We start from the raw sequence: 71507 nt of genomic DNA on the forward strand, positions 1-71507 counted from the left end.
AAGAGAGAAAAATCTGTTTTTTAATTGCGCACCGAGTATAATCTGCATCTCTGGGCCTGTTATGGATGTTGAGTTTCGCCTGCAAACTTTCCTTTAATGGTTCACTTAAACATTTTTAACAAAACTCTAATATTTGCATTTGTTAAGATATGGGATTAGACTATTTTGTTAATTGCACCATAGAGTCCCCATTTTGCTCACAACGTGCTCTGCAAAGCGCCCTTTATCCATTCAATAGCCCGGGGGTATGCGCCCTGGGGGAGCTTATACGCTCGCTGTTCCCAAATGCTCAATTTATTTATTCTTAATTTTGTGCCGATCAATTCATTGAAGCAAAAAGGACTACGGTGTCTTTTTAAAAAGAAGAAAAGGGGAATTGTGGACGTAACCTTGACAGAGCCGAGGAGAGGGCTCCCCTGACGCTGGAGAGCCGCTTGAGTCAACAGGCGCCCATCTAGCAGACTCGCCCTTGTCTTTATTCGGGCTAATTTTTTATTTACGGCTTTTCTTTGACATGTCTCTTATCTATCAGATTAAAAGAACAGCTTGTAACAAATCAGTCTGCACGATTTACAACAGCATTAAAAGGGGACAAAGGGAGCAGGCAGTCAGTACCTGAGAGTCTGGTAGACGGCGCGGCGCTGCAGCTGATTCGATGGTTTGAAAAATACGCACGAAACAAAATACTTGAATCCTGAAAAAGAGCCTTTGTACGTTTCTTTAGAAATCAAGCAATTCTGCATGACAAAGGACAATTAATAAGCCGTCTTTTCACGACCAGCAGCTGGTTTCCCCGTCAAGGAAAGTTGGAAAAAATTCAGACTGAATGCGCGCAAAAGCCCTTTGCGCGCAGACAGCAACCCAAGGTGACCCATTTGGCACAGTTAAAATAACCAAGCCGAGGTAAAAGCGGGGGAACTGTCAAAAACATTTAAGCTGAAATATCTTGAAATTGCAAATCCCTTTATGTGGAGGGACGCTGCCGATGTGGGTTACTGGTACAAAGGAGGTGGTTAAGTTGGAGAGGCTTTGGAAACGGACACGTGGCTTCTCAATGAGGGCTCTTTTTTGGTCCCGCGTGGCTTGCTCTGGCACTGCACATTCAAACTGGTTTAAACTTCTTTTGCTTCGAATAAAAAGTAGCAAAACTTAACAAGTCGATAAATAAAGTTTAACAAAACATTTAATAAACTTAGAATAGTAGCGTTTTAAACACTTTGCTTGCCAGTTTCTAAAAGACAAAAGCGAGCTTCAACTTCGACTGGAATAAAAAAAAAGTTTGTTTTTTTGAATGGGGGAAGGATTTTATTTTAAGTTTATTCTTAAAGAAATCATTTATTGATGAAATATACATTTATTTTTTGTAGTTTGTTGCGCACATTTTTTTCTGATTTCGCGCAAAGCTGTTATCTGCCATCAAATCTCGCAGATTGAATACTTTTTTTTTCTTTTAGAGTAAAAAATGTAGAAGAGGATGCAAGTGGCTTAAAAACGAATTAATGAATTAATTTAGCACTGACATCAAGAACGCAGCCAGATAATCCGAACAGGCAGGCTTGTGCTTCATCTTCATGTAACCAACTCGACCTTAAAGAAATGGATTAAAACAGTTTCTATTCTATAAAATGTTTTTTGTTGGACAAAAACGGAGCAGGATCCTGTCTTAGAAAAGCTGCCGTTGCCGACAAAAGTGTTGAAGTGGCTGCAGGAACAGGAAGCAGCTCGCCGCTTGCCTTGAACTGCGGCTGTTTTTCTGCAGCAACATTTGAACCCACTCAGCTGTATATAATCTGTTTAACAGCTAATCAGTACTTTAAGATGAAGGACCGGCACGCAGCTCCGCTTTCCCTCGGTCCCCCCGGCTCTAATTGAATATTCAAGGCGCGCACCCTGTTTGCCTTTTTCAGTGTGCCCTTTTTAATTCTCGGCCCATACACAAGCTGTGTCAAAGGTCTAGAAATAATGAACTGCGCAGACATGGAAGAGACGTTTGGAAGAGTTGCCTCTGTGTGGTGTGAAGATCCTCTGGGATATATGCAGATATTTGATTGTTTAGTGGATTTTATTAATTCCAGCAGACTCACAAGTCAGTGATTTTTTTTTCTTCTGAGAATCAAAAGGGCCGAGAAGTTAAATTATTTTTTTTGAAGTAAGAAAATCAATGGCAAAAGTTTAGTTTAGTCTTTAAATATCTGAATCAAGCTTTTCATATCCTGACTTGCTGGTTTTAAACTGATACGTTTGCAGTTTAATTTCACTGCAGCGGTATGAAGAAGGATTGCATCGTTTGAAGTAGAAATAAAAAAAAGAGGGCACAAGTTGTGTGATTTCATCCAAGAGCGCACCGACAACCCCATGCGCACAAACACACGTTACCACAAACTGATGAGAGGTGGAGCCCCTGCCGGCACATATAATCAGGACACCTGCCACTTATGTGCCACAGTGGATTTGGGTTGACAGTTTTCAGACCCGTGAAATGCACAAGGACAAGATTGTCCGCTGTTTAGTTTCAAATCTGCCTGTTTTCTCCACCACTTAGCAGGAACACTGCGGCACAGCAGCGGCACCTGGCGGCAAACGCTGAGTTCGTCTGGACCAGACTCGAATAACGGTGGAGGCCAGAAGTTTCGAATATTTTAGACATTTTGTTCTTCTGGAAAGCGTTTCTGCTTTATTGCTTTTAGAGGTTTCTGATTTTTTTTTTTAGGTTCATTAATAATCTGAAATCAAGATTCTCAACTCATCTTCCCGTAAACAGGAAGGACATTTAAGACTGGAAGGGCATCAGACGTACAAGATGCAGGACTGGAGTCGATTAATAGATCTGTGGTTCAGCTTGAAGTTGACATCTTCAAGCGGAAGTTTTCTCCATTTTCCACTGTATACATAAAATCAAATTAATGGTTGGATTTTTATTAAAATTAGACTTTTTTCTAATAATGATACTGTGGTTAAATAGTGATTTTGAAAAATAATACAGCATAAAACAAAATTAATTTCCAGATATGTTACACCGACTAAAGAAATTTATTTTAAAGCCTTTTCGTGTATCTTTAATTATTGGCATTATTGGCAATAATGCCAATAATTTCAGAAATATGTCACAAAAAATATCAGTTCAACAAAATTATTGTCACAATACTTTCATTTTTTTTTTTATTCTGATGATTTGTAACAAAATCAGTAATAATATGTACATTACTGCAGGTGCTGTCATCGAAAGACTTTCACCTCAAAATCTTTAACACTGATACATTTTTATGTAAATTCATGCAACATATTGAATTCTTGTCAGCCTCAACAAGCATACAGGAGTTATAAAAACCAACGGAAAACTTTAGATGACTTTAGACTCAATCATCCTGCTCATTCAAACTGTGGTAAAAAAAAAAAAAATGTCAGCTCAATAGCATTCAAAGTATGTTCAACACAAAAAAAACTATCCTGTGCATTTACAAGTGATCTGCTAAACACATCAGAGGAGAGAAAAAAAATCTGGAGATGGCAAAATCTGACTTTGACTCAAAGCAAACCTTGAAGCTCCAAAGTGAATACAGTCAGCTCGCACAGAGGCAGCCTGCAAATTGACCGTCTGATTAACGGCTCTTTGACTTCACTTTTCATTTGTCATATTACAACATATATTCCAAAACAACGACAACAAAACTACCGAAGTAACTCTGATACAATCAAGATACACATTACTTACACTCCTTCGGCTGGTAAATACTGTTATTAAAATTTCTGATACATAGAAATATGAAAATAAAATCATTTAAATATCACTTGAACAAAATCACATTGACGTCAGTGTGCCACAGATCCAGTCTCAATATGTGTTCATATATATATATAAAATAATAATTAATGCCATAAGAGTCAGCTGATTGAAAGGAAAATTAAAATTTTAATTCAGGGATAAATAGTTTGCTTCATAAAAACAGTTTTAATCGATATTTTCCTTTAAGACTTCAGTTGTCCTTCTTCAGTAGGTAATTCTTGACAGATACGTCATTTCCTGTTTAACCCAGTTTTTGTGTTGCAGCACTTTGTCTTTCTTTATGCTTCTTCTGTAAAACAGTACATCAGGTTTTTATGTGCTTCTAAAATAATCCTGCTCCATCCCTGGAGCTCCCAAAGCTATTGGATCATTTCTTGGATTTTAACGGATTAGGGACTAACCTGAACCTGAACTCCACAAGCTACAGAATATAAATTGTGCCGACACGTTTTTGCATCAGTGTCAGAAACCTTTCGCTAACAGGAACATTTCCTCTGCATGCAAAAAGTGATTTCAGGGCTGTATTACATGCCACAGGCCTAAATCTGGTTCATCTGGCTCCATCTAGTGTTTGTGTTGTGATCAACAAAAATGCTCATGGCTGGTAGGTGTAGAGGTGAGCATGTCTTCTTGTGATCATTGCTTTGTGTGAGTTTGTTTGGAAATGGGTTTTTTTGGGGGGGAGAAGTTAGTGAGTTTAGCAACCATATGCTGCAGAGCTAATATCTGAAAAAAAGAGCAACATGTGATTGACTTCAGTTTGTTCTGAATTAAATGCATGCAGTTTGTGCACATCTTAGGGCAGAACCTGCTTCCCACTTTTGTTTTTTACCTATGTCATTGTCACTCAGTGAAAGGTCATCTTGCCATCACGTTAACATAGAACAGCAGCCTAAATTTTATCAGCAGTCATGGCACATGCTCTTTTTGGTCTGATTTGTTATCTAGTACAGGGGTGATCCTGCATCCTGCAGGTTTTAGTTAGTTAGTAACAATCTTTTCAGCATGTCATCGTTCTTCTTAGGCCTTCTAATGATCCATTATTTGATCCAGGTGTGTTAAACTTGGGAGAGAAATGGTGGAGAGAAATTAGCCACCATAATTTGGACCTGTTTAAACTTGTGTATTTTTGCCAACCTTGATAACACAATGTTCACTTGCTGCCTCATATATTCAGGCCTCTTATCAAGTCAGATGATGAAGAGAAAATTGATGGCATTTATTTTGTCAGAGAGACTTCGTACTTTGACGCTGTAACTTGATCTGAAACTCTATCTGGGAATAAAAATGTAATTTGATAAAAAAATATGATTACACATATTAAAAAATACCAGTGAGGATTAAGAGAATGAATAAAAATATTGATCTTAGCCTCACGTATCAGAGAAATCTGAGTTATGGCTTCCACTTTTTGATTTTTGGATCGCTTTGGCTTCATCCTGTAGACTATTATCATGATCTTTTCTGTTTTCCAAAGATTCTTTATGTTCTGCACCTATTTACACGCGGGCCCACTCGCAGTCACTCGATCTGCCTAGGACTCCTGCTGTCGAATATCATGGACCTCCTCTGAGGCTGGTAGAAGCAGCTGGTTGATGTTTCAAGTCTCTGTCCACTTTTCGGGATCGTCATTTTGTTCTGCAGAGCGAGTCCCTCTTGTGTCCTGAAGTTCTCGGTCATCTCTTTGGAAAAGACGTTGAGCGCCGACGTGTCATTTAGACTCTTGATGGATGAGAGCAGCTTGCCATCGTCCCCTGATGTTGGATAGTCCATGAACGGGAAAGGGGGGCTGAGGAGGATGAGGCTCTGAGGTCTCTGCCGGTTTCTAAAGGACGGCCTTTGCAGCAGTGCTCCTCTGTTGGGTCTAGGACCGTCTACAAACACTTCCAGACTCGGGGCATGCCTCCTAGTTATGACTGGCAGCTCTGGGGTGGCATTCTTCCCAGCTTCAGCTGATTTCTGAACATTTGCATGCTTTTGGTGTTTAGGGGGTGGCTCTTTGTTCTCCAGTTCCTCCTTTAGGTCCGACATAAGCATAGGCGGGGTGGCAGTGCTCGTGTCTGTGCTTGTCTTTGGGAATCCCTTTTCTTGCTCCTTCACAGTGCCAGTGTCACTTTCCTGCTTTGTTTGAGGTATCTGGCTGTACTGCACCTGTGGAGGGACAACGGGCACAGCTTTGACCTGACATGTTTTTATCATGAAGGCTGTCCGCACCGATGACACGCTGACTGGGGCAGAGTTTCGGCGGAGAGGCGCCTGTCTGTCATTTAGAAACAGATCCAACTCAGAATGTCCTTTATTCACAGTTCCAGAAGCGGCCAGCAAGCCTTTTGGACCAGAAAAAAACTCAGACGACTTGCGATTTTGCTGATTTGAAATGTCTCTTATGCATCGATGGCTAAGGTCTAAGTTAAGGGAGCAGGGTCTTTGTCTGAAAGAGCCGTGCTCCTCTTTTTTCTCTGCCGCCGTTGTCTCACATGACATTTGCCTGGTGAATCTCTGAGATGATCCTGTATTCTTTGGTTTTGCCATGCTGCTCTTTGCTGTTGGAGGTTGGGTTGCATTATTGTTGTTCAAGCTCGTCCGTCTAGGCACCAACGGCAGATTGGTCCATTTAATTTCTGGGTTAGCTCCAACACTCTGAGGAACGTTTTCAGGAGATGAAACCTCTGGGTTTGGAGTTTCTCCCTTAGAACTGAAGGGGGAAAGCTGGTTAAACAGCTCCTCGATGTCAGGCGAGTGCAGGGGACTAGTAACCCACTGCTTGGTGGAGCTAAGATCCTCCCAGGACTCCACCAAGTCCAGCTCCTCCAGGTTCATTCCAAATACGTCTTCGTCATCAAAGTTTGCCAGCTCCGGCATGTTTCGTCTCTCCTCTAAACACACCGAGAGTCTCTGACAGGGTTCCACCTCAGGATTCACGCTTTTCTTTACTTCGTCCTGCGATTTTTTTGTGTCCTCTTGCTTCTCAGATTGTCTGTCTGCACTGTCTGAGAAGCTTGCGACCTGTGGGGCGTCCTTTATCGTTAGAGGATTTCTAACACAGTCTGCCCTGGTTTCCCTCCTGGGAGCCTGGCTGGTGTAAGCCGGTGCACTTTTATGTAAAGGTTTCAGCTTCTCTTTTGCATCTAATGTGCTTGAAATTTGGACGTCAAAGTTTTTGTGAACACAAAACAACAGGTCTGACTCCGAGGGCTGTTTTCTTTTTGAGTCGGGTCTATTTGCAGTTGCGCGCTCGAACAAAGAGGCGTTCGACGAAGGCTCCTTACAAAGCAGGGATAAAGACGGAGAGCTGCGGCTTCGCTTTGACTTGACGTCCATTGTTAACTTGGTGCTTGTTGAAGCAAAAACCGGTTTGAAAGTCTTATGCAGCAGGTTGATTTCAGGCTCAGTTATCATCAGTTCCTGATGGAGGTCAGACCAAAGCGTTTTCCCAGCAGCAGGTCCAACATCCTGAGAGATAAAAGGAGACGCGAATTAATCCCACAATGTGACTGAATATTTATCTTCTGACTTTATTTTGAGCAAGGGTTTGGATTTTAACATGCTTAAAATGTAAAAATCCAAATGAAATGTAGTTTTATAACAAGATGCAATATTATTCATACCGGGAGCAGAGTGAGAGGAAACATGTCTCTTGACTTGACAAACATGTTTCTTTGGGAACAATATAAACTTAAATTGTACAATAGATAAAGAATTGTGTAGATTAATTAGAGACAGCTGTTTATATCAACTCAGAATGTGAAAAAGCAGAAAGTCTCTGCAGCTGGTTTGTGGAAAATCATGGCTGTGCAGAGGAAAGGGAAACTCAGGAAACGGCTACAACACCATATCTACTTGTCTTAAAGCTCCACTGTCAACAGTGCACAAACATTTAAGACATTTCAGTAACTTTAACTTTAACTCTAAATCTCGCAGGAGTGTGCCTAGTTTTTGGCTTAACTATGAATCTAATCATTCTAAGGAAGATAACAAGAGCTGACAGGACAGAAAATAATTTACCAGTTGTGCATCTTTAGTGAGATTGTGAATGTCTTCCCCAGAAGATGGCGCTGTATCTTTGTCTTCGCTTTTTTGTGCATTAGGTAGCTCTTCCAGTTTAGAAACAATCTTTACTCCTTCGTTTTTTTGCAATGTTTTCTTGTCTTTATCTGAAAGAAATGTACATTTTTCTTCATATCAAATAAAACACTTAGCTGAAGTGAAGCCATGTATAAAAAAAGCTGTAGAAGAGATTTCCTTACCCTCTGGCGACACTCTGAAGGCCAGAACCTCGGTGTGCTTCTTCTCTGTTCCTTCCTGCCTTTTCGGCTCCAGCAGAGGGAAAGTGTTGCTCTTCTTAAAGTGGCTGCTCTGCTCTGTAGGCTCCCTGCAAGGCTTCAAAGTGGCTGCTTTCTCTTTGTTGAGCCCTCTGCACGGCGTGCTGTTGGAGCTGATGACGGCCGACACGCGTAAGGGCACGGACACGGCAAAAGGCTCAGATATGTTGACAGCTCTGCGTTGGTGCCTCGGCGAAGACTCCAGTGGGAAGAAGCTGCCTGGGAACGAGGGCCGGGAGGAGCCGGAGTACAGCATCCTCCTGTTTTTCGGAGAACTCGGTTTGTAGTTGCTGAGGTCATCCCCTTTGAACACCTTGAGCTGCTCTGGCATTGTTTTCTGGAAAGAGGAAGCTCCCGGTGAGTCTTTTTGGTTCAGGCCGGAGCTCCAGCCGGCCTTCGCACCACCTTTCTTTGCTTTCATCTCCCAGTTTTGGCTATGTTCATTCAGATCATAGAGGGAGTCAGATCCCAGTGTTCTGGATTTCACATCAGGAATAAAAATACTATTGGATCCATCAGCTGAGGTATTGCTTCTCGCCCCGTCATCATCTGTGCAATAGAAAACATAATTGTTTTGTTTTTTTATTAAGTTTTTGTTTATACCCACAGTGCTTTAGAACGTTGCATCTGCAAGCATCAATGTATTAATATTTTATGCACTGCACCAACACAAAGTAGCCCATAATTGTGAAGCTGTAGTGAAGGTAAAAGTTTTATTATTTGTTTTTGTTTTTTTACAAATAAATTCTAAAAGGTGTGGTCTGAATAAAATACATGCCAAACTTTTCAGATTTCACTGTTTTCCTTTGATTCTTTTACTTCATAGTTGTACATGACTTTATGTCTGTTACATGAAATACATTTGTGTTTGTAGCATGACAAAATGTGAAAAGTTTTTTGTGTCAGAAGGCTCAGCTGTGATAGTGTTTAAAACTTTCTTCACCTGGAGACGAGGAGCACAAGGACTCCATGCTTCTGGAAGGACGCAGAGCTGCCTTTTCTGTAGAAAGAAAAGTCAAACAATAAAAAGTTACCAGTTATTTTATAACTAATAATTTATTTTAGTATCTTGTTTTTGAGATCTCTATAAAAAATGTTCTTTCTCTTGGGACAGGTAATAAATCTATCTACATCTATAAACTGAGTCATGCTATTTGTGGCGTGTTCATATATTCTTTAAATTAGTGATGCTAGAAATGTCGGCTGCTTATGTGGCATTTCATTAATCCCTGAAGTTGTAACCTGGATCTGAGAATAACAAACATTTTCCAGTTCTATGTTCAAAAACCAGCGTAAAGTGAAAACCTAAAAGCAATATAAGCCAACAGCAGAACATTTTGTATTTTCAAAAGCTTCCAGCAAGATTAGCAAAGAACATTGTATAACACCGTGGGTCTTTATATTAAATTTTTGAAGTTACTGAGAAACCTTTTCACACCGGTGTTGGGCTTCAGGAAAATTTACTGTTACTTTTTGCAAGTTCATACTTGGAAGTTTCATCTTTTTAATCAAAATGACACACATTATTACATCCTCAAGCCAAGCAGGACAAATTGATATGAATGTTTTGGGCTAATTCAGAGTCCAAGACCTGTTTCTAGATGGTTTTAACATGGTTCAAAATGTTAGTTTTTATGGAACTAGTCTTTGTTAACCACTAACCCTAAGCACTTTCTAAAGCATACAAAACGCTGTTGTCCTTTTTATTTATTTATTTATTTAATCATATTGTCTTCATCCTCTTGTTATTTTCTGAGAATGCAGTGTGTTTGTAGTGAGAACATTATTTTTGTGTGTTTATGGTACACGAATGGAGCAAAGCCTGACCTGATGCTCCCTGTGCTCTGATGAACACGCTGCCATTGCGGCTGAGTTTTCCCTTTGACTCCACTGATCTTCCCAGGTTAAAGATAGACTTCCACTTTTTAGATTTTCCAGAGAACCTCCTCCTAATCAAAACACATAACAACAAAAAAAGAAGTGAAATCAAATCTATTTTTTCTGCTTTTTTATCGACCTTTAAGTTGAAAGGCTGAGCTTGGATCTTACTTGTTGTCTGATATTTCTATGACCGTGTGATAGAGCGACGCAGTGCTAGTGTCAGGTAGGCTGTTCTCTCGCTGACGTTCTTTGTGCACTGGGTGATTTGGACTTAAGGAGCGGGCCTGGGCTTCTTCCAGGCTCATCAGTTTCATCGGCCCACTCCCACCGCTGATCGGGAGAGTGGCGTATTTCTCTGCACACATCAAACTCGGTCCTGCAAAAGTATATTCTGTTAGTGTCATTAAAAATCTCTTACAATTTCAGTGTTGCCAGACCTGTACGTTTATGGATATCATACCTTCTTTGGGTTTTATTTGATCAGAATCACCACTGAAGATCTGCTCTGTGTGGTTTAAGATAAACTCGATCACTGACTGCTGTATTCGCACTTCCTGGAAGGCCATGTCTCCATTACCAGATGAAGTCTCAATGTCCTTGGATCTAGAAAACACAAGAAGTAAGGATTGTAAGGATAAACTGCTGATTACAAGTGTTTCTCAAAAGCAGGGCATTTACAAATGATCATCAACAGGAATTAGCAGCAAATAAACATGGTCTGTCTAAATGTAAAGGGCAGTAACCAAAATAAAACAATCTAAACAAAATGTAACAGAAGTGTTACTGGTGCCACCATTCGTGCTTAAAACCACTGTCATGCTTCTTTAATTGCTCCCTGTGGAAGAACTGTGGCTCACTCTAATTTGCAAAATTATTTTGATTCAGCCATTTTCCTTGGTCTGGTAGAAAAACATTGATTACCATAAAATGATGTCATCAAACTACCACCACCATGTTTGACTGCTGGGGTGACGTCTTTTTTGTTGAAAGGGTGAACACTACCATCGATGACATTTGTGCCCATGTCCCTTTCTTATTGTCGGATTACGAACGTTCACCCTAAATGGGTCCACTTAAGCTGTAAAGTTCTATTATTTTCTCCATTTGTGAATAATGCAGTTTGATGAAGTTTCAAAGCTTTAAAAGTTGCTTTAAGACCTTTTCCAGACTGAAAGAGGTCAGTGATTTAAAGCTCTTTCGCTAAACATTTTCATCACAAACCTGCAAAAATGAGTTATTTATGGCTATTCAGAAATCACAAGTGCAGATGTTGAAATGCTGCACAGCTTTAAGGTTTTAAAAAATAAAGTTGATAATGCAGGACATCCAAAAAGTTTTGTTTGGAGTGATAGAAGCACTACATGTCAAATCTATTAAAAGCCTCATCATAAGATTGTTTTGGAAGAAATAATGGTGGACAAATTCAGAATTGGGATGCTAAATATCTAAAGTTTAGTTTATATTTTCCACCAGACTCACTGACTTAGTTCAACTCTGACGTTCAAATTTGTTTGATGATAAAAATCATTGAATGTAACAAAAAAAAAGTAAAAACAGAAGAGACTTGTGAGGGGGGCAAATGTTATACAGCGCCGTATGCCTAAAATATTTCCAGTACTTGTGTGGGTTTAAACTCACCTTAACAGATTTGGAGCCCAAACCAAAGCCAGATTGCGCGTGTGCATATTTGTCTGGGCCCTTAAGGTAGCAAGACGGGCCAAGTGCTTGGAAAGGTACTCCAGAGTCCTGAGAACAGTTGATTAACAGTTGATTTTATCATATTTTTCACAGCTTTGAAGTCAGTAAAAGTAAGCTGGACTGCTGTTTTTTAAGGAGCTGAGAGCGAAAGATGTGTGGTTTACCTGAAGTGAGGGGAGGGAAGCTCTTTGATAACTGTCTGAATATGTGAAAGTCTGTCGTGGTCTCCTTGAAGGGACACAGCCTCCTGTGTGAGAAACAAAGATAAACACAAAGGCAGTCGTGTCATGTCTTATGTATTTTTACGTTTTTCTCCAACGCTTTAAGAGACCGACAGTCACAGCAGAAACAAGTTCAAATTATGTCCATATATATGGGATGTAAAGTAGTTATAATTCAGTTCAAATCAACCAGATTCATTCCATCACAACCCAATTACATGGTTTCATTCAGATCTAGTTTGATTCAAATCGTATTATTTTGAATTACGATTTTAAATTCAAAATAGTAGCTAACTCAGCTACAACGTTAGCTGTTAAGGATAAGTGCTAACATTGTTTTGGGGAGGCTCACCTGGTTGCATGGGGTCACTGAAGCAATCCCTCTCTGAGTAACCATCCAGCTAAAGACTCATTCAAGTTCATTCTCATAAAATATTAAAATAGAAATGCTGCAACGCATGTAGTTAAACCAACACTGAACTTTAAAAAAAAAAGTTTTATTGAAGTCAATAGTACATTGAAAAAAAATCTTCAAATAAAAACCATCCAAGCACATTTTTTTTTTCAAAGGATATAAAATGATATTTGAAGACACAAAAGCATCAGCTCATGTCTAAATGTGTGTGAGAAGTGACAAGTCTGACTTTCAGCATCTTTCTTTCAGGCCAAATTCGGACATCGTACACGAGCTAAAAACAGTCAACCTTTTCATTTTGACTAAATAAGAAAAACCTAGGTGACCTGAAATATTCATAAAAGTAAAACCATGTTTGTCCAGTCTTTGTGGGTAAGAGATGTGTGATCAGCCAGATTTCTGTTAGAACCCCAGGAGAGTGAAACGCTTTTCAAAGCATACCAGAGAGCTGGAGTTAAAGGCGCAGCCAGCCAGAGATGTAAGAAAGCCAAGGTATGCAAATAACCCCGTCAAAGTACACACACTGATCCACAGAAAGCACTTCTTACACTTGAGTATTTTTGTCCCATTTTCTCCTGCTGAAGTCTCTTTCATATTTGCATGCATCCAGAAAAGCAGCCAAAAACTTTCATTTACTACCAAGTGTAGTAAATGAAATACTTTGTCTTAGCTGTTTATCGGTTCGAGTTTGGGTACATTTTGGGGTCTGGTCGCATTTTATTGTTTCGATATGTATTTAATGGAACTGAAATGGGAAGATTTTTTGATATTGGAGAATAGCATGCTACCCCTCAAAGTGAAGTCCTTCCAAATACAAAAACAAAGACACTGACTAAACCAGAGGTGGGCAACTCCAGGCCTCGAGGGACGGTCTCCTGCAACTTTTAGGTGCATCTCTACTTCAACACACTTGAGTCAAATAATGAGGTAATTAGCAGGACTCTGGAGAACTTGACAGCACTGAGGAGGTGATTCAGCTACTGGATCCAGGTGTGTTGGACCAGGGAGACATCTAAGAGTTGCAGGACACCGGCCCTCAGGTACCAGGATTGCCCACCCCTGGACTAAACATCTTGCAAAAATCTCTGAATCAGAATCCCAGCAAAGTCAAAACCATGTTTCATGATGGGAACGATATGTTCAGGGTGATATAAAACAAAAACAAGAAGAAGTATATCTCATGACGGCAAAAACTTACATTTTATTTTCCCATAGGCCAGATTTGGGTTGTTCTGTTTACATTCTTTTCCTCCATTATGGAAGTCCGATGACATAAATACATTTTTTTCATTTCAGCTAGCAACTATATTTGAAAAAAATCATTACCTGATGTACATGAACATCTGTTTCTTTATAAAAACAATGCAAGATGAACACTAGCGTAATCCACAGCCATACTGTCTCATTCATACAGGATTTTTTTCATTCTGCAGATGAAACTAAACGTACTCACAGTGAATTTGCTGTAGAGCTCATATGTGAGCAGAGGATTGGGCAGCTCCCTGAAGTAGAGCTTACATAAGGAACCCACACAGTGGATGTCCTGGAGGTATACTTCCTTGGTAAGGTCAGGGCACGCCTCGGAGCAGAATTCCTGCCTGCACAAAAACATCCACACACACCGAGTTAGCTGAATGACTGGACTGTTCAGCACCCCAGCTCACTTCTGCTGCCCTCTGAGGCTCGTCACACTGAGATGCATCCGTCTGGTCGATGTTGTTGGAAAACAGGAAAGCACTGAATTAGAGAATCTCATTTGTTTCAAGGGTGCCGTTGAAAGATTTGCTCATATTTTATCTGACTTTTGTTATTTTATGACTAACAATGCTGCAAAAAGTATGCATTATTTTGTCCTCTTACGCATTGGATTTTTATGAATGACTTAAAGGCTTCTGGTCATCAAACAACTTTATTATCAGAAAACTATAAACTGATGATGATTTTATTTGTTGAGGTAAATGTAATAACTAGTTGTTCCACCACTGGCAGCAACAATTGTCATCAAGCGTTTATGTTAACTAGCAGCATATCTGTTACATCCATCTGGAGAAATTTTGGACTTAAATATGGACTTTGTCTTTATCTCTCCAAAATCTCTACTTGTTACGTTGCTGCAGGGCTTTGGACCACTTTCCTGCTGCATAATCGAAGCTACTTGGTCCAACTCTACTTGAGGATTACTTCTGTTCTTCATTTCATCGACTACAGTAAGCTGTCACGGTCCTGAAGCAGCAAAATGGCCCCAGACATCACACTACCACCACCATCTTTGGCTGTCGGCAGTGGAAATGCTTTGGTAATTTTGCACCAGTTATAAAAGGATGTACATCTGTAAAAAAATGTCTAAAGTATATTTTTTTCTCAAATGTCTCGGGATTATCAAGATACTTTAGGAGGCAAATCCGAGTTGGTGCTTGACCTTGGAACTGCTCTATAGATGTATTCTACTTCCAGCCTCGTTCTTATTGTTTAATCGTGAACACTGAGCCTAAGACTCCTCAGGGTCTTTGATGAGATCTTATAGTAATTTTTGTTGGCTGGAAAAGTTTCCAAATGTTTCATGTTTTCTCTATTTGAGAGTTATGGTTCTCACTGTAAGTTGATAAAGTCCCATAATCTTAGAAATGTTAATCTTGTCAATTCTTTTAAGTGTCTGTGACTTTGTGTCTCATATTTTCTTGAATTTCTAGATATTAGGGCATTATTAAGGCATAATTTTTTACTTTTTGAGCTTATTTTGCTCACTCCATGTTGTCAGATTGGTCCTCTTTAAAGCATGTCTTCAGCCTACAGGTATGGCAGTAATCAGGTCAAATTACATCTTACATCCAAATAAAAAAGGGGTTAATGCCAGCAAGTTCACAATTGAATAGGGATTTGGAAGATTACTTTTTCTTATCGGACTGAGCTGCTTAGGTTACCCTTTTTCACACAACAAATGGAACCATCATTTGAGAACTGCATTTTCCATTTACACAGTGTAACTTTGAAACATTCATGTGCAAAAAAGAGGCTTAAACATAAGAAAAAAACCTGAAGGTAGGCAAATACTTTTTCCCATGTCCTTTTCTTGTCGGGAGTACCTGAGACGCTGGATGTTTGAGGTGACCCCTGAGAGTCTGTAGATCCCATCCACAATCCCATGCTGCTCAATAAACTCCGCACACTTCTGGAGAACCTGAGGAACTGAAGGAAGGAAATCGCATGAAGAGATTGGATTTCATTTAGTATGCCTCAATTTCTCTGCACTACGCAGACAGCAGGGATAAAGCAGTAAAAGTAAACAGCTCTGATAGTCACACTTTAACCGTAACAATGCACAGAGGAGTAAGCCCATGCGATGTGGTTTGTTTTACTACACGCCTGCTCCTTTGCTCCTCAGGGTCGATGACTGTAGGTGGACGTAGGCAGGAAGTTAAAAATGGTTTGTTTGTTTCAGAGGAAAGTTGACACACCCAGTCCTTGTGGCTGGTATTACTTACGACATTTCCTCTAATAGAAATAGGCTTTTGTAATGTTACCACTGACCTACACACTGCTTTCCTAACAACAGCCCATCATCCCAGTAAACAGCCCGGCTGTGGTTTTTAAAGTGTCTGTGAAAGCACGTCTGATTTTTCTGACCACAGCTTCACTTTAACTAATAATGATACTAATAAGCGACTGCAGCTCGGTTTTATTCACCAAGGTTTTTACAAGGTTTGCTGTGACGCAGAAACAGATCAGTGAGTTTTGTCTTCAAGTATTGAGCAATGTTGCATGTGATTTGACTATTTTAAACAGATTAATCATCTTTTTCCTACGTTACTGGAGGTTTTTAAGTAGTAAAACACAGAGTTATGATTTAAAGTCTTGTGTTTTTGTGATGCAGTGTGACACGTAATCAGAAATCTGAGTTTTTGTCCTGCAATAGTACTACATACATGACTTCTACTTATTTTTCTTTAATTTAAAACAATAATCCTCATTCGTTTTTCTCAAGTTTAACACAAAATAGAAATCTTTTCTGTGTTAAGTCTATTTAACGCATAATCTATTTTGGCTAGTAAGAGTTTCAGACCCATGCACAGCTGGGTACATTATTCATATTTTGAATTCTTTCTCTCTCAGTGCCTGATTTTCTGGTATTAACTTCAAATATTTTGGAAACAAAGATGCAGAACCCTTCTTCCACAAAAACGAACGCCCGAATATTTCTGGCAAGAGTTAATTTCTCACAGCTCACCGCAGAAAGCAACAGATATTTAAATTCTCGTCTTTCTAACCTAAGTAATTGGATTTCTAATTGCCTGCCTGTGGTCAGAATCTGCAAGACGAGCGACTCCCGGGTTGTCATTTAGCTCCTCTCTGTTTAGACACAGGCTGAACTTTTCTCATAGACTGGCAACAAATATAGTTGGAGTTTGGACGTATTTCTGAAGATACAACAGCACATGTAATAATTTGTGGGGAGCTTTTAAACTTGAAAAAAAGAAACAGTCCCTGGGATCAGTTCAAACATTTCTTTTTTCACAGATTTTTATATTTGTAGCTTTCTCTTTGAGTGTAACTTTTTAAATCCCTTAAGGGCTGTGCAGTTAAAAAAAAAAGCATTTCACAACAACAGTACTATTTTGTTAACTTAAGTGACATTTCGGCACACAGAACAAACACAAACATAACTTTAATAAACACTTTTATGTAATTAAATGAAAATCATTTTGCACATTTTCTATTTTGATTGGAAAAAAATGTTGTGCCTCTTTTTATTTCTATTTACTTGTTTTGTTTGAGTTGCAAATTTTATAATCACAAAGAAACAAACCATACTATTAGTAGTAATAATAATAGTATTCATTGTCATTTATATACAAGCACCTTTTAAGGCATTCAAGTCACTTTACGTAGCAAGAAATACTAAAGTAATAAAATCAAACCAGTAAATGGAGCTTTAACAAGAGGTTTTATGCAGGCAAACAGGTTTTCCATAGTGATTTAAAAATACTCAAACTGATAAAACTAACTGCAGTGGAAATGAAAATAACAACCTATTTCATTTGTCTATAAATATGCTTGTTCTTGCAGAGTAGACGGCTCAATCATCTGCAGCAGCAAAACATTCTGTTATATGCAGCGTGGAGGACGTTAGCTGGTTTTATTTGTGTTTATCTACATCAAGAAAACTTGTGGCCAGACAGCCTGTCTGCGCTTTGCCTCTTGTAGAGATGAACATATCAAAAAATACACAGATGACGTCAGCCTGCCTGAACAGACGGAAAAGAGTCTGCTGCAGAACAGCATTGTGTAAGGGCTAACCATTTGGATCACAGGGTTTTTTTAAGAATAGATTTATTTATGCTCCTTTTATTTCTGTTTAAATAATAATATTTTTAAAAACTTATTTCAAATTGTGTTTTTGTATTTCTAATGGCTAAACAGCAGATTACAAGATTTATTTTAAGGTTAAGTAATACATTTGGGCTCTGGGTCGATTCAGACCATGACCAATTCAGAACCCTGAATCATATGCAGGTGTTGGTATATAATGGCAATTTGGTACAAATATACAAAGATACACAAATATACATAATCCTTTCATTGAAGGTTACTTTTGTTGTTAAGCAAGTGTTTTGACGAAATGCCGAGATCGATAATAAACAAAATGCTCAAATTTCATGGTTAATTTTAATCAAATTTACTCCTTTTTTGAATAGTTTGCATAGTGTTAGTTTCTAATCTCACTGATTGCGGTTTGATCCATGTCTGGGTCAGATGACTCTTAAAAACTGTGATGCATTATGAGCTCCGATCAAACCGAAATACACAACCTCGAGTTTCTGTTTACACCGCTCTTACGATTACTGCAGAACAAGACTTTGAATTCATTTGTCATCTTAAAGTTAAAAAGAAAGAAAAAGAAGGAAGCGACAAAAAAGAGGGAGAAACAAAAGACAAAAGAAAGAAGGAAGGAGTGAAAGAAAGAAAGTGATTATTTGCCTCATAGGTTTTCCACAGCCCACCAACAGCAAGCCCACCAACACAATATGTCTGCTGCTGCCATGACACAAGACTCTGACCCACACCTCCTCCCTCACTTCCTGCTCTGAATGCTCCACCTCACACTGATCCCATCTAACAGGTCTTTCTCAAATTTATCTTTAAAGCGTCTGTTCATGTGATTTCTGTTCACTTAACTTTCCGTATGTATGGAAACTTTCACACAAAGGTTGTGAGAAGTCAGAAATAAAATCTATATTTATATATAAAAAACTGTTTTTCTATTAAACTTAACACATTGCTGTGTTATCTCCTTTTGTCTTTTTACTTTTTCGCCATACAAAACTAATAGTAATATCTAGTCTAATTTTGACATAAAACTTGTCGTAGGAGCTGCACACAACAGGAAATTTACACAAAAAGAATCTAAGAGCCCCACCCTGGGTTCATTAAATGCAGCCAATGGGTGAATGAATGTACATAATAAATGGAAAACATATGTATTTTGATAAAAGACATCTGTAGTCTTTTAAACAAAACTGTTTCTTACATAAAAACTACATATCTTTTTGTCTTTCTTCACAAATGGCATGTTTGTAAAAAAAAAAAAAAAGATTAAAACAGCAAAAGTAGTTCACAAGGAAAAGGAAAAAAACTTCTTCCCTATTCCTTTCTGTCTGCGTAAAGCAACCAGCGAAGGACATATTGTCTAGGTAGGAAGTGCTAATTGTCCAACAGTGTTAGATTTCAAAGCAAGCGTTACCATCTTGTCCTGAGCCCTGGAGATGTTCTGTCAGGTCACAGCCGAACACATTCTCACTTCCTTTCTTTTTGGTCTTCTGCTTGTTTCCTTTATTCTTCATGTGGGCTCCAGTTAGTAGTCCAGAAGACTGAAACAGAACGTTCCCTGAAAGCACCAGAATTGATCCATATGAGCCCAAAAACCAGAAATGAGACGGCAGGTCAAAAGGCAGCCGCACAGGAATCCCACCACACAGCTCCCAAATGCCTGCATCCGCTCGCACCCTGACAGACCGCACGGCTGCTGCTGACGTCACTTTTCAAACTTCAGCTCTTTTTACATGGCTCGTTCCTCGGGAGATGAGCCGAGAAAAGACGCGGTGGGACTGTTCCTCATGGTGCTCAGCTGAATTATGTGAGCTGATTTGCAGAAACAGCATTAGAATCGTTTGGTTTCCTGTTGTTTTTTCACCCCCAGTCTCTCTCTCTCCCCCTCTCTCTGCTCTTTTATCTCCTCCTCTTTTCCTTCATTCCAGTCTGTTCTCCTCACTGGTTTCTTCTGCAGCTGAGACACCCATCCATTAGGAACATGGCTATAGTTGTTTTTTGAGAAAGACTTTCTGCGTTTTCTGAATTGAGGGATAGCCTCGTGGCAGTGATGTGGCAGGGATTTTTCAAGCGTCCAGACTATGTAAGAGGGAGGGAGACGAGGTTATGGGAGGAGGAGAACAGCTGACATCTGTTTCTCTCCCAGTTACTGACCCCTCTTATAATTTTTTTCTCCCCTCCGTTATGTCCTCAAAGCTGGAGCTAATGGGAAAGTTTCTCCCTGCCTTTCCTGAATGCTCCCAATGTATACAGTTTCCTGTGCAAAGAGCCCAGGCTCAAAAACAAAAACAGACGGGCTCTGAAGGAAGAGGAAAGTGGGAGGTGACTCAAGTGAGGGCCTGAAGGGCACAGATGGGAAACGAGGGGGGGGGGGGGGAGTGTTGGTGGACCAAGATGGACAACACGTGGTTCTCGTTACTAACTGCCTTGTATTTTATTGTTTTCCTTTTAAATTAGACTGCAGCTTCAATGAAAACACAGAATTAATCAGTGCAACGTGTTGACTTTAAATGCAGGGAGTTAGTTAATCACGGTTTCCTCCACAGCTGCCCTCCATGTCTCCACCAGATCTATTTCAGTTACATCCCAGCTCTGGAATGCCAAGCCTGGTAAATATCATGTAATAGTGCAGGATATACCACACGACCGGAGCCCTCTGACTCTCACCACATGTGAAAATAAAACTCTAAGGCAGTAAATTTAATTTTATGACTTTGTAACCAAGGATAGGTGAACTGCCTGTGACTGCACACCTCGCCCTACTGGAACTGTACAAAAAGATGCAGTGATCAAACATAAAATTGATGGAATGTCGAAAATTCATTTGCAGTTTGTTGGAGCTGATTCACCTTGGAGAAGAGGTGAAGCATCTCTACGAATCCAGAATTGTTAAATCTTATTTTAAGACACAGCAGCTCCACATTTTGTAAATTAGACTCACCAGATCCTCGCTCTTCCAATCAATCTTCCTCATCTTTGAGAAACACTGAGCTCTTTGCTGGATTGTTTTGCTGCACGGCATCCCGACCCCGTTTTGGGGCTTGGTTTTAAATATATTTGTGATCTGGTGCTTATATCTTTTGGCTCATTCCTTTGTCAGTTTTTAAAATTCATAATGCCATTTTTAAATGAATACGGTAAATGTCATACTAAACCAATGCTTGGTACACACAGATCAAGATTCTCAGTCATGAATCCCAATTCAGTGAACAGTTAAGTAACTTGGACATCATTTTGTTTCGGTTCAGACTAAATGATCTAAATGTGTTTGCAGATTTAATTCTTTGTTTCGCTGCAGCAGAACACTGTGAATATCACCATAAGGATTGTTTAGACCAGAAGATTACTTCTAGATTACTTCACCTGTTTCTTGAAAATGTTTTGTTTATCCAAGATAGGTTTTTAGTTCTGATTTTTAATGGGGGTCATTTTTCAACAAAGTTAAGCACAACATTACTAATACCTTTTGATTAATAGATTTTGCATATCTTTTGGATTTAAACACATATTCAACTGTTCATTAATTATTTCATTTTTCAATTAAATGACTATAAAACGTATTTGTTTAGTACCATATTTTCTGGACTATAGAGCGCACCTCACTGTAAGTCACACCCACAAAGTCTAAGCCCCTGGTATCTCCGCCTCTCTCGGTTTTCCACAAGGACGCAGCAGAGGGCCTGGTCCTGAATAATTTGCTATTAAGGACGAAGCCCTCCGTCTCCAACGCCGAACCATGGATTCGTTCACTTGCAAAGGCTCCATTTCCCTCCTCTGCTACCAGATCTTTAGCCCTCAACTTAAAAGCTGCATCACATGAACTTCTTCGTGTGGTTTCCATGATGAGGGGATATGAGTTTGAAAGCCTGCTGCTCGCATGTGCTTGTTCAAACTAAAAATGAGCGCTTTCTTCTTTGATTTCCAATTTTGACTTCCAATGATTCACTTCCTGATAAAGAGCCCCCTGGTGGTTGAAGAAAAATCCACAGAAAAGCCGCGTGGGAAAAAAGTAGCGCTTATAGTGCAAAAAATACAAATCTAAATATTTGGCCTGTCTCATTTTTATTAGAATCAAACTTCTTGGGTGAGTGAAAATAGTTTCATATCTAAATCCGTCAGTAGCAACAAATATCTGGGTTTTATGTGTCTGAATTATTTAAGGACCTCAATAGGATATTCTCCACATGCTCCACATGGTGTGATGTTTGCAGTACAGTGCGATGAAGAGTGTTGAAATGTCTGTTTGGATAAAACCAAAAACATACACAACACAGAACAGAGCAGCCAGCCACTCAAGATAGGCCAGTTATTTGTCTACATTTCTAGAACAAGGGACAATCGCTTGAGAACACTAACGTGCTCATTTTAGCGAAAGAAGATCTGTTTTTGGAAGAGTAGTGAAAAAAGTACAAAAAATAGAAAATAAAAAACAGCATGACAAAGAGGAGATGGTTCCAGCAGTTTCGAACTCCAGCCTTCGATGGTCGGTGTCCTGCAAACTTTTAGGTGCATCTTTTAATTTAGGAGGACGACTGGAATTTGAAACATCTGATCTGTGGAGGCGAGTTGATTCACAGCTGAATCACCTCCCCAGATTAATGTGATGGAGGTGGGATGGACATCATAAATACTTAGAAACCTAGAACTATCACCTTATGAGCAGAACACAAGAAGCCTGTGAAGCAACCTAGAACCAAAATAAAAGTCCAGTTTCCTCCTAGTTTAGCACTTTGGAAATACAGTAGACATGAAGCAACATCAACATTACTTGGAGAAAAGGGATTTCAGCCACATGTTCTGTCCAAGTCCTATATCTGGTTTACTTTTACCCACCTTTTGACCCTTCCCAGCAGCTGTGGGAAATCTAACATATTAGCTTTAAAAGGAACACCAGTGATTAATGGCAACGCGCCAGAGCTATTACTGCTCTGTTTAATATCCTCTATATTCATTCTGCTCCCCAATGTCCAAGACAAGCAAACAACAAAGCAGTTTGGGCGACGTGCACCTCAAAGAAACTTCAGACAGCATAGAAGTTCATATAGTAGAAAGAAAAAAAAAATACAATAAGGTTATTTAACATGATTTACTTTGTAGATTTTATAATAAGCACGCTGCTGAATACATTACAGGGAATATGGGCATTCTTTTAAAGTGTAGTAATGGAGAGGTCTGGTTTGTGAAAGAAATTGTTTTGGTGCTAAAAGTGTTTTGTGAATGTCACATGTTTGAGCAATGACCAGGCCTACCCTCTGCAAAACAAAGGTTTCTTTCTACACCATAGGAAGAGGACATGACATCATCCTGCTCATACAAAGCCTCAATATCCCCACTCTTTCTTTGGGCTGGTAAATTTAAAAAAAAGGAAAAAAAGAAGACATGGTATTGTAAGTGAATAATAGGGTTCACTTGTGTCTTTATTTTTAGTGTTTGAGTACATGTCTGACGTGTAATGCTTTGACTTTTATATGTGTAACTCATCTGGTGCTCGGGTTAGTGAGGAAATGATGCAAAGGGAAGAAAAAAAATCAAGACGTAAATGAATAATTACTACATAAATCTTGCTGTGCATGTACGTCTCAAAAAATCATTTGATTATGCACGTTTGAAAGATGAAAAACACACAAAAAAATAACCTTTAAATGGGTATTAAACATCCTTCTCTCTTAGCTGTTTCTGAATTAAATTTTTTATTGGTATAATGTAATGTTAAAATCCCAATTGTCATGGTTTTTCAGATATAAGTAGAAAATCATCACAATTAACAAAGATAAGGACTTGGGGGGAAAAAACTGTCTAAAATAAAAATGCATAAATACTAACTTTGGCAGCCAGTCTGTGTGGATAGATCTCAGCTAAAAAAGCAAAACAAAAAAAAGTGATCCAAACTCACTTGTAATAGCAATGAAAGAGTAAAACATTAAAGGGGTGAGTTCTATCTACCTACATTTCTTTTATATACACATTTATTTAGTTTCATGCTGATTGAACTTCAGTCAGATGAATAGATAACTCCTTTTGCCACATGCAGTACTTTCCAACTTTTCATCTAAGGACTTTTGTTCCGGCCATGTTTCCTATCTATGTGCCAGCTGGCAGATGCAAAGCCTTGTTAAAGTCTAAAAGCATACTTTAGTAACCACAAATTAATTTGCAGATCAACTTATGCAGGTATTTGTTTTAATGCAAAATACAGGGGGATTTGCATTTCATTACAACAATGTCACTGATGTATTTTTAAGTACATTTCACAAAGACATGATATTCTGTGGCCATCATTTTGCACTACAAACTAGACAGTGCATTATTTAATTCAGAGGTGGCAAAATAAATTTGCACGCGTCTAATGTCAGCAGGTGCCAAAACACACCAGCAGATTCAGTTTTAGACCCATGCTGTCAGAAGCACGGATGGATGTTAATTTCCTCTTCAAATAATAATAGTGCATTTATTTTCATGGGCACATTGTGCCGCTCATGGCCACTTTTTGAATTCTGATGGAATAATTAAAGAAGAGTCATTTTAGTGTCATTGCTGAAGGTTACAGAAAACTAACAACAATGTTTTAAGCCTTCAGTATGACACATCTGGATTGTGCTTTTGTGCTTGAGGAACACAACTGATTAGCATGGCAGCTTAATGTCATACATCTTTGTTATTGATGGTGCATGATAGAAGAACTAAAAACTTCTTAATAAATAGATGTACAGGTAAGAACTTCATCCTTTCTTTGAATATTGCTGCATCAGAAATATTTACCTCCATTTCATGAAGGTACGAACCTGTGTTTTATTTTATTTTTTTTTACATATTTAGACAAGTCTATTGAATGTTAATTTGAACACCACTGAGGAATGAATAAATAATTTTCAACATTTTTGTAAAATGTGACAAAGCCAATCTTTTGCATTCCTTATTTTATGATGCACAACACACCATGTTGTTCACATCAAATTCTGACCTACAGACTTAAAGACAATTAAGCAAAATAAAGTTTTTTCAGTGTTTCATGCTGGCTTGTACAATTATCAACTAAAGAACGACATAATGACATTATTTTCATCCATATTGATAAAAAAATATCAGATCAACAGTATTTATCCAAATGCTAGTGTTAAGAATTATTAAAAATTAAATTAAGAATAAAAAAAGCATATTTTTATTCTGAGGACTTCAATATGTTGTGAAAATGCTTAGTAGCAAAAATCATCTCTTTTAATACAGTAATAAAAGGCCTACATCAAATATTTCCGAAGAGGTTGTGGTTGTTTCAATGGAACCCGATGATCACGCTCATACACTGCCCCCTGCTGGTGAAACTGCATCTATTACACTGTCTTCAACAAGCCCAAAACACGCCCGTCTCTATCTCTAGTAAACTGCTGTAATTAAGAAAGTTAGTTTTGTAACGAGGGATAGTTCAGCCTATAAATATCTAATGATAAATCAGGAGCACAATTTGAAAAATAATTAAATGTTACCCCTGATAAATGCACATTTCTAACAAGAATGCTTCCAATATACGCTGGAGACTCTGAGGAATATATTAGTATCGTCAGTAAATCTCTGTCACAAATACAGCTATGTACATGTCCCTCTGCTACTATGTGATAATTCAAGCCGGTGCAAATAAAGTAACTTTGCAATCATTGCTTTTGGTGCAACAGTTCTGTGAAAATGTATTTGTCTCTGTACTGATTTTTGAGGGATTTTCCTTTTTTGTCACAAGAATGTTTTAAATTATTAAATCAATTTTAATATCAGAGATAAACCTAATAGATACAAAGTGTCATTTCTACATGATGATTTAATTTATTAAGAAACAAAACTATCCAAACTGACTTGATCCTATATGAAAAAGTAAACACCCCTTTATTAAATAAGGGGTGAACTGTACAAACCAGTTTTAGAGCTCTTTTATAAAGCATCAACAACAAAAAACATCAGCAGAATCAATTAGATAAACTATTTTTATTATAAGCTTGTAAAAACCTAAAGATACAAAAAAGGCTCAACATAACAATAGTATCACTTTTGACACATCCACCCCAAAAAAAAAAAAAGAAAAAGCTTTTTAAATAAAACTGGTCAAGTGACATTCTTCAAGAGTTAAAATGGTATTGCTTTAAACTTTAAAATGTCAGCTGAGTTGTTTTAAAACTAAATGTTTTTTTTACCGGTCTACATATTCATTCTACCACCCAAAAAAAACCAAAATGTAATTCATTAAGGAGAGATAAAAAAAGTAATATAATAAAAAAACACATTTAGTGTTTAAAATATGTTGTAAACTACTAGTACTACAGCGTACTGCCAATTTATCAGGTGTGCAAAATTGTTTCTCGTACATAAATGCTTCCTTAAGGAGAAGCAACCTTTGGCGATTCTGACACAAAAACATACAAGGAGTGACCTGTTAACAGTGACAGTGCTGGCATGGGCACACTTTTCATTTTCAAAAAAAGAAATTGAAAGCACCCCATGTCCCAAAATGATATAAAAATAATAAGAAGAACAAAAATCATTCAAATAATTTGATATATGTCAGAAACATGCTACAATTGAAGCAAATATGAAGATTTTCCTTCATATTTGCTTCAATTATGAAGCAAATATAAAAAACATTATTTTTTTATAATGTTACAAAGTGATATACAATCCGTCACCTATTAGTAAGTCCCACATGAAACAAAGCATATAAGGCTTTAAAATTACAACAAAAAAAATTATTTTACAAAGAAAATAATTTTGGCTCATTAAACTCGCTTCCTATAGAAACTTCCTATGATTGTAATCATCACTTAAGTTACTAAAGCAGTTTTTTTTTTCTTTTACTAATGCAATAGAAGTACAAATATAACTAAAAATGACTTTGGAGTGATAAAATTTGCAATGTCATTGTAACCTTAAATTATACCATAAGTATAAGACAAATTTCAAAGTAAAAAACATCAGTGTCACTATGAGACTACCTTTAAAAAGGAACAAATCTACCACTTAAAACCATCATACCATCTCCTACTGCACTTCTGACTTCATACTAACAGCAGTATATTGATGTTACTGTATTTGTAGCCTAAGTTTGTTTTTTCCATCCTGGAAGAAGAGGTTTTGTTTGTCATTTGCAGTCAAACTGATACAAATCTGAATCCTTCATCTGTAACCAAAGTGATCATATTTAGTTCTTCATCAGTTGGATGGGCTCTGAACAAGCTAATGGGTTTTCTCAGACCTGTACTATTTCCAATAAAACTAGCTAAACAATATAAACTGATCCTGCTGGAGATATGATGTGATCAGTCTGGAATTGAAAAGCGGTCCCAACACAGGGCCTCACAAAAGCATTGATACCCTTCTAGTAATATAAGCTTGTTGTGTTATAATAAAAAGTATCTTATTGGGATTTTATGTGGGACAAAATAAGAGTACAGCATTATTAAGAAATTGAAATAATTTTTAAAAAATTAGATTTTCTATTGAGTAGAGACAGGAAACTTTGAAGCTCCAGCGTCAGCAAAAATTTTGTTTGACCAAGTAATTATGCAGGGAATATAAATGTAATTACACAATTTGCAAAGTACTTTGACAATCATTCCACTTCTGAATAATGCATGACTTTGTGTTGTTCCGTCACAAAAAAACCTCCCAAAAATCTTTCAACTTTGTGCTTGTCACTTGAGAAAATAATAATAAAAAAAAAGATTCAAGGATATTCTTACCTTTGCTTAGCACTGCAAACGATCCGCTTACATTTGAAGTACTTCATGTGCAAAAAATCAATAGTATAAATTCCTCCTTATTAAGACATTGTTAGGTAATGTTCACCTCTGCTGGCCTCACTATGTGATCTCTCTCTCTCTAAGATAACCTGCATCCTGGAACCTATTCAGCATCTCATTACAAGATCAACAGATTATGACTTTGTTAGGTCATACAACAACCAATCATTGTTTCTCAGGTGCCAAATCATGGACCGAGTCAGTAACAAGTGGTGGAGAGGCAGGCAAATAATAAGGCATGAGTGTGAATTAATCAGTGTCTGACAGGTAACAACGGTATAGAAAAAATATTTTTTTTAAACTACAGGAATGAATGTAGTCTTCAATAAATGAAGACATGGAATGATATGCAAAACTGTGTTAAATATCTGGAATATCATCTCACCAAAGAGAATTCAGTTTGTTAGTGATCTAATAACCTTTCAGCACACGGTGGTCTCCACTTCATAGAAAATAATGGGTGTCAAACTCAAGGCCCGGGGACCAAATCTGGCCCGCCACATCTGTTTATGTGGCTCTCAAGTCTCTATAAGGCGACATAAACAGAACTTCAAGATACCGGTTGTGTGCTTAAATATTATTTTACCGGTCAAATCAAATGAGTTTTTAGTGCCAAATTACATCAATGTGAAGAATTGTTGAATATGAATTAATTTTAAGAAGGACTGACATTACCCTACATCCAGCGGGTTTGTCAGTAACTGACCTATTGGCGGTCGCAATGTGCCTTGGCATCATGTCAAGCCATATTATTTAAACTCTTTTGTTAATAGCTAGTTTTTATTAATGCATTCTGCAACGGCCCTTTGATGAAATTCATTACCTTGATGTGGCCCGAGCTGAAAATCATGTCTGGACAAACAAGGACTTGTTTTCTTCCAGAGTCCTCAGCTCTGAGGTTGACCAATGTTAACTGTGATATTCACATAGAGAGGATACCTCCCGACTGATAAAGTGTCATATACGCAGCTGTTGAGTCCATCAACTCTCCACTTCTTTGTCGTTTGTCCTAATAACCTCATCCTAGAAAAGAAGAAATACTGAAATTATAATCAAGATAGATATATTACAATTGACTGAACAGACTGGATATTCTCTGTGCACACAAAACGACAATAAATAAATCAAATATCGACTCACCTGTTTTTGTTAACCTGATTTCCAGTGTCTCGTTTGTGAAACACCATGGTGTAGCGCGCTACGCTAGCAGGGGGACGCACAATTTTCATTTTTTGCTGTTCGACTCTGTAAAGCAGAGCCACATGAGTCAAATATGTCATTGTAGTGGATTACATCTGCTTCAAATGTGACAGCATGCAGATAATCCTTCTTACTCTAACATCATAATATTCCTCACCTCACTCTAAGGTCGTCATCTTCTCCACCCCATCCCCAGTAGTTGTTTGAGAAACCATTTACTTGAAAAAACTGGTCTTTGGTCATGGCAGTGACTCCACCAAAGTAGCCTTTGTAACGGAGTCTGAGGAGAAAATAGACAAGTCTTCTTGATAATAACAGACTTTAAGTTTTCACCAGAGAAGCATGTCACCAGTTAATATCGGTTTTTATAATAAACGGAGCAGAGTGAAGAATATTCACGAGGCCCAGACTTGAAAGACCTTCATTCCTATACGTACTTGTATCCGGTGACATTGCGGCCGACGACCAGGTGTTTGGGCTGCTGGTCACAGATGTACAAGTTGTGATCATTCTCGGGAACCAGGTCCACATCATGGAAGATGAAGCATTCCCAGCTAAAGTCTTTTATTGCCTCCAAATATCCAACATTAAGTAACTTCGCTCTGTTAAAAGTTGCATCACCGGCCTAGAGTAAAAGAAAGAAAAATGAAAACCCTAAATTTGACATCGTTTAGAATGCACAGTCATATTGCTGTACATCTCTTTAATTTTGTTATATTACTGTCAGATACGACTGACAAGGAAACAAATGAAATCCTTTTATCTAAATATCCGGGATTATAGTAAAACCCACCGTGACTTTATTAAAAGAAACCAAACAGGAAACAGAAGCCCCATTTATTTTCAGATTGCCTCTGGCGTATCACATTAACATATTTACTTAGAGATAATTTGCATTCGGCAGGTGATGTTGACCTAATTTGCTTTAAAATCATAAAATCATATTAGCACTGCATAATAGCATGTTTTTTGCATGTTTTATTTTTAAGTTATCGGCAGGGTCCCTAGATATTTTTCCATGTAAAAACAATACACTTTAGAAAGAAAGGAAGGAAGAGCACAAAGAAGGAAAAAAGGGAAAAAGGAGGGAATGAAATAAAACACAGGTGGACTTGCGACACATCAAAGAAGTGAGGACACAATTTCAACACCCCTGCAGTAAAGGAATAGAAGGAAGAAAACCAAAGAAGGACAAGTGAAAGGAAAGGTGCAAAACACAAGTAAAGAAATGAAATAGGACACAAGGAAGTAAAGGAATGTAGAGCACCGAAAGAAGAGAGGTAGCACAAAGAAAACTGGAAGAAGGAAGGAAAAAAAGCAGGGATACAACATTCAAACAATAACGTGAAAATGTTTTCTTCACGCCATTTAAGATCTGGATTGCCATGAATGTTGATACAGGAAAGGACAATCTTAAAACGTACATTAAATGATGAGCCAAGCACAATCATATAAAATAATGTTTTAAAAAGAATGACGCCCACTAATTTGGTTAAACCTGTGTTGTCATAAAAACGTCTGACTGGTGTAGATGGTAATGTTCTCAGTCACCTTTACCAACTGAGAGTGATGTTTTGCTATCTAGACATCGTTTTTGCATCGTTCCAATTCATTGTAAGTTTTGCCCTAGTTTGCAGTTTTCCTCTCGAAACACCTCATTAACGCCAATTTTCTTTGGTTCACAATAAAACCTCAACTCAAACACAAGGAGAACCGGTAAGCGATATCATCAGTAAACCAATGGTGGCCTCCAAGCACAAACAAACTGCACCGCATGCAGAAATGTACCTGATGGATGACGTAGATGGCGTAGTGCAGCTGCTGCCGCTGCAGAAAGGGGTGCAGGTGGTGCAGGAGGTAGAGGAGGTGTCTCTCCCGGTTACGATGTGGAATGAGGATGGCTACGTTGTGCCTTGCTGTACAGTCTGAGGGCTCATACTCTCCTTCAGTCACTGCTTTGTTTTCCTTCTCCACATCCTTGAGGCTCAGCGAAGATTCAAAGGTCAGCTTCGAAGCTCCCACTGGAGAAGCAATGTTGAGAGAAATTTAGGCAGATATTCAAGTCTGCAGTGAACGTCTGTCAGTTTCTCCATAGCTGAAATACTTACAGCAATTAAGCACAAGTAAGTTTTTATATTTACAGTCATATTTAGAATATGCGTTCTGGTGAGTCGTTTGTCAGAAAAAAATTAACCTTTGAAAATAAAACTTTAAGCAAATATTAAACCTAACTTCCATGTGATGTAGTGGTACTCTAATTTTAAATGTTGTGTCTTCCTTAGTCCATTAGTCCTAATTAACAGAAATAAAGACTTGAAAATATTGGTCTGTCTATGATTGACTGATATATGTTTCATATAGTGAATTATGTTACTAAAAGAAAGAATAAGATAACTGTATAGTGATTTCAGATTTTAAAATGCTTCTAACAGACCCCGGGACGTTTTAGGTCAAAATAAGTTGGTAACTGAAACCGTTCCTGATTTCATTCACTTTGAATAAAAATCCTGCTCCACCTGAAGAAAAGCTGCCCGAGAGTATTGTGCTTGTTTCAACAACGAGTCGTTTTTAAACAACCCACACCTTTTGGTGTGGGTTGATTCAAACCGACGTGGCACATTCTTCTTTGGGAGGGTTAAGCTCCCAAATGTATTAGATTGCTCTCAAATTAATTGGGCCGAAACTCCTCCCTAACCAGTTTCTGTTATGCTTGGAGATTTGTATAACCTTTCCCTGATTTATGTCTTCAACACTTCAAAACTTTGCTATAAACTATGGGCACATCATCAAACTCTTCATAGCATAGGTGGATTTGATGTAACGTTTATCAAATAAATTACAATTTACGGATTTTGCTCTGTTTAGTCAATTTTAGTCAAACTCTAATTTGTTTGCCTCGAAAGTCAGGTTCATTTGGAGAGATGCGAATGCGGACTCTGGTCTGCCTAAAAAACAGAGCCCTTGGTTCAGTTGAAGTGAACTCTGATGTGGTTCAAATGCATGTCAATAACAAGTGAACTGAAGACTGCACCAAAAGCAGGAAGCGGACTTAGTTTAGGACATTCTGGGTAAATACAATCAAAACAAACATATGAGTCTAGCGTTAGCGGGTAAAATGGCTCATGGTCCTTTTGCCCAGGACAAAAGAGAAATCCTACAACTACTAAAATCTAACGCCAGTACATTATTGTTTACATTTCATGAATAAAGAAGTTCTGATGTTTTTGTGTCGTTTCCTTCAGTGGTTCTTGGTGCAGTGCCACCACAGGTAAAGGTGTAAAACAGGTTATTCAAAGGGGTTGCTTTGTTTGACACCATGCAGTGTCAAAGGAAACTGCTCCTGCTGGAAATGAAACAAATGTTGAATTGTGGGTCCCCATTTGAACCAGGTCATACGGATAAGGTTTGAAAACACGCTGCCATGGTCAAGGAAATTAAATTGATTCATTATGACCCGGCATTTTAACAAGAGTATGAGAACGATGTTATTTGCTCTCTATGTAAATACCAGCCAAGATGAGTAACACGAATCTATTTAGTCAAATGAAGGATGTAGAAAACTAGTCATCACCATTTGAAATATACTTACCTAGCAATGGAGACTCCTCTGGACACTCATCTTTTTCTGCTGAAATATTTGAGTGACTGGGTTCTGTGATCCTTGAGTTGAATTCATCCGTCAGTTTGTCTTCTTTTACAGGAGTTTGTGGTGTAGCAAAGTTATCATCAATGGTCCCGTTTCTGTCCCCAGTGAAACTGGCTTTCCAAGCCAGCACTGACAACAAGAGACCAATCAGAACAGCATATTTGCACCTTCGTGAAACCTTTTTGATGGCTGTACACATAATCATGATTTTGCCGATATGACCAGAGCAGCAGCGAATGTAGATGCTGCTATGTGTAGTTTAGGAGATTTCCACACAGGGCATTACTGAAGAAATACAGTGGGTCACAGAATCAGTGGTAAGTCATCCCATGCTGATGAAACATCCTGTTTAACTACAAAGTCAGCAAACTGCAGGAATAATCATTTTCGCTCAAATGGTTTTAAGAATAAAAGTTTAATAAAAAAAAAATATATCTGTCCCCAGATCTGAAGCCAAACACAGGAACTCTTATATAACTGTGAAGAAAACAAAGAGAGAAAAAAGGTTACCAGATATGGATAATTTACATCAGGATAAAGTACAAACATGAAAAACACCTGCTAAAAAAAAAAGTAGGAGTTGACGTCTTTTCTAAAAGTAACAGCAAATTGCATCTCCGAAAGGAGTAGTTATTTGCTAGATTACATATTCCTTATGACTTTTTTGTTGTTTCAGATCAACAAATTAAAATTTCAGACAAACATAACCTGACTAAATACAAAATATTGTTTTCTAAAGATTATTTAAAATTATCCAACCTGCAACAACTGCCAGGAAGCGCTTGTGATAACTGGCACAAAGTTTTAGTTTAATTCAGCCACATTGAAACGTTTTTCAAGCATAAATGGCCAGGACCCTCACTTAATGTGAGTGCAGACTTTAATTAGGCCCATCCAAAACTGTTAGTTTGTCTTTTAAATATGTTTTAGCAGGTTTTTTAGCTAATTAACCTTGCTTTTATTTAAATGTCATATCTATTTGTTATCTTATGGTTTGTTATATCATCTCAATTTTAGCTATGAACAATTTTAGCAACTTTTCATTAATAGATATATTTTAATGATATTTAAGTCACTAATCTTGGCAAATATAGTCATTTGGGTTTTTTTATAATTCTGTTTTTTATTATTTTTATATTTCTACATTGTTTAGCATGTATGCTTTTAAACTTTACTCTCTATGACTTTAAATGTTAATTTGAATTTTGTTTCACTTCATGTAATAATATGTGCACATCCAGTGTTACATATTCAAGTTACATATTTATTGTCCTCTTCACCTCGGATTGATTTCTTTATCCCTCAAGTCTCCATGGTCTTATCAATAATTGTTTGTCTCTTTACTTGTTTGATCATTTTTAATGTGTGTCGCTTACTTCTTGTAAACCCTTCGTGTTACATTTAGCAGTATGAAAATGGCTTTATCAGAACAGTTGGCTTTATCCTGGATACCTGAGTGTGAGTCATAAGCATGTAACTGAGCCTGTTTCTCATATTTCTAAGTGTAAGTCAAACAAGACTGCCAACATTCAAATATCTCAAGACATTTGGTGTCTTGAGATACATTTCACCCAAAAGACAAGAATAGACTATTTTTGTTAATCAACATAATAGAAAACTTGTAAATGGTTAATACATATTCTTCATTTCTAAAGTCCTTATTTGTCAAACATCCAGATATTCAAGCGTATGTCTGGACTATTTTGATGTAAACATATAAAAACCTAATTCATAAATTACCTATAAACAGCTTTTAAAAAATATAATCTCGTACTCTGATCAAAAAAATAAAAAAACAAACTTGATAGATAATACAAAACGTCCCCAAACCAGCAGCTGACCGTAGTGCTATTCATGCTAAACGAAAGTGTGCAATGTATAATTATGAAACTATTTGAAAAACACGTGGGTCTGATGCTACTAAATTTTGCCCTGTAAAAACAAACATATTACCAAAGCAATTGAAGTTATCACAATTAAAAAACTTCCTCACGTTTATCTTCAAATCCTTTCACATCCTCTGTTCTTTTATTGACAACATAGATATGCTAACCACAGGTAGCTCATTATTATGAATGCAAAGACTGAAGCAAGAATATTACCAATACAATCTGTCTATATCGTTAACATTAGTGTTTAATGATAATAATAACTGAGCCAGACAAGTTCAGACGTAACAACTAAACTACGGGCTAGCAGTCGAGTGCGGATGTAATAACTACATCATCGCTCAGTGCTTTATAAGTTAACATGTTAGCGTAATAATAGTAATAAACAACAGCCAAAACCACACACAGGTTAGTATAATTAAAGGGAAAAGAGCATTTGTATTGACAATTTACGATTGTTACAGGCTTAAATTGCAGAGCTTACCTTAAAACCAATTTTAAACGCCGGATATCAAGAACAAATAACGTGTAAAGTCAACCACAAGCCTTTCCGCTTACAGTATTTTCGAAATAAAATTTATATTTTTCTTTTCTTGGTGAACGCTGGGAATTGTATATTAGTAGTAGCCTAGTATGCAATTGTTATTTATTTTTTTCATTACGGAACGTAAGAAGACTTTTTTTCACATTTTAAATGTAATTTGTAACTTCTCCCACACGTTTCAATATGTATTTGGTGTCTTGAGATAAAAAGAAATTGTCAAAAATTCACATATTTATATTCCTGTTTCATAATTCTTTACTTAATAATATGATGTTGATTTAATTGTTAAGAGTCGTTTACAAACTGAAAAACATTTAATATGAAGCTGAAGTCTGGTTTGTCATGTATTTCCGGTTCACGTTTACCAAAATAAGACGCCGTCAGTGCAGTCAAAATTGGAGAGACATCAAGTGTAAAATGTTATTAACAGCATCCTCAACAAACGTCTGCTATTATAGATCATATCTTTCATATGCTCGTATTTGTTATTATATTTTTTATGCGAGAACTCCCGCCTGGCCTGGCAATCGTTTCTTTTTCTTTGTTGTGAGGCGTTTTTTATATAAAGATCGAACCAAAGTTTAATCACTTTACTGTATAATCTGATTCAGCACTGTTTTTCACTGGTTTTTATCTAATCTATTTACACTAACCTATGCTTGTGTAAGATTTGTTTGCAATAATCAATGCAATACTATCATCTGCTGGTCCCAACTTCTTAAAATTATTTATATTTTATATGTATAGTGCAAAGAAAGAAAATCTACTAAAGTTCTCAAACTTTTTTTTGAAATTAGAAGAGAGGCTATTCCAGATATTCCCAATATGTGGTGCTTTTCACTCACAAGATGATCTGATCGCTGGATTATATTCATGCCCCCAAAACAAAAGGGTTGTCTCAGGTGGTTTTAACAGATGTTCCTCAGTCAGAAATTTGACAACTACCTCTTGGGAAAACTAAAGAAGAGGTTTTGTTAGTGTTTGTTGTCAACAAAAAGAGCAATTTTTTACAAAGAGAGGCGGACAGCGGATTAAAGTATTACAAAAAAAAGCGCTGAGAGAAAGTATACGACAGGTGGAGCAGGACGGGAGTTTTGTAGGCTTTGTTATCTTATTTGGTAAAACTGTGAACATTTGCACGGCCATATAACTTGTAAAATTAGCTTCCAACCTGAGCATTAAAAAAAGAAATATTCTATCTTCATGTCACAATGAAATCCAAAACCTCAGACCAATTTCCACAGGACTGGAATGAGAAATGCTACCACATTAGAAAGGCAGTTCTTAATAAATAATTCCAGTCAACATTATGGGAACTGGAGATATCCAAACTGCATCTTCTGTTTCAATCTTTGTTCATCAAATCCACACTTATCTCTCACAAGAATCCATTTAGAGTTTATGTTTCCTTCTATACTTTCTGAACCACAGCTTTTCAAGAAATAGTTGAAGACTTCATATTTTAAGAACGGGAAAGCTGTTTTTTTCCCCTTTTTTTTCTTTCTGTTGAAAAGACATGATGATAGGCTTCTTCAAAATGAGACTAACATGCCAAGTTGACCTACACTCCTTGCATTTAACAGAGACTTGTGATTAGCAAGTAGCAGACAGAGAGCACTCCTCGAAAGAAACACAACAGAACAGCATAGACATATGATCACTGTACAACCACACATTGCTGGAGTTTCATGTTATAGATCAAAAACAAAGTAGTGCATGATTGTGGTGTGAAAAGAAAATGGTAAATGTTTTTCAAACTTTTGTTACAAACAAATTTGGTCTTTCATGTTTTATTTTATGGTCCTGCTGGACGGCAAATCTTGTCCAATTTTCTGACGCCTTTTTGCTGGTTTTCTGCAATGAATTTCTCCTTCTGTTCAGCACTGATCAGCTTTTCTGTCTGTGTTGAAAGGCATCCTTAGAGCACAATGCTATGTGAGATTCATCCAGAGTTTTTATGGGCCTCCTGGCTGTTTCTCTGATTCAAGTCTTCCTTTCTCTTCCTCTCAGTTTATGTTTCCAGCTATGTTTTTGTAGCTTTTTTTTTATACAACTTTATGCCTGACCAGTCTGCTGTGTTCTGTGGTTTTCATGATGTTTGCTCACTAATGTTCTATAAGAAGCCTTTGAAAACATCACAACAGAACAGTGAAGGTGTTTAACTGTATCGGGAGTATCAGAGCAAAGGAGCTTTCACGAGAATCCACACTACATAAAAAAACAAATGTTTTTCATAATTATTTGCTACTTTGTGATGATCTGTCACACAAAATCCCAATAAAATACTCTGAGGGTAATGACTATATGATAACGTAATACTATGGATTATTTTTGAAAGGCTCCACCTCAGGACTCTTTCTGTTTTCCTTGACTAAGGATGTTGGCTCATTTGGTTCAGTTGCAGAGGTGAAAATGCTGTACAATGTAACATAAGTTCAAAGTGTCCTTAAAAGTGTAAGAGAAAAGAGAAAATAATATAAAAGGGAAAAAAAGAGAAGGAGAGAAAAGAAAAGAAGAAAAACTACCAACCCTCTCCAGCTCTAAAAGTGACAATCAGTGAAGAAATAAAGACAGATTTCTTGTAGATAACCCACTCCACATAAAGAATAAACATAAAGATGCGATTTAATGGCTTTATTTATACAAAATATTCAATTGTTTCTTAAAATGCTTACTGTAAAGCAGATTTAAGCTGAAAACTAATGTCAAAGTTTGAGTGTAAGTTGGACTGACATTTTCTGTATTTGGTAAAAAAAAAAGAATTGATCAACATACAAAGAAAATTAAAATAAAAAACAATTTTTAAAAAATAAAATCTGACATACATCTCATATTTTGACTGATTAATTAGAATTTAAGAAGTTGAGCAATTCATAAAAAATAAGTTAAGTGATTACACATTGAATCTTTGAGTTGGTACCATGAATCATACATTTTTGTTCCGTGTACAACTGATGGCTCCGAGTTTTAAACTAGTACTTATTTAGACTTAATGGATTCATTTTGTCAACCTCCGTTCCCGTTTTGGTGCCTCATTCTGACCCTTACACTCTTGTGCATACCATGGTGGGCACTTTAGTTTTCTAAGAAAAAAGAAATCAATCGTCTTCTCATGTGTAACTTGCACAATCCATCAGTGTTAACATTTCTGTGAGAAGCTAAGTGTCCGGTTTATTGAAGTTGTTGGGGGTCAGGTTATGCAGATCATGCCAATGCGTTCTCAGTTACATCAGAGAACTCCTTCTTGACTCCTCAAAGCTCAACGACAGAGTGACTGTTCCACTGCCGAAGCTCACCCTCGGCCTGTGCCTCCCTGAAGTTGTGTCGCAGTCATTGCCATTGGTCTTGAGGCTGGTGGATGAGGATGGAGTTGAGGCAGAGGACCCACCAATGCTGCCTGATTTTTTCCTCGAAACTGTGCTGTGTTTTAGCGTAGCTTTCGCGGCCACTTTGAAAGCATGGGCAGCGGTGCTGCATCGTACCTCTTCAATGGTGTTCCTGGATGGCTTGAGGAGGATGATGTACACCTTGTTAAAGAAAATGCAAGCTAGTTGTCCAAAGCTGGATGCCAGGATAGCAATGACCTCCACAGCTGACACAAACTTGCCATATGTACTGAAGTACGCAGGGATAAAAGAGATCCAAACAATGAAGAAAATGAGCATGCTAAAGGTGATGAACTTGGCCTCTGTGAAATTTTCTGGAAGCTTTCTGGATTTAAATGCAAAAAAGAAACAAATGGCTGCTAACAAGCATGTATATCCAATGAGAAACCCAAGAGCCATCACTGAACCTTCATTGCACGTGATGAAAATGATCTCATCAATGTCATAGTTTCTGTAGCTTGAAGGAGGGGCATTGTAAAGCCAGACCACACATATCATGACTTGGACAAATGTGCACAGAAACACCAGGAGAAACTGTAAATTCAAACCCCACCATTTACGATGGAGACTTGTAGGGATCTTTGCCTCAAATACTAAAAGCACTCTGTTAGTTTTCACAAGGATGCAGGAGATGCAGAGAACAAAGCTGATCCCGAAGGCCGGCTGCCTTAAGCGACATGTCCAGTCCTGTGGTTCTCCGATGAAGACTAAAGAACTGGAGAAGCAGCAGATTAGTGAGAACAGGAGGACGTAGGACAGTTCCCGGTTGGTGGCTTTCACTATTGGGGTATTGCGGAATCGGATAAAAACTCCCATCACAAAGGTTGTCAAGACAACACCAACCACAGCACATATCGCCAAAGCTATCCCAAAAGGTTCTGTCCAAGAGAGGAACTCTATTTCTTTCAGGAAACAGAACGTATGGTTCCCATTGGACCAAGAGTTGTTTGGACACTTGGTGCAGACGCTGGCATCTGTGTAAAGCCAAAAACACAATCTGTTTTAGAAACTAAAATAATTACAGGGACTACCATGAGGAGCATAGCATTTTACCTCTGTGATTACTATACTCTCCGTCGGAACAGTCAGTGCATTCAAAGCAGCATGTGGGCATGCTGTCAATGATTCCTTTTCTTGTGCCAGGTTCACAGTCCTCACTGCAGTTAGAGAACGGCACCTGCAAACAGTAAACAAGTTGCATGAGAAGAACAGCAACAAAAAAACAAATATATGACAAATAGAGTAGCAGTAAAAACCTGGATGCATTTCCTCACTGAAAATAAGATTATTGTTAAGATGTTAGACAAATGAATACAAATGTTTTCAGATTTGATTAGTAACTTAAGTGTGTGCTTTATGGGGATAGAGGAGAACAAAAAGTGACACACATATAAAGATGTGCTGACATTTCTCCTGTTCGTGCTAATATCAGTACTTAGCAACGTGTAGATATTCTGCTGCGTTTGAACCTCTGGTCCACTCTGGAGTTTGTTTGTTTTTTTTTTTTAAATAAACTTTGATTATGAGAAACACTTTCCAGAATGAAATGATTGACAATTAAGAAAAAATGTTGCCAAGGAAAACAAAATACAAAGTTCAAATTAGTATTATTATGGAGAAGTTTAGAAAACTTGGTTTTGCATTGCATAAGCAATGATCAGGATCTCCATCAAACACTACTGCCTCCCAATGTCTTTGATTTTACAGTTTTTTAACTGGAATTCAGTAACCATGAGGAGGTTTTTTTCTTTTTTTCAGAATCTAAAATACTGATTTAAGAAAATATCCTGGCAGCTCTAATTTGCACCTTAAGCAAATTTTCTGTGGCTTTCATGCAAGTTCTAGCACCTTGCGTGTTGACTGGTTGCTTTCTGTTTGTATATCTATAAAATATATGTATACTTTATATAAATTTATATACATATAAATTTATATCTATACTGTTTTTATACATATAAAAACAGTATAAGATTTTATGGACTTTATACTCCATAAAGGGGCAAATAAAGTGGCAATATGTAACTTTTGTAAAAAAGAAAAAGAAAAAAAAAGTTATATTTGTTAAAACTGTCACTATGTCATCATAGTATATGGCAGTATAATAATCTGCCATATAATACTGAGACAGATTAAGAGGAGTTAAGATAAGTCAGATAAGAGACAGATCTCTTAAGAGACAGATCAATAAATCAAGAGATCTGCTCCTTGGTTTATGTCTTTCTTGGCCACGTCAGATTCAGAGCAGCTTAAAGACACCAATAGAACCACATCATCTGCAAAAGTAAAGGTGGCCCTGAAGTTTCCAGACCAGAGATCTTCATCTCCATGACAAACCTTGAGATCATTTCCAAGAATACCACAAACAGGACCAGGGACAATGAGCAACCCTGGCGGACTTCAACATAAGACATCAGTGTACTTTAAGAATATCGTTATCTTAATTTGACTGACCTCTGAATCGCATCCATTCCAAAGAATCTTTGTCTTGTCAATGGACAGTTTGCCCCCCTTCTTCGCATGAATATTGTAGTATCCAACTTCCTTAAACATCACGGAGCCGTCTTCAGTGGATCTCTGCCAGTTTATAATGGTATAGTTTGCTACCAGGTCTGCATTTTCATCAAAGTGCATCTTTTCACCCATGCTGTTGGTGTAGTTCAAATGTCTCAGCTGTTTCAGTACCTATGACAAACACCAATATATTTAGATGATTTACACATTTGTAAACTTGGTTTTGTAAAACTGTCTTAATCATTTACGAAACATGTTACCTGCCATGCTTCAATTTTCCTAATATCTGCACAAGAATTGTTTGCAAAAAGTCCACGTCCAGGTGTGCAGGTAAATATGTCCTGCAGGGCCTGTGCAATGGAATAAACCGCTACATACGCATTATAGGAAATACGAAGGTGTGTGTAGTCCAAGTATGGGGTCTCAACACTTGTAATATCTTCCTCACCAGTACACAAGGGTCTGAAACTAGTGCTGCCATTCTCACTTTCTTGAAGTCTTGGGCTGTGTTCTAGGTAACAGTTAAAGGTTTCTTCCCAAAACTCTCTGACAAATTCATTATGGCTGTCTTTCTTCGGCTGGACCTGCTGTAAGAACTCCCTAAAGCCGGGTATAAGTCCTGCTCTTAAAGCAAAACCAATAGTTCCTCCAACAACGTCTAAATATTCTGGTTTAGCGATGAGAGAAGAGCTCGCCCATGCTTCACTAGCTAGCCAGGTGCGATCTGTGATGTTTCTCCTGACCATCTCTTTGATTAACGGCTCGATGTCTGGGCCACCAGCAAAAACAACAATTACTTTAGCTGTGGAGTTTTCGATTCTGTCGGCCAGAGCTCGGATCTCATAATCCTCAAAGTACTGAGAAATAAGTTCATTCAGATGAATGCAGATGTCTCGCTCTTCCATTTCTTTTTCAAACTTTTCTATTCCTGGGCGCCCATAGTCATCATCCGAAGCAACAGCAATCACCCAGTTCCACTGGAAGTACTCTATGATGTCTGCCATGGCCGTGGCCTGGTATTCATCTGTTGGAATGGTTCTCATGAAAGACTTGTACTGATTTTTGTTGCTCAGGAGTCGGCTGGAAGAAGCATAGCTGATCTGAAACAGGAAAGATTTATATTTCAAGCTCATGTTGCTTAACCACAGAAAACTTTGTTCTGTGTATATTCAAGTACTCTGCATACTTTTATCATCAACTTTACTTTGATTCTTAATTTAACCTCACAGATATGTTGGATCGATAAATTTGGTTACAAACTGACCAGATACTGACCTGAGGGATGTAGAAGAGACCAAGGAGGTTGGCAACTGCTGTGGAGACCGCAGATCCAGCAGCCCCTACAACTGCAATGGTTGATGGGATGTGATCAGTGCAGTTGCAAAACTCGTCTAAATTCAGGGAGTCAATCTTGTTTTGAGCCACAAAACTGAGGGTAGCCTCCAAGGCTTTCGACACTGTGTTGCATGTGTCAAAGATCCTGTAGCCCAGGGTGATGTTGGGCAGTAAAATGCTGCTGTTGTTGATCTCCTCAATGGCAAAAATCATTGCCTGCAGCCAGCGAAAACCTCGGAAATTGAATCTGTCAAAATAAACAAGATGAGTTCAACAAATTCAGTGTTGAAAATTATTTAAGTAAATGTATATGCAGCACACTCGCACATTTGCTGGTCAACTTCCCCCCCCCATGCCATATGTCATCTCATTCTTCTGCAGTTTTCATTTTGTACTGGACTTTTATAGGTGCAAAAGGGTCTACACCAACTGGAACTTTTCATTTTGATCCTGTTTCGTGTTTATAACTAGCTCTGATATATCATTTGAAAGCTGGTGAGATGAAAAAATGTCTATGGTCTACTTCAGACAAATCATTTTCTGACTAAAAGGAATAATAACAGATTAATCATTTAGGTTGTAAAGACAAATCAACTAACCTAAATGTTTGTTTTTTTTCCTAAAAGAATGATATAAAAATGAGGTATTATACCATATTGAGAATATGTGTAGGGAGCTAAAGATAAAGGTGATAATAAATGGCCTTGTACCATCATCAAAGACTTGATTTATATATTTTTTAAATTTAACCATAATTTTTAGGTTTCTTCCCAAAAGAGATAAAATCTCTTTTCAGTCAAGAGGCAGATTGTGTAACAAAACATTTAAAAGTCATATACATTCACTTAAAGCTGCATTTTATTAAAATGTATATACTTTACATATTGGTTAAAACTGTTGCAATAGAGTTCATATAAGCACTATTTTATCATCCAAGCAACACATGTGTCATGAAGCTAAATGTGGAGAGTGAATATAACTTGCTTTTCAACTCTTGCCATTCTGCCGTTTTAAAAAAATATTGTGCCCTGTGAAGACACCATGAGATTTTCTTTCAGTTTTATTTGAAATGCCAGGAAATATTCATTAAGTCTCTACTTGCATATTTTTTTGCTACCATATTTTAAAAACTGGTTTGGTGAGTTAGTCACAAACATCACAAATCTTACCGAACACATTGTGTAGATTCGGGACGAGCTGCTAGGTCCTGGTCTTTAGATGCAACACCAAAGTGCATGGGGAAAAGACCTCCAAGCAAAATGTCTCCAGTCATCTGTGCTCTCTGGTGGGGCCCGTATGTTGAAATCACATAATTGGACCCCAACACTATCAGATAACACAGGAACAGTCTCATTTTCAATTGGGTAGGAGTATTTTCTGTGCCTTGTCAAGATCAAGGTGGTATTATGCTCTTCTTCCGCCACTCTCCTTGATGCTCTGATTTCTTTTATTCATGTTTGTAATTGTGAGAATAATTACCTGTGGGAGAAATAAAAAAGGGAAAGCATGTTTTGCCTTTTCAGACAACAAAATGAAATTAGCATATATTAGAGTTTTGCGCATAATAAACCTCAAGTGCTAAGATCGCTTTTCTATATATAAAATAACAAGGACTACAGTACAAATAAAGCAACAGTTAATCACTGACCAACAGTTCGTTTAATATGCAAGTTATTTGGGTAATAATATTAGACAGACACAAAATTTAACATTTCTCTCCTGAGTAATAAGGTCAGCATACTACTTGAAATACGCCGAACAGACTCAGGATTTCCACAGCTGAGAGCTGAGTCACACCATAACGACCCTCCTGCAGGCAGACCTTAAAGCTGTGGCCAGTGAACTGCAGTAACCATGGAGAAAGTCCATGGCTGCTCCTCCAAAACTAGTTAATACTCCTGGAAAAATGCTGGAGCAGAGCTCTGATAATGAAGTCACTACTTCCCCTGAAACGTTTTTTGGAGGAAGGAATGGTAGAAGAGCTCTTGTAGTGTCCAAGGGAAATGTTTCCTTGAAAAATAATACAACTTCCTAGTTTAAAAAGTGAAGGGCCTTTTCTTTTTGTTTAATGTAAAAAAGTAAACAAAACGCTACAGATTTTTGTGTGCTTTCACATCAAAGAAAAATAAATAAATATACTTAATAGGAAGTTAAAATAAGTGCCCTCCAAGTCCCAAGAGACATGTTATTTTCTGATTTAAGCTAGAAAAATACCTTAAAATATTTTGTTGCATTTTCTTTGCAACTTTGAACAATTTTCAACTACAAAAACGAAAGTTAAAGATGAATCATAAGGAGAAAACTTACCATCCGAGTTCTTCCAAAGCAGAAAACCTCAAACAGTCATCCTGCAGCTCTTACACAGCTTCAAGCACTTTATCTGAAATGTCCAGGATGCTGAATGAATTCAAAGGACTCTGCTGCCGTCCAAACCTCTTTCTGTTGGATAAATCATTAACAGAGAGAAGGATTGTTCATTTCCTTCAGCTAATGAAGTCTGCTCATGGTTAATTCCTCCCAAAGTGATCACAAAGTAAAGTTGTCTCGTATTTTTACGTTATTGCTACTGTCAATTATTCTTTAGCCACTTTTCAAGCAGATAAAGAATAAGTATGGGCTAAGGTACAGGTGCAGACAAATATATTAATACCTTCCTGTAGTAAAAGTCATCTTTTACTACAGGAGGGTTATATCGCAGTAAAGTACAAGTACTTTGAAGATTTGTTCAGTGGATTAAAAAAAATAATAATTTTAGTTTTTAACAAAACAGCACAGTTGTTGGTGCTCTTGCTGCTAATATGCTGCACAAACTACTTTTGCAAAAAAAAAAAGAGCATTGTGCTCAATAATATTTCACAAGACTAAAATTTTAGAGGGCACAAGAAGAGAGATGTTTAGATAATACTGTTTACACAGTCTCTCTAGTTATGCAAAGTCCTGGGTTCTAGCTTACACTCATTTTCTTTAGCTCTCCTGTATGTTTTCTATAAAATTTAGTTTTACAGAACTGAGACGGCCAAGGGAGATGCTGACTGTAGTTCAACTGTATGTTTTGGATGATTATTCTGTAGAAAAATCCAGTGCAAAGCTACTTTTAGATTTCTAAGTCCACTGGATTTTTATATAAAATATCATGATATTTCAAATAGTAAATGATGACATCAAATATAATAAGGTTTTTAGGCGTTTGGCAGAGAAAAAAGGCCCACAACATCACAGATTACCCACCTACCTATCTGTGGTTGTTAAATATTTAATCCCACCTGGACTGTTTGTTACAGAAATACTCAACTATAGTCTCATGTGATCAAATGACATAGTTCAATTTATAACCCCAGTAAATCAAGGGAATCTTATTTTTGTATCACTATTCACTCACAAGGTAATTCAAATATTATACAGAAAATAATCAATGGAAAAGTGATAAAAATGAGCTGCAATGACCTGGTACGCCAAAAGACAAATCAAGCATCATATAAAGCATAAAACATGGGCTTTTATTATATACAATAAATAAATATCTAAATGTTTAAATTTAGGCAAATAAAAAAATGTGGCTATGACAGAATTAATAAGTTATGTTTGTTTTTATGACAAAGATGCAGAAAGCAGCTGAGGTAAGCAAATGATCCAGTATGTGTGGCAGTGTTTTAAAAGAAAATCATTTTCTAACAAGGGATTATTTTTATTTACAAAAGAAATATTAGTAAAATTGATAATTTTACTAACATTTTCAGAGCAAGATCCTAACCCAGCAATTAAAACAAATATTTATTGTAAGGCTTTTTGTATAAATTTACCAGAGGTCCCAATACATAAGGAAAGCTATATAAGAAATAAATCTAATTGACAGAGTCCCCAAAACCAACTTTTTTTCTTCCATGATTGCTTTTCCTTGAAATGCTGCTTTTCATAGTAACTTAACTGCAGCATGATTAAGGGGAACCCTTGGACGCACTGGATTGCACCACAATGTTCCACAAACAGTGGGCTAATTCCTTCTGCCCACATGAACTTGTATTCAATTTGTTGCTGAGCAGACGTACCTAAGAAAAAATATTTCGATTTACAACATGTTGACTCATCTGTGTTCCCAACCAGTTCACTATCCATCAAGTACAAAAATCAAAAAAAAAAGACATTTAATTACAAACTTCTTTTTATAGCAGGAAAGTACCTAACATTTTATTAATGTGCAATTATTCAAAGGTAATATAGACCACCTGCATTTGATGAGGTCAATGTTAACTATATGTTTGTAATTACAAATTTTCACATAAACCATACCTCATATATGTAGCCGAGTGGTGAGGTGTTGTTTCGCAGTGGCCACCAGAGGGAGCTGTGTGTGCCAGCTCGTTAGAGAATGGGGTGAAAACCGTTAGACTGGTAGAAGTAGCCATAGACATAATATAAGAGTAGACCCCGCATTGGCTGCTCTTGGAGCGGTATACCCTCCTACTTTGCTCAATCAAAACAGCAGAAGATGCCTCAGCACTGAGGGATATTGTTGTTCGGATCGATGGACTATTGATGTGAGGGCTCCACAGACAACATTTCACAAGTAAGATGGACATATTATTGCGTATATTCTGTGATTGGTGTAATACGGGGTTCAGCCCAAAGGATAATTGAGATTCCGTAAATCTAAAAAAAAAAAGAATTATTCTCTAACATTGACTTAGGTTATCTGACACAAGAGCCTACATTAGAAATGAAACAATGTAACATACATTATAAAACTTATATTACTTGTTATAATATTCACCAGCAAAGTTTACACAGGTGGTGCACAGGTGTCAAACTCCAGTCCTCAAGGGCCGCTGTCCTGCAGTGTTTAGAGTCCAAAACACTGGAATGAAATGGCTTAATTGCCTCCTTCTTGTGTAAATCAGTTCTCCAGAACCTTGCTAATGACCTAATTATTCTATTCAGGTGTGGTGCAGCAGAGGCACATCTAAAAGTTACAGGACACCGGCCCTCGAGGACTGGAGTTTGACACCCCTGTCAGGTAAAGACTATTATTTATATGTAATTCTCTCACTCTGTCAAAAGTAAGATACATCTCAAATCTTCCGTTTTTGTTTTGAAGGTTTTATAAAGGCACGATATGAGGAAAAAGTGGGAGATATCTTTGAAGAGAGACACTGCAGCACGGATGAATCTCGGATCGGATTTTGGACTCAATCTCAGGTGCGGAATCACTGAAGCTAGAACTCGTCGGCTGGAAACATATATATCTATATATGTATGAATGTATTTACATCCATACATATAAACATATATCCAATATATATTATTCAGTATTAATCATTATTTATTTGTCATTATTAATCGTTATTTATTTGTGCTTGTATAGTTATAAAATATGTATTGATCTTACTAAATAAATTATAAAATAAATTCTGAACGGCTGTGTGCTTTGTAATATGCTCATCATACATCAATATCAGAATATTCCATTCCTATTCTATTGTTATTGCCAAGCATATTTAAATATGCTGAACTAAACATACTTAAAAATACAATTGTTTATAAATGTAGCTTTGATAGATGTTTGAATATGGTTTCCAGTAACAAAAAGCGTGTTATGATCGATTAAATGCGCCGATACGTCATTGTGCCTGCTAAACGCATAACGCTGAGTGGACTGGAGTACCGCTCCAAGATGGCCGCCCTAAATCTCGTCAGCGACGAGCTTTAGGGCGATCGGAGCAGCAGAGCGATCGATGCCACATAGAAGATGGCGGACGCTTTTACGTACGAGTCAGAGCTCCATGAGGAGTCTACGTATTAGAAGATTTCTGTGACAAACTGTGGAGCTTGTTTGGGCTCCGTGAGGAACTGTGGGGCTTGGTATGTCTTGGTATATTGTGAGTTTCTGTTGAATGATGTCTGGTTCTAGTTAAACAATGATCTGTTATTTCACTGAATCTATGTTTATCTTACCTTACTATACAGTGCCAGTTAGGGTGAATGGCCCGTTGCCTTCCGCGATTTTGAGTTGTAAGCAAAGTTTACTATGTGAGTATTTTGAAATGTTACACTAGGTTGATCATATTGTAAGAAGTCTGTGTGATTTTATTTCTTTTGTTACACTGAGTTGACCATATTGTAAGAAGTCTGATTTTATTTCTTTTTTATAGAAGCATGCCTGCTTCAGTTGTTTATGCACTCAGTAAAAAAAGAGATTTGATTCCTGCTATTAAAGTAGCTGTCACTGTAAGATCTTTACCCAAAATGTACCATGCTGTATAACTCCAAATTAATTTAACAATACTCTTCTTCTGTTAAGAGTATTCGGGGAAATAAAAAAAACAAAAAAAAACCCTTTTATAACTTTGTGTCTGGTTTCCTCATTTTACCAGGCTACATATTTTGGTACCAGGAGTGGGGTTCTCTAATTTGGAGTTTGATACATTAGCAGGTTATTAGTTTTAGAAGCGCATAAACAACTGTCATAGGTTGAAGCCACCAGTGTGGGGAAGGAGCCAGGGTGTTGATGACAGCCTGGAAGCCTGTTGGAGGGCCAGTGAAGTGTGCGTAGATCCTTTCCACATTGAGGTGTGGAGAGTAACATCCCTGGAGGGAAACACAGTGGACACCTTGGTATCAGACTGTACTTTTTCTTCAGTGACTGTTCCTGAACGAGGTCAGTTTTAGACCATTCAAGATGTCAGAAAACGATAGTGCCCAAGCTGGTAGCCATGGAGATGAGACTGATGTCATGGAAACTTTGCAAGCACGGTTTATTGAACTGACTGAAAAACATGACCAAGCAATGGAAACCATTGCCAGTCTAAGTAACAGGTCATATGTATATGTACCTAGAGAACGACAAATCCAGTCTTTTAGTGGTGACCCAGTAAAAGATGGCTTCTCCGTCGAGGAGTGTATTGAGGAGAACCAGATGTCAAACTTATTTTTTTTAAAAGGTTTTGTTGGCTCAAATGGCCTTTATTTGAAAGTAGTTACAGGAAAGAGGGTAATGAGAGAGGGGGAAGACATGCGGCAAATGTCACCAGGCTGGGAATCAAACCTGCGACTACTGGCATGAGGACTAAGGCCTCCATACATGGGTTGTGCTTTGCCGTTGTGCTTTGCCCCTGTACCACCACAGCACCCCACCAGGTGTCAAACTACCAAAGACAAACTTGATTTTATACCGTCTCTTCTGAAAGGCCCTGCACTGGAGGAGGTGAGATTATGCATGGATGAAGAACCAAAAATCCTAGTGAGGTGTTCCAATTGCTTCGTGAAGCCTATTCTGAAAGACGTAGTGTAACTCAGCTTTTACAGGCATTCTATGGTCGTGAACAGAGAGAATGTGAGGACTTTCAGGAGTATTCCCATGCTCCCTCGCAAATTCTATGTCTAGCCCTAAAACAACACCTCACCACTCGGCTACATATATTACCAATTGTGAACCTAAACAATACTTGAGCAAAACAAATAAAAACACTTTTGTTGTCATTTAAACAGAAAGCAGTATATCTAAACTTCTCTGAGGTTAGATGTACTGCCTGTTGTTGCCTCTGATAAATTCTTCAGATCTTGTCCTTCCCCCCCCCCAGAATTGGCACATAAGTATGAAATGTAGCGTAATGTGTAAAAAATGTTGGGCAGTTGAGACTTCACGGGGGATGGATTTATCCTCACACATGAGCTGTGTCCGAATTCAGGGTCTGCATCCTTCGAAGGAATAGTCTACGTAGGACAAGAACATTCCTGCCCATACGTTTCTGCTTTTTTGATGTTGCAGCAAATTTCTTTGGTTTTGTGATGCCTTCTATCACCCTGTCTCTGATTTCGTTGATGCGAGCGATTTCCTCTACGCTGAGTTGATCTAAATCTTTTAAAGTCCCACTTTCGTTACATTTGTTGCCAACAGTTGCCGCTGTTTATACCTTCTCCATAGGATCAGGAACTTCAGGAATATTAAAAAAAATATCCTTTATAAAGGCTAAGCCAAAGCTTTAAGCCCCTGAGGTGGTACTGTGACCAATATGGCCCCACGCTTAGTTCGCGATACAAGGGGGAGCAAACAACTCAAAAAGCCCAACCAACGAAACAATCAAATTTAGCATATTTTATTACAAGAAGTCACTTGTAATAGTGACTATTAAAAAAAATTAAAAAAAACAGTCCTTTTCCTCTTTATAAAATCCAAAGTTCAATAATCGTCCTTAAAAGAAAGTCACCAATTCGAGGCCATCAGTTGGGTTCCACTTATCGGGCTGCTCCAGGTGACGGCAATCTGCCTACAAGGCGCTCACTTGCTGATCCTCAGCTGACTTCTTCGACGCTCCTGTACCATTCCACTCTTTGGCGTACCACGCCCTTTTCAGTCTGACCCAGAGGCGCGGGCAGGTTCCCTTCTGCCTCGATCCTCTGCAATGGTCGACGCTCCGCGCCTGGCGCGCGGATTCCTTCCGCCACGATCCTCTGCGCCATCTCTCCCTCGGTTACAGGATCAGTCTACACACACGCTCCTTTCTCCTTCGTCCAGGCTCCTTTTATTCTGGCTTCAATCAGCCCCACCTGGGCGCACCGATTACAGAACGCAATCAGTGGGCTCCGCCTCCTTAAACTGTGGCTTTCAGCCCAGTGTGTTTGGGTTGTTAAAGGGGAAAACAAAACACAAAACAATCCAAACATGCAAAACGCATCAAAAATAAAATTAAAGAAATCAATATTTTCCACTGTGCAACAGTACACCGGGGTAAAGTTGACACGCCGATCACTTAGCCGCTTAATTGAAATGAGAGCCGTCCTTGATGTTAGTGCAGGTAATCCATTTATTTCCATGACTCGGCAATCATCATCTTATTTCCTTTGTACAACAAGTCATTCCTCTTACATGTTGACAATAACACCGCATACATAGTTTCAGCGATCCACATAGCATTTACTTTGATAGCGGTAGCGATGCGTTACGTTAGTATTGCGTTGCGGTCGAAAACTGTTTCCCCCTTTCGGGTGGAACACACCTGTCATCATCAACACCGGATCCTACCTAAAATGACAGCAGACAGATCATGTGACACAAACCATTTGGAATACAGAAATTCATAATCTGCTCCTACACACCGGCCCCTAATTGTTATGGCAGGCAGACGTAACAATTATATACAATAACAATAGGAGCAAAATGAATACATATCTGTTGATTTACACCCCTTGTATCAAACAAAGTTTGGTAACAGGTTTTTCAATAATATTGTTCTTTGTCTGCAGTTTTACAAATCCCACCATGCCTTTTTTATCAGAGAAAACTGATATTACTTTAGTAAGAGGCCAGGAGCCACGTGGGGCAGATGAATCCATGATGACAACAACATCTCCAGATTTCAAATCTGTCTTTCTTGCAATAGGGGCAAATACTCCTTGATCCAGCATTTCCAAAATAAATCTGAGATGTATTGAACTTGTCTCTAACGACGCTCCACATACATATCTGAGGGTTCAAACAGCCCAGGTGGTAAGGCAGCACCGTTCACAAGAGCATCCCTTTTGAGCTCTGGATCATTGGAGTCCATCTTATTATCACAGGATTCTCTGGCCAGAATTCCTCAGGCTTCCAAAGAAAGCTAGGGCCCTCAATCCAACTGTGGTTGGTCAGAAAATGGGTCACTTTCATTCCCTTTGATGCAGCATCGGCTGGGTTGTTGTTGGAAGCAACATGCCTCCATTGGGAAGGGCTTGGAAATCTCGGAAATCTCTCATTGTTGAGATCCGATTTGCCACAAAGGTTTGGAAACGTTTATCCTTATTGTTAATGTATTTCAGAACTGATGTACTGTCCGTCCAAAACACAGATTCATCCAGCTGCATTTGAAGCTCTGCCTTTAGCATCACGTCCATTCTGGCAGCCAAAACTGCGGCTGTAAGTTCCAGTCTTGGGATCGTCACAGTTTTTAAAGGCACCATCTGGCCTTTCCTAGTAAGAAAGTTACGTTAATATGATCTTTGTTGTCTTGGGACTGTATGTTACAGTCTCATAGCCATCTTTACTGGCATCAGCAAAATGATGTAATTGGCAGTGTATGAGGTTCCCAAAATCCTTTGGTTTCATACATCTTGCTACTTTGAATGAAGCAAGTAACTTGACCTCCTCCAACCACTGTTCCCACTGTTTCAAAATATCCAGTGGGATGACATCATCCCATCCACAGCTCCTCCTACAGAGCTCTTGCTGCATTATCTTAGCAGGTAGGATGGCTGGTGACAGAAAACCCAAAGGATCTTATACTGAATTGGTGATGGACAGCATGCCACGTCTGGTTGGAGACTGATGTTTTATCTCCATCTTAAATCTGAAGTAGTCTGACTCAACACACCACAGTAGACCTGAAGCTCTTTCCGCTGGGAGGTCATCTCGATCCAAATTGAGCTCTTTTAAATCCTTTGCCCAGTGCTCTTCTGGGATTGACTGCAACACTGCTCGACTGTTACTGATCCATTTCTCCAACTGAAACCCACTTCTTTTACAGAGAGCATTTAGTTCATTCACCATTTTTATGGCCTCTTCCCTCTGAACCCAAACTCATCAGGCAGTCATCAACATAAAAATTTTGCTTGACAGCAAGAACAGCTTGATCAGAAAAATCATCTTTGTTGTCATCTGCAGTTTTCTTTAGCCCATAGCTAGCGCAGCTTGGAGATGAAACAGCTCCGGACAAGTGCACAGTCATTCTGTAGACTTTGTTCTCTGCTGATGTCTCCTTCTGGCCACCAGAGAAAGCGCAGAAAGTCTCTGTCTTGTTCTGCAACCTTCACCTGATGGAACATGGCCTGAATGTCACCCGTAAATGCTACAGGCTCCTGCCTGAAGCGAAGGAGTACTCCAAGTAAGGAACGGTCCTTGTAGTAGTTCTTTATTTAATGATGTTCCTTGATAAGTGGCTTCACAATCAAAAACCACTCGTAACAAACCTTTTTTTGGGTGAAAAACACCATGGTGAGGAATTTAGGTTCATCATTGTGGTTAAAAACTGACTCATGCCTGTGAGTTCTCCATCCTTTCTTTCTGTACTCTGTGCCGAAACCCATAACAAAAGTAGATAGTTAAACCTGTTGAAAAAAGTTACATCAATTGTGATCAAACTGACATTGTGAGAGGATTTTCACATTTAATGTCTTTTTCTGAAGCTGTTACGTCATCTTGTCATACCTATTGTCATCCAGACTGCATAACAAATCCAGGTTTCTGATCCAAGCTGAACCATAAGATAGACATTGACCATGGTGCTTAAAATGAGAACCCAAGTCACAAAAGGGACCTGTGGATAAAAAGAAAAAAAAGTGATTTATAAAGAAAAAAAGGTTTTCATATAAAGTTTGTAATACTGCTAACAACTGGAATACTACAATATCAAGACTTGATTTTTCAGTAACTGAAAATACAAATCAGATATTGCATAAACATGCGTCATCATTAGCATACCATGAAAGCAGCTTTGGCTGAATTCTGTGGCTGTCTCCAGATGAGTAATATAGTAATGACGAATATCAGCACAAACACAATAACACCAAGTAAACTCCACCATTGAAGTGTCCGTAGGGAGTCTACACCCTTGGATATTAAGACGGTCAGGATTAAGCAAATTAAAACTGGGAAGAGGCAGTAACGGAAAATTAAGCAATCCTTCACAATAAACAGCATCTCTGTTAAGTATGAAGTATACAGGACACAAACAAGAATTACCAGTAGCAGTAGTTAAAATAGACACATTCTTTGATGTCCGTGTGGTTCCTTGGGAGGGAGGACCCAGTATACCTCCTACTGTGAATGGTTCTGTCTCGGCTAAATTTAAATCTTCACTGAGTTCAGCTTGGTACCTGTACAAGTAAAGAGATGCAAGTAAGTTAGGGATGTCACATAAATGTAGCTTTTTCATGTAAGCTTTAAAGGTTATTGATAGAGTCATTGTGTATGGTACAAAACGCATTAGCTTTAAAGTGTAGTAAAACAACCCAATATTTCATCAGATTTTATAAATTGTTCTGCACCTGCTGATAATGCAGCGTTTGCTGTAGTGGTAACTTAGCATCATGTTTCCTCTTTCTTTTGATACAACTCCTTTATGATGCAACTCACAAAAATATTTCAGTACAGTTTACTTGGTGTGCAGAAAAAAAACATTTGTTCTCTTGCTTCATAAAGCGAGCACTTTACTTTGAAATTTTTAAGATTGAAAGGACAAGTGCTTCAGCTGTGCTCTGAGCATCTAACCGCAATACCAACATTGATATCTGAGCATCACTTTCACAGAGACATTCACTGTAAGGAGTGAGACCAAAGTTTTGATGAATGGATATTTTGTAAACAGTAGATTTTATAGTATCATTTTATATCAGTAACAAACTTTCAGGTTGAAAACAAATATCTAGGCCTAAATCTGTCAGGGGCACAAATCATTTTAGAGTGAAGTGTTTTGGTTTACAATAAAATCTGTGATCTAAATGAGCGGTAAATCACGCACAATCTCAAAAAGCATTGCAACTTAGAATCTACAAAAACAAAAATAATAAAATGGAGAGTGACTTTTACCTTAGTACAAGAACACAAATGGCAACAAGTGTGTAGGCAAAGAGTGTTCCAATTGACATGTCAACCAGCGCCCTCAAGTCAAACAATAACACCATGACCGCTGCAAAGATATGGGCCGTTTCTCAATACTCCAGAACGCAAGTACGTTCTACCCGCAAGAACAGTTGAAAGTCCGTTCTTACCGAGTTCACAAGGACGCAGTATGCTAGTTCGCCAATTGGAACAGGGCGTTCTTGATGACGTCACTCAACTTCCGTAAATTTCGTAAATTAACACAGGATAATTCCTGTGTTAAACTGAACAATTTAACAATTGGTACTGGACAATTTAATAATTGGGACAAATATTAACAGATATCAAATATACATAATTAAGGACAAGTAATTTCTAAGTAGAAACACCTTCAAATTAACGGGATTAAGTTTTTTATTACTGATTGAAAAAAGCTTAATAGAAAACAATTTATCACCTCAAATTACTTTTTCAGACTTCTGTTACCAGTGAAGCTGGAGTCTTGTTTGCCACCTTCATCTGATTATTTGCTTAGAAAATATTTATCTCAAATGACAAATCATAATGGATTATGGTCAGCCTGTCATGCAGTAAACTGATTTCTTCCTTATTCCCCAGGTTTGCCAGGGATTCATCAACAGAGAAAGTTAAAACAATTATTTCATATTTAATGTTTTACCAACCTGCATCTGGCCAGAGTTCCTGTCACACAAATGGATGGTTATTTTATAATAACTACTAAACACTTATTAACAAACGTATGTTTCCTATACTCTAGTAAGATACCAGCATAGAAAGAGAAACATAATTTTTGTAGGAATGTCTTTATTAGAATAACAAAAAAATAAATAAACAAAAACAAGCAGATAATCAGTCAATAACTCCAGGAAATTGTGAAAAGAAACTTGGCAGGACACGGAATGAAGAGAATCTCCAGGAGTTTTTGGGAAGCTGGAAGTAAACCTGGAACTGCAGTCTGCTCATCTGAAGAGCTGCCTGCATAAAACAATGAAAAATAAGAGTTCACTCTCATACATGAAATGCCAATCCTAGGGAAATGTATTTTTTTAATTTACAAATTAAAGTATGATTCTGTGATCAAGAAGATACGTTGTATTAAAATATTTTTCTTATTACGAATTTAAATACCCAAAAACAGTTAATTACCAAATTAAAGTAATTGGTTTTTAAAGTCTGTGTCAACACATTTTATAAAATACCAATATTAACTAAATAAAAATAAAAAATATGCTAAGAGAAAATATATTTCCTATTGTGCTACTTGCAGCTAATTACCATATAGCTACACTTTATATCTCACTTTCAGTCGCTACGAACAGATAACAAGCAGCGGAAAACGAGTGACTTGCTAAAAATCAGGCTGCGGTTAGCGGGGAAAACACGTTCCAACCACCCATTAAACTGGCAGCTCCTCCGGTCTGTTAGCAGAGCTATACTACTCCGAAAAACTCCGGAGCAAATACTTAAGTATGAATATTCTGGATGAACTGAGTGGATAGATGAAGCTATAAGGTCTACTTTCTCGCCTAAAAACAAATTTAAATGCGTTTTCGTGGCAATTAATGGTGGTAAAAATGCAATACATTTCTGTACTGACCTTCTCTATTTACCGCTGCTGGTGGCGCATTGCATTGTGGGATATCTTGCTGCCTCAAGTCCACAGAATGATGCATTGATGCATCCTCGATAAAATGGGCGGAGCAAGAACACATCCGGGTACTTTGGAGCGTTCTTGCCTGGATGTGTACTTTGAATTGGAACAGTACTTGGGCCGCTGTCGATGACGTTTCACGAGGACGCGAGAACACAAGTACAGGCAAGAACGCATATTAAGAAACGGCCATGATTATATTTACTGGATTTAACATCAGTTTAATTAAAACACATTTGAATTACAAACTATTCTATATATTTCAATATTTGAGCCACGCAGTTCAAAAAGTGCTTAGGCTATTTTTGAATCAATTTTCATTTCAGTAAAAAAAAAAAAAAAAAAAAAAAAGAAGACAAAATCAGCTTAGAGAAAAATAATGAGAAAAAATAATTTTCAAATAATCATGAAAATACCTTAAAATATTGATGCATTTACCTGCAACAATTCCAGAAACCAGCATTGCAATGACAGGACTTTGTCTGGAGCTCATTTTACTGAGCGGTGTGTGAGCGGTGTGAGGAGAAGTACATCCATGGCAAGGAGAATTATTATCCATATGATACATATCTTGTTAAAACGTGACGTGTTACGTATCAAAACGTGTTATGTATCTTGTTAAAACGTGATACTTATCTTGTTAAAACGTGATACGTATCTTGTTAAAACGTGATACTTATTTTGTTAAAATGTGATACATATCTTGTTAAAACATGTTACGTATCTTGTTAAAACGGGTTACGTATCTTGTTAAAACGTGTTACGTATCTTGTTAAAACGTGTTACATATCTTGTTAAAACGTGATACTTATCTTGTTAAAACCTGATACTTGTTAAAACGCGATACGTATCTTGTTAAAACGTGATACTTATCTTGTTAAAACGTGATACTAGTTAAAACGTGATATCACGTTTTATATACATACGCCATATAATTGGCTTTATTTGAGTTACTAATTAGTATTTTGAGTTAATATCATTAGCACGGTGAACATATTGCAAAATTGAAAATACAATGGCTTACCCCTTTTACTCACCACCAAAGTAGTGTTAAGAACTAAGAACATTTAAAAAAGAAAGGCTCATTCCTTCCCACCAACCCCACCGAGATTAAAATACCACAAACCTTCCTCATGGAGCTGATGAAAGACAAACTGCCCTCCAACCCCGTCCAAGTTCCCATACGTGTCCAGGTCACGATGATGCTGGATCAGCATTTTACTGATGTATGGAATAAACCTAGAAAAAGCAAATATAATTTAGGTCAAGTATTCCCCTCTGTGTAATGCTCTATGCACGTTGGAGGACGTAACACTTAAGCGTCGCTAACTATGTATTAGCCATGTGAATGTACAGGCTGGTAGCATTGACATTACCGTGGCAAAATTATGATTTAAAATTATACAAAAATACAACTTTATTTTTCATAAGTACACACCCTGATATTTTTGTTTGTGTGTGTAAAAGTTGCAGTTACAACGATGTTACTGTGGTAAGTGGTACAGCTGCTAACTAGCAACCCACAATTGGCTGCTAGCTAATACATCGAGTATAACTGTTGCAAAATAGACGAAGTATTAAATTAGCGGGAAAAGTCACATCACTATCAGCTTAAAAGTGCTTAACCAAAGATTTAAGAAGTTGTATTTACCGTTTAGAACAACAGGAGAAGAAAAAAAATGGAGCGGTTTTTAAATTTCACTCCAAGGAAGACGATGAAGGAGGGAGGAGCTTATTTTACCGCGGTAAAGCTATTTTAAGTTACACATTCAGAGGTAATAACTAAACTCTTAATAACTAACCTGTACAGCTTGAGATTAATTGAAACTGAGCTTTTTGGTCTCTTCAACTGTTGATTCCTTTTTTGCTGCTCTTTTGCAAATGTAAGATATGTAGGTGGAGAGTTAATAGTCGTCAACAGGCACGTGCATTTTTTTTGTATTATTATTTTCTAAGCCCTCTTGTGACACATAACATGTATTAAAATTTTTTTTTTTATTTTTTTATTTTTTTTGTACAACATAATAAGCCGGTCATCTTGTTACCTTTGACCTTTTGCTCGTGATGCATGACGCAGTTGCATCTCGCGCAGTGAGATAAGGCGGCTAACTGGAGCTCAACATAGCGAACGTTCCAGATTACAGAACAGTTTTTGGTGAATAAATTGGAGTAGACTTGCTACTTGTCAGATGACGGAAAACGTTGAAGTATCGTTTCTGCTTCAGCACAGAGTAGCGGTTTAATCAGAGAGATAATGAAATACAACAGACACTGACAGGCCTCTGCGTCTGCATTTCTCTGAAGAACTACTGAGCGGGAGGAGACAGACAGGTGAGGAAAAACTGTTCTTATCTATCAATTCAGTATTTTTATCATACAGACATTAGGCTGTTGTTGTTATGATATTAGCTAGCTACTAGCTAACGACTTTGCTAGCAAAGCTAGATAACTAAAAAGCTTCTCCCCTGTACCGTTAATGATATCAGTCATTCTTTAGTATTTATTATGCAATAAGGGCACATCGCCCGTCCAAAACCGATCATCTCCATAATGGATATATGTCCGATCTTCTAATTTCCTTTGCTGCATAATGTACATTTCATTTATTCTGGCGTTAGGTAAATGTATCTTGAAGGAAAATAACACTTAAATAAAAGTCCAACAAGGATATTCATTTAGAATTAAAAATAACTCACCCTGAATTACCACAATAGATATAAAGTGTGTAATTAATGAAGGGGAAAAAACTCAACGCAGACTTTAAGTAAGTTTAGGGTCTGGTTCGCAGAGTATGAAGTTACATTTTTTCCCCCAATTATTCAATGGGGGGGAAAAACTAACCTCAGTTAAGTAAAATAAAATTGTAATCAAAACTTTTGGAATTGTAATGATTTTTTTTTTTTAAAAAAACATCGTTTTGTTTAAAAAACTTTTTAATTAACTAACAAATTTTTGTCTTGTCAACATAAAAAGTTATTTGCCAAACATAAACTTTTATTTGCACACATCATAAATCTTTTATTGCGATTTTGGGCCCTGCCCACGACTCATGTGAAAATTACAAGCAAAACTTTGAGTCACAAACAAAATTAAGAAAAGATTTCTGGCATGCACAAATAAGTTTGTTTTGCAAAAAAAAAATTCACTTCATGAGACAAATGTGGAGACAAATGTGATTTAAATGTTTAAAAAAGTTTTTTAAGCAAAACTCAGTAGGCTTTTCTCATGGTGACATACATTAACAATAAAATATTTGCTTTTGTTTTTGTTTTTTTTCTGCAGTTCCACGTTAAAGTTTGATGCAGCTCTGCTTTCCTGAATGGACCGTCTTCATCTCCACTGCAAGTGTAGCAAACAGGCAGCTCTGTTTTATAGATTACAGTCCACTAAGAGGTTGCATTGTGCCCTTGTTTATATTTTTAATAGTGTAATTATGTAAAGACAAAATATGTCTGGGGGGTTTGAATATTGCAATACTTTCCTATAACAAAATAGACCTGCAGAAAGAAATTACTAATAAAATATCTTACATATGCATAGTTGTATGCTCTATGTAGAGATTCTCCTTAGCTTTGATTGTATATCTCACAATTTTGTAATTTATCATTGTTTATTAAACAATGATGAATTGTTTATTAAACTTTGAAAGCTGAGAGGCTTTGTTAATATTCTGTCCTAAAATACGGTTGGATGTGCCCCCTTTTTTTTTTTTGAGCACCTGCCCCTTTAGTGGTCTCTGCACGGCCCTGGTCGTCAACAAATTTCTCTACCTGAGCTGTGGACCACAGCGATTCTTCCAGAATTACAAATCAACCTCTTGGCTGCTTTTCTTATTAATGTTCTGCTTAAACTATCAGTCTATGTGCATAGCCATATTTTGGTACATTTGAACTTGTACCATGTGGTTTCTTTTTCTTAATTTTGGATTGAAACAGGGCTCTCGGAAATGTTAAAAGTTTCTTATGTTGCTTTATATCTCCTTTAAACATTTTTACATGCTTATCCTTGGCCTGTTTGTTTGTGTTTCTTGGTCTCCATGATGTTGTTTGCTCATGTTCTTTAATACTCATTTTGTTTCTTCATAATTATGTGCTATTTTGTGTCTATCACAAATTCTCAACAAAACACATTAAGGTTTCACTCTACAAACAGGACTCAGTGGACTTCTTTTAAAACTGTTTCGCCATTGTGTTACATAAAACACAAAACCAAAATGTACCCTGTGTTGTCGATGCTTGTAGCATGCATTCTTTTGTTTGCGTGTAAATGCTAATATAGATAATTTTGTTGTTTTCTGGAACAGTTTCTATTGCATATCTATCTGTTGTGTGAGACAGCCTAATTTGAAGCTGATTTTGCAGAGCAAATCTAACCCAGCCAAAAACCCTGATCAGTCCCAGGCAACAGAGATGTTTTAAAGTGATTTTACTTCCCAGGTGGTTTTCATTTGAACAACAGCATCATCTTTAGTCTCGTCTTCTTCATTTTTCTGGACTCTATTTGGATACAACTAATTTTTCTTGTAAGTAGAAACCCCTGAATTCCTATTTATTCCCTCTGAACTACATTTTTTCAACCTCAAGTCTTTTGACCTCATTATGATGACAGGATAAAAACATTTGTTTCACAATTTAGCATTTTTGGGTCATTCCTAATAGAAACGCACTAGGTAGGTCCGGCAAGGTATTTACAGTATCACGCAAAAGTGAGTAAATGCCTCACATTTTTTGTTATTATGTCTGTTCTTGGGATAACAATGAAGACATTACACTTTGCTATGATATAAAGTTGTCAATGTGCAACTTCTGTTGCAGTGTAAATTTGCTATCACCTTAAAATACATTCCCACTTAGCCATTAATGTCTAAACCGCTGAGTACACCCAAAAGGGAGAAGGTCCAAGTTGTGCCCATTTAGCTATTTTCCTTCCCATGGTGCTACAAGGTGTTGTGTGTGATCATATCCAGAGATTATGTCTTGAAAAGAATAAAGAAAAAAATAATGACCCATTGTAAATTCTACATTTTTCACCCACACACTGTATAAAATGGGATGTATTAAAAGCAATACATATTTGTCCCGTTACAAATATGTGAGAAAAAAACTACACATATTTCATTTCATCATAGTTTGACATCATATTGTGACTTGCTTTTTTACGTGCTAACATACAAGTCAAGACAGAAATCAATATGGCAACAGCTCCAGAGAGCAGGATGTCCTTTCTACTACTGACCTCAAGCAGACCTCTATACCCATTGTATTTGCCTGCTACTCCTTGCAGTAGACATGCGTGAGAAAGTGTTATCTTTTTAAAATTCTCAAAGCACAGGGAGTAAATTACAAAATCCGTGTTTCAGTTTTGTCCCTGGACATGGTGTATGTGTTGAATGACCGTTTGGCACCTTTTGTTTTTGTTTGTTTCAACGTTCTTAAAAGCAGACAGGAATAGGAGACTTCACAAAGACCTTATTGCTGTTTAGTACCGTTGCAGTCTGCTAAGCATGTCCTCTGAATTATTTTAAAAGTTATTTGCTTACATAAATCAGCTTTCCTTGAGATCTACTGTTTTTCGTGTTTTAGCTGCAACAGCTGAATCGAATGAACTATTCAGCAAGCTATCAAGTTTAGTTATCAGTCCTCTGCGCCTCAAGGTCACCAAAACACTCTCCTTTTTGTCCTTTGAATACACACTCTTGCAACCCTTTTTTAAAAAACCACCCACAAGATATGGAACAACATAAGTGAGAGGGGGAGCTTTTATACCAACATCCCTGACTCTCCAACACACCCACTTTCTATTTACTCTGCTACCGTCTTTTCCATACCATGACGTCCTTCTATCAACCACACACACATCCTTCCTCTCAGTCCAAACCCTTCCTCCAGCCCAGACTTCAGCACAAGTTCATTGTCTCATCCTTCCTCATGCTGTTTCACACATTTTATATGAACTTGCTCAATAAACAGATGCACTGAATTACATTTTGTACTCCTAATATCTGTTCTCAAGCCAACTCGCTTATGACATAATTTCAAATCACTTTAATCAGCCATTTGGGGTTACTCAGAGAAAGTCTGTTTTTTGTCGAGATTTTGCATTAAAGACCTCTTTCATTCATATTTTATAGCCCACTTTGATCCTGCTTTCCCACTGTTTTCCTTTGTCTTTTCTGAAGTGAATTCATTATTTGAACCAACTTTTCCTCCCGTGATCTTATTTTTCCTAAACCTCTTCTGCCTTCCTTCTTCTCGCTGTCATGCTCATAACCTCAACTCTTAAACACAGTCCCAGTTTTTGTTTTTTTCTGCAGCTGTCTTGCTGCAGAAGAGACTGTGTTGAAGCCAAATCGGATACAACTTTCAAAAGAGGAATGAAAAAAAGTCCATCATGAATCAGCCTCTGCGGAGAGTGTTCAGTACAGTCTTGATTTCTGAACAGAGCAGCTTATGCAAAGAGATGCAGACAAATTCAAACAAATTCTTCTATGATACTTTTTCTATTAAAATGACAACAGAACATACTTTGGTAGAGAAAATAACAGAAACTTTTGGAATCATTTTCTTTGTTGTGAGAAAGAGACATAGTTTAACTGTGTAATTTTTAGTACCTGTATATCTGAATCCTGACTATATTTAGCAGATGGGAGCCTAAGACAATGCTATGCTACAGTTGCTTACAGGTCTTTCAAATGTGAAGTTCAAATATAGTGTCTGGAAAAGGAAGTTTTGAATGACGTTTTGTCAAATACTCCTCTTCTGGCATGTTGTTTCTTGTAGGTAGAGCTTAAATAGCTTCTTGTACCATGTTTAGACACACTCATGGTATACAGTGGTTTAGTTTGGATTTTTGTTGAGTGAGGTTCAGTGACATTGTCACCAATTGTTATCTTAACTGTAGTATAAGTGTATAATATCACTGATTTTCTAAGGCAAAGCATGTTTATTTGTAAGCATGTTTCACCAATGAGGCAATTCAAAGTCAAAAAGTTATTGGCATTATGAAATAAAGAAAAGTTAGAATGGCTTAAAATGAATATTTTGGACCCAACTCTAACCAAATGGATTTTTAAATTTGATTGGAATGAACTATTTATAGCTTTTTTGCAGTGTTCTAATTTGTTCTTGGTTACTGGATCATAGAAACTGAATGTTGCATCTCCATGTCTCTGACTTTTGGGATGCAGAGTAAACTTGAACCAGATCACAACAGCTCTGTAAAGTATTTTGGTGCTTCCAAATTCAGTGATTTATCAACTAACAATGTACTTTTAAATCTGTAAGTTACAGGGAAGGCACTTTGAAACTAGTGTGATATGCTTTACTTTGCTATTGTTAGTGACCATGCAGGTATACATCGTTATAGACCAGCGGAAAGATTTACTCTTTAGGCAGTCCTGTGAAAAAACTGTTGCGGTAACACACAGCAATTCTCAGAGGAAGAAAGCTGTTAGTCCAACTAATCCCTGTTTAACTAGTTGAAACTTTAGGTACAAATATTACTGATAACTTCATTGAAACTTATATCAAAAAAATTTGAAATTAGCTGAGATGCTATTTTATTTATAAATTTTTTGTTAAACTACTTTTTAAATAGCCCATTCTACATATTCATTAATATTATATATAAGGGAATTATAATTTACTGTTATTCAAGTACTTGAAACAATTTTAAAATTAAGTTCAAATTAATCATGTAATTTATTTTCTTCAATTACAATAAAGCTGTATTTAACTTCTCCTCATGCTGTCAATTATCAATAAGTTCAGTCTGCTCATGAGGATTCAATGTTTTTGTTTCCTTTTTAGAAAATTAATTGTTGTTTTTTCGTTTTAACTTCAGTCCTAGTTTGATTCAGCTGATAGTGAAACTGCTATGAAGGGAAACTGACAGCCCGCACATTTTGTATTATATATCCCCCCTAGTGGTCAAGACCTGTCAATACAGCCCCCTCTGAGAAAAGTGCCTTTGAAAATGGTACAAACATACTTTCAATGACAGAGGCTAGTGATTTAATTCCGCTTGGAGAGGCGCAGAAATTATTTTAAATTATTATGTCATAATGCGGGAACTTTACTTAACAATACTAATACGGGAGCGCGGCGGGAAAAATACGTTAGTTTCCCGGCCAAAACTTGGTCGGAAAACTAACGGGAAACTTGACAAGGTGGCCTATGACGTCACTAACAGGACGTAACTGAATGACACATCAAAGACTTTGATACCTTTTGAGTTAGTGTCTCCTTCAATGACTTCACAAACAAAAGTTCTGAGAGTTAAAAAGTGTAGAATTGTTTTGCAGAATTTTAAAGAAGAAATGAATATAAAAAAGATATTTTTCAATATTCCGAAAGTTATTGATCCTACGGAAAAGGTACGTGAAAGACAACAGCTGCAGCTGTTGGCACTAAACGTAACTCTTAGGATGCTGATAGAAAGCGGGACCCTAAAAGAGTTTGATAAGCTCGGCGAACAGGAAATCGCTTTGATAAACGTAATCACAGACAGGGTGATAGAAGGGATCAAGAAACCGAAGAAATTTTCTGCAACATCCAAAAAGCACAAACGCATGGCCAGGAAGGTTCTTGTTGAGCTCAAAAAAACACACAGTAGCTCAGAACTAGATCATTTTTTAACAACAAAGGATGAAAATCTCACTGCCAAGATCGTTGAGCTGTTGCGAGAGGAAATGAAAAAGGCCTTTAAAGATTTTGAGACCAGCCCTCTCAGAAAGCTGCATACGGCAGAAGCGGCAGGATATGCATTTTCATTAACTCTCACAGTGATTGTAGGATTGATAATAATGCTGTAACACTCACTAGTGTTACAGCATTATTATCCTCACCTCGATCCAGCTTCTCCTCGATCCAGCTTCTCCTCGATCCAGCTTCTCCTCAATCCAGCTTCACCTCAATCCAGCTTCACCTCATCCAGCCTCATGTGGATGCCTGACCCATATGGGGCTTACTGGATAGGTGGAGAAGACTCGACATAGGTGGAGAAGAATCCATCTATCCAGAAAGCTGGGGTTAGGTTGGTTCTGGGGAGGGAGCCGAGAGCTGACAGATGGTTTTGACTTGCGTTGGAAGGCGGACAGACTCAAGCAGTGGATGAAGAAGACCAGAAGATCCTTTAGAGAAGGTTTACTTGAGAAAATTGGGTTCTTGAGTAACACTTGGGCTTCGTTGGCTATCGATTAGCCACAAGCATTTTGCTGTTTTGTACTAAAAGTCAGATTGTAATTTCATGTTTTAGTTTCAATGTTAAAAGAAGCAGGCTGCCCCGTGGCACAGTAGGTAGTACTTTCTGCACGGAGTTTGCATGTTCTGCGTGGGTTCTCTCCGGGTACTCCGGCTTCCTCCCACAGTCCAAAAACATGACTGTTAAGTTAATTGGTTTCTCTAAATTTCAATGTTAAAAGAAGCAGGCTGCCCCGTGGCACTGTAGGTAGTACTTTCTGCACGGAGTTTGCATGTTCTGCGTGGGTTCTCTCCGGGTACTCCGGCTTCCTCCCACAGTCCAAAAACATGACTGTTAAGTTAATTGGTTTCTCTAAATTCTCCCTAGGTGTGTGTGTGAATGGTTGTTTGTCCTTTCTGTCTCTGTGTTGCCCTGCGACAGACTGGCGACCTGTCCAGGGTGACCCCAGCCTCTCGCCGAAACGTTAGCTGGAGATACGGACCAGCAACCCTCCCGACCCCACAAGCGACAAGGGTGTACAGAGAGGATGGATGGTTTATGTTCTGTTTGTGTTATTGTCAGAATGTGAAATAAATATGTATTTTGCTCCTCCTGAATTGAACCTAGTTCTGATATGCTATTTTATTATGAAGATTCACTGATCCCCTTGTCACAGGCGACTTACCAGATTAGTAGATTTTACAGTATTTAATATAGAATATGAATAATTTTGTCGAACAAATAAGTAGAAATAATAATAATAAACAGAGAAGAACTGCCACTGATTTGGTGCCAGATGCCACAGCTTCTGTATCAGATTGAATATCACAGTAAAAAAAATTCTGTAAAAAAACAGGGAAATGTCCTGGTAATATTCTGCCAGTACATTTTCTGTTTTTCCGGCAGAATTATTTCCGTAATTTAACAGGGTTTTTCCCCGTAATGTAACAGTTTTCATATGTTAAATTTTAAACACAGAAAACTGTTAAATTATGGGAAAAAAAACTTTTAAATTACAGAAAAATTCTGCCGGAAATTCCGTAAAAAGTTTCGGCAGAAAATGTACTGGCAGAAAACTACACTGTAAAAAAAACTGTAAAAAACGGGTAAATGTACTGTAGAATTTGAAGGAATTTCTCCGTTTTTACATTTTACAGGAACTTTTCCGTATTTTCAATTTGGCGCATTGCATCATGGGAACAAGAACCTGCACGAAGCGCAAAATCTTGTTCTGCCGCCATTCAAAGCTCTTTCTCCTCCGACGCTGAATGTGTATCCTGGACCCAAGTTCGACTTAGAAGTTGGAGTAATCGTTTTTTGGCACCTCTGGGGTAATGTAAAGTAAATCAATAAATTTTTTAAATAAAAAAATAATACATAGCATTATTAGTGTAGATAATATTTCAGCCTAGCGAACTTCTTCTTCTAACTTCTTTTGAACGATATAATTTAGCATTAGTTTTGCTAAAAATGTTTTTACTAAATTTTTAAATGCCGTTTTTGGTACTAAGACGAAGTTATTTGCTAAATAATGGTGACAGGTTTTCTCTTTTTTTCCCACACTCCAATGGCGCCCATTTTTGCATTTATTTCTTGAGGAACTTGCTAGCTTGATTTTTTTCGACCATCTTAATAAGACCCCCAAAATATTGATATATATATGACTGTTATCATCTCCTGTGAGTTTTCTTGATTTGGCCTTTGGTGTTATGCGTCTTTTTCTTCTTTTTAATAAATCCAAACTGCTGATAAAGGGCGCGTGAAAGTTAGCAGTTCATGGCGTCATGCTGCTTGTGCTTATTCTTAAATGTCGGGCTGTCGTTATTTTAATTGTTAAGCACAATTTGATAACCTGGGTGTGAGGCGCTGGTGGGGTTTTTTTTTTTGTACTTTGACAGGATAGTTTTTATGTCAAGACTCTAGCCTTGCTTTCTTCCGGTTCGTTTTTTGTTTGAACAGGGTTGTATCGTTGGTTTGCATTTAATTAGAAATTTTGTCTTACAAGCTTATGCAAAAAATCAACTACAGTTGGGACAAATTGCATCTATTGTTGTTAAAAGTGAAACAGATGTTTTACTTTTGCTCAGAGAAAAATCTGCGAAATGGGTGCCTGAGCTTGGAGTCTATGAAATGGAAGGGGAAAAAAGGGCAATCTGGCCTGCATAAACCTTAAGACACTCAGTGATTCTTTTCCTATTTGTTTTTTACAACAGAGGTGTCAGATTACTCCACCCACTTAAGCATATGCCAAAATGGAGCATGTGAAGGAGAGTATTCAGAAAGCTTTGCCATCACTCAGGAGTGATCTGGTTGAGTCAGTTATCTCTACACTTGAGATGATTGGTGTAAGCTGTGTTGAAGACCTTGGTTTCGTCAGGACAGAGGATCTTGAAGGAATTCTAAAACCTATCCAGTGTAGAAGACTGACCCAAGCTTTCAGCACTGGTAAGTTAGTCTACTCTACTTTCAAATGAAAACTCTGTATAATTTTCTCATAATGAGTATTGTTTTTCATGTCTGTATAATCTCTACACACACAGATATATATATCATTTAGGTTTAATCTTGTGTTCATATTGATATAATTAACATGTTTTTTGTTTGTTTGTTTGTTTTTGTTCTATTGATTGTATTTAGAATTGCAAGCTGACTCTGCCCCAACTACTGAACCTTTGCAGCTGAATAGCCACCAGCTGCAACTATCACCTGTGACTCCTGGTTCCTGTGAGGAATATCCCGTGCCATGGCACAAAATGCCACCCCAAGTTATGGTTGCTGTTGAAGAAAAGAAAAGACCAAAACCTAAAGACAGAAGGGAACTTGTTCGCATTATCATTGATGATGTTCTCGGTAAGGACCAAATAAGGCCTGGAAGAACTAAGTTGAGGAACATTGCACAGCAGATTGTAGAGCAATATCCCTGCTCTTTCCAAGACAGAGAGGTCAATGGAATTAAAGTTATTGGAACAGGATATGATGCTCTGTTTATACAGCTTGAAAACAGAGTTGAAAATGTTATGAGACCATTGAGCTTTGTTTCAACAAAGAGACCAGGCGAAGATGATGTGATGGCATCACAGAAAAAGTGTTTGTCTTCAAATCGCTATGGTTGTGTGCAGTGGCAGCCAACTGCTGAGAATGTGAGAAATCTAGAATTCACACAGAAACAACTGAAAACTGCCTTCCAAACAAATAATTTTCCAGAGTCTGATGTTCGAAGAATGATGGCTGAAACCTACAGCATTCAGCGAGCAGCAATCAACAAAGGAAACTCCATCATCAAGTTACTAGAAGACTGGCCTTTTCTCTTTGAAGCAATCCACCTGTTTGATCACACAACCACCCTTCTTGGCTTCCCAGTTCAAACCAGACTGGCAGAGGAATTGTCAAAAAAAGAAAATACAATAAAAGACTTCCTTGGGTCCAGAGGGGTGGATATTCCAGGAAGCGATGTTGTCCAGCTGATTAGTGGAATTGCAAAATTCTTCAATGAGAAACCAGCCCAACTATTTTGTCAAAATGAGGTAAATTTACAATGTAAACATTTAATTTTGTCAAAAAATATTAATTATTTTTTGTAAAAATTTGTTGTTTAGTTCCGTGCATTAGAAGATTTACATGCTTTGGTGCTTACATTTCTCTATTTTGTGTATATTTTCTTTTCTCTCCTTAGCTGCTGCACCCAGACAGTCCTGATCATGACCTGCCAAGCACCCCATGCATCTTTGTAATGGGTGTGTATTATTTTTGCTTTCCTCAGTCTGTTAACACTTTTGATTGAAAATTCTAAATGTATTATGTTTTCTAGAATAACCTTCAAATAATGTTTAAAGTTTGTTAATATACATTTGGATGCAATATCATACACATTGTCGGAACTGAATACCAGGGGTCCCCAAAGTCGGTCCTCAAGGGCCGGCATCCTGCATGTTTTATTCTCTCCCTGGTGGTTGTAACAACCTTTTCAACAAGTCGATGTTCCTCTTAGGCCTTCTAATGAGCCATCATCTGATCCACGTGTGTTAAACCAGGGAGAGAACTAAACCATGCAGGATGCCGGCCCTCGAGGACCGACTTTGGGCACCACTGGATTATACAGTATTTTGAATAAATATAAGGACAGAGAAAAAGATGTTGACAGATATGTGAAAAAAAGTCATACAAAAAATAATAATAAAACATTTTCTATATAATTACTGTACATATTTAGAACATATTATGGACATGTTATGGTCACCTGTGGTGGATCTTAAACTCTTGTATTAATCATTTGTTTCTTTAGGCGAACAGCTTTTTAAAGTTGCTGTTGACCAAATGATTGTGAATGACCACATCAAGTCACCCATCGCTGCCCTAAGCTACACCTTCTCCATGTTTTATGTCTTGAACATAAAATATCCAAAAGACATGTCCCTGACACTGGAATATATACAAAGGTTAGTATATTTTTGTGGATATTTTGAATTATTTGGCCTGAGCAATAATAATTCTAATTCATTCTGTGCTTTTGAACCACAGTTCAGAAGCATTGTCTTATTTTCCTTGTTTTTCAGTCAATCTTTTTTTCCCTTCTTTTACACTTTTATCAAGTAACTTCAGTGATTGTTATGGGTTTGCCTCCATTAAAAGAAGTGTGCCAACAATTTTGTTGTTGTTTCAGTGATTGTTCATTTAAATTATTCATAGTTAAGGATTGTCAAGGAGTTATTTGCAACTGTTGAGACAGTCCAGCTGCATGACACAGGTGATCAGCTGCAATAATGTAATTTGGACGCATCTGTCTGTATGTTAAACTCAAGTATCCCCTTTTCTTTTTCAGAGTCTTTCTGGGCTTAAACCCCAAACGAGGGTCGAAGGCTGAGATGAAGGGGAAGAAGCATCATCACATTCCACCCCGACTGCTCAAGTTTGTAAATGAACTGTATGACTTTGACAGTCCATGGAAAATTTGATTCTTGTAAAAGGTGATGCTTCATAATGTTCTCTGTTCTGTTGACAGCAGTTCAGAAAATAGTAGTTGGATGTTGGTCCTTGTTTACACCTGTGATTTTAATCTTGTAATGCAAATTGCAAGATTTAAATTGTATTTTTTATGTTAGTGTTGGATTGTGTTAATTAAATTAAACTTAACAAAATTATTAAATTAACTTGAAACTCTGGACTCAAGAATGAACTTTACATTGACCTTAAAAACTTTAAAAATATGTTTGACTGAATATATAATCGAAAATGCTATTTAATTATATTGTAATGATGTGTTGATATGGTATTGGAAAAACCTTGAACTGCAAAATAAAATTTGCAAATTGATTGTTTATGGTTTTATTTTTAACCCATCTGCATGAGCTATTTTAACACTAATTTTATGGTCTAATGTCCTTTTGAATAAGTTTAGTTTTGCTTAAATTTATGCTTATTTAAAATGTAATGCTTTATATTTACTACTTAGTCGATGGCTAACAGACTCGAATGGTTTGGATGTAAAAATTAAAAGTTTTTAAGTAACAGAAATGCTTGTGCATATACTGCAGATTTACTGTAAAAATACAGAAAATTTCCATTATGGATTAACAGAAGTGCTGGTAAATTTAACATAAAAAATGCTGTTAAATTACGGAGAACTGGCAGAAAATTACCAGTACATTTTCCTGTTTTTTTACGGAATTCTTTAATACACATTGTAAAAAAACGGAAAATTTCAATTTATTATTTACAGAAGTGTTTGTGAATATACAGGACATATACTGTAAAAATACGGAAAATTTCCATTATGGATTAACAGAAGTGCTGGTAAATTTAACATAAAAAATGCTGTTAAATTACGGAAAGGTATACCAGGACATTTCCCTGTTTTTTTACGGAAATTTTTTAAATAAAATACTGTTAAATTACGGGAAACTTCTGACGGAAATTCTGTTAAAAAAACTGAAAATATCTTGGCAGAAAGTTTCCAGGGCATTTTCTGTGCTTTTTTTGTTTTGTTTTTTTGTTTTCAGAATTTCCATCAAAATATTTTCCAACATTTCCATTTTCCAACAGTTTTTGTTTATGTCAAATTTACCAATATTTTGTTAACCCAAAACTGAAATTCTCTCTGTTTTTTGTGATATATTCATAAACTTTTTTTTAAAAAAAACCTTGGACATTTCCAAAT

General features: G+C 37.4%; 4 protein-coding genes and 1 long non-coding RNA gene across 7 annotated transcripts; 1 reads left to right on the forward strand and 4 right to left on the reverse strand.

Moving 5' to 3' along the window:
• Nucleotides 1-3130: 3130 nt before the first annotated feature.
• On the reverse strand, nucleotides 3131-20843 carry arhgap31 (Rho GTPase activating protein 31). Its single transcript, XM_008427004.3, has 12 exons — nucleotides 19061-20843; nucleotides 15405-15507; nucleotides 13775-13919; nucleotides 11850-11932; nucleotides 11626-11733; nucleotides 10448-10590; nucleotides 10156-10363; nucleotides 9934-10055; nucleotides 9050-9106; nucleotides 8032-8655; nucleotides 7790-7938; nucleotides 3131-7237 (listed from the first exon to the last, which is right to left on the reverse strand). The coding sequence occupies exons 1-12, from the start codon at nucleotides 19158-19160 to the stop codon at nucleotides 5306-5308; spliced, it is 3774 nt and encodes a 1257-aa protein (XP_008425226.2). The 5' UTR covers nucleotides 19161-20843; the 3' UTR covers nucleotides 3131-5305.
• Nucleotides 20844-25598: 4755 nt separating this feature from the next.
• Nucleotides 25599-32476, reverse strand: b4galt4 (UDP-Gal:betaGlcNAc beta 1,4- galactosyltransferase, polypeptide 4). Its single transcript, XM_017308757.2, has 6 exons — nucleotides 32215-32476; nucleotides 30414-30646; nucleotides 29063-29250; nucleotides 28783-28905; nucleotides 28566-28670; nucleotides 25599-28448 (listed from the first exon to the last, which is right to left on the reverse strand). Exons 1-6 carry the CDS (start codon nucleotides 32474-32476, stop codon nucleotides 28313-28315), a joined length of 1047 nt encoding a protein of 348 aa, XP_017164246.1. The 3' UTR covers nucleotides 25599-28312.
• Nucleotides 32477-34817: 2341 nt separating this feature from the next.
• On the reverse strand, nucleotides 34818-43889 carry casr (calcium-sensing receptor). The gene is made up of 6 exons (XM_008427002.2): nucleotides 43106-43889; nucleotides 41877-42183; nucleotides 40862-41701; nucleotides 40542-40772; nucleotides 39144-39267; nucleotides 34818-39064 (listed from the first exon to the last, which is right to left on the reverse strand). The coding sequence occupies exons 1-6, from the start codon at nucleotides 43288-43290 to the stop codon at nucleotides 37929-37931; spliced, it is 2823 nt and encodes a 940-aa protein (XP_008425224.2). The 5' UTR covers nucleotides 43291-43889; the 3' UTR covers nucleotides 34818-37928.
• Nucleotides 43890-52895: 9006 nt separating this feature from the next.
• Nucleotides 52896-58058, reverse strand: LOC103461207 (uncharacterized). Of its 3 annotated transcripts, none has more exons than XR_014090964.1 (6): nucleotides 57976-58058; nucleotides 57300-57412; nucleotides 53644-53777; nucleotides 53383-53549; nucleotides 53110-53218; nucleotides 52896-53009 (listed from the first exon to the last, which is right to left on the reverse strand). It is a non-coding gene; the product is annotated as an uncharacterized LOC103461207 (long non-coding RNA). The 3 variants fall into 3 exon arrangements; XR_014090963.1 differs by lacking the exon at nucleotides 57976-58058 and adding an exon at nucleotides 57825-57943; XR_014090962.1 differs by lacking the exon at nucleotides 57976-58058 and having other exon boundaries at nucleotides 57300-57551.
• An 8258-nt stretch (nucleotides 58059-66316) lies between these two features.
• LOC145554908 (uncharacterized) lies at nucleotides 66317-70663 on the forward strand. Its single transcript, XM_081615794.1, has 6 exons — nucleotides 66317-66684; nucleotides 67567-67798; nucleotides 67991-68877; nucleotides 69027-69087; nucleotides 69636-69789; nucleotides 70173-70663. The coding sequence occupies exons 2-6, from the start codon at nucleotides 67606-67608 to the stop codon at nucleotides 70303-70305; spliced, it is 1428 nt and encodes a 475-aa protein (XP_081471920.1). The 5' UTR covers nucleotides 66317-66684; nucleotides 67567-67605; the 3' UTR covers nucleotides 70306-70663.
• Nucleotides 70664-71507: the final 844 nt, after the last annotated feature.

The sequence above is a fragment of the Poecilia reticulata genome, chromosome 14, assembly GCF_904066995.2.
Source record: "Poecilia reticulata chromosome 14, P_reticulata-male-v2, whole genome shotgun sequence".
NCBI lineage: Eukaryota > Metazoa > Chordata > Actinopteri > Cyprinodontiformes > Poeciliidae > Poecilia > Poecilia reticulata.

Coding starts and splice junctions, on each gene's coding strand:
- LOC145554908 (XM_081615794.1), top strand. CDS start 67,606: ATGGAGCATGTGAAGGAGAGTATTCAGAAAGCTTTGCCATCACTCAGG. Junction 67,799..67,990: donor GACCCAAGCTTTCAGCACTG/GTAAGTTAGTCT, acceptor GATTGTATTTAG/AATTGCAAGCTGACTCTGCC. Junction 69,790..70,172: donor ACACTGGAATATATACAAAG/GTTAGTATATTT, acceptor TTTCTTTTTCAG/AGTCTTTCTGGGCTTAAACC.
- casr (XM_008427002.2), bottom strand. CDS start 43,290: ATGAGACTGTTCCTGTGTTATCTGATAGTGTTGGGGTCCAATTATGTG. Junction 39,268..40,541: donor GGAATGGATGCGATTCAGAG/GTCAGTCAAATT, acceptor TACTGTTTGCAG/GTGCCGTTCTCTAACTGCAG. Junction 39,065..39,143: donor AGAGTATAGTAATCACAGAG/GTAAAATGCTAT, acceptor GGCTTTACACAG/ATGCCAGCGTCTGCACCAAG.
- arhgap31 (XM_008427004.3), bottom strand. CDS start 19,160: ATGAAGAATAAAGGAAACAAGCAGAAGACCAAAAAGAAAGGAAGTGAG. Junction 13,920..15,404: donor TCAAACATCCAGCGTCTCAG/GTACTCCCGACA, acceptor GTTTTTGTGCAG/GCAGGAATTCTGCTCCGAGG. Junction 11,734..11,849: donor CTTCCCTCCCCTCACTTCAG/GTAAACCACACA, acceptor AACTGTTCTCAG/GACTCTGGAGTACCTTTCCA.
- b4galt4 (XM_017308757.2), bottom strand. CDS start 32,476: ATGATTATGTGTACAGCCATCAAAAAGGTTTCACGAAGGTGCAAATAT. Junction 29,251..30,413: donor CCATCTACGTCATCCATCAG/GTACATTTCTGC, acceptor CTTTTACTCTAG/GCCGGTGATGCAACTTTTAA. Junction 28,449..28,565: donor AATCAGGTTAACAAAAACAG/GTGAGTCGATAT, acceptor CTTCTTTTCTAG/GATGAGGTTATTAGGACAAA.